Below are 54642 nucleotides of genomic sequence, written 5' to 3' on the forward strand. Positions count from 1 at the left end.
CACGATGAATGTTGCTGGCAGTTGCTAACGACCGTTAAATTCAAATCGCTAATGTAAATTCGTAACAATATGTATTACAATAACATTATTAGTAACAGTTATTACAAGTGATTTTTCAATCACGTTGATTAATTCACAGTTATGGAAATAGCTCTCGTTTCTACATCACGAGCAACCGAATTACTTGCAACGCCCACATTTATAGCACATTTATCTAAAACCCGTAATTTTGTCCGTTACAAATACAAATATGTATTTGTATTTTAAACATATTATGTTTAAAATACAAATAAATTTAACGACATTTTTAAATTAAATATTCATTCTCTTTCACTCTAAGTTAAATATTACGTATTTCATAGTACACGTAGTAAGATGAAAATAAATTCAAAGCTTTTTCTTATCATTTCCACAAGCAAGCTGCCTTCAAGAAGCTTTTATTTTTTACTACATGTATTGGGTTGGAAAAAAAATTTCACACACGTTATGGAAAGAAACCAACCCATTCATTTGGCTGCAACATACAAAACGAATCTACAAACAATATTTTACTTTGGCCGTCGCTCTGTGATCAGTGCAATTTTAAACGTATAACAGAGAGGTTGTTGGTAAACGGAAAACGGTAAAAATTGTGAGTGCGCTTCATTAAAAAAAAAAAAAAACGAAAAATAATTAAAATAAAAATCAAGAGTGAATACGAATGAGTAACGGTATAAAGCAAATCAAAGAAATTTTCTACTACATACTCAATACCACCGTCAGTCAGTCAGTTAGTCTGCCAATACCTCCCGCAGATTCTTTAATTTTGGTGGAGTGTACGAGTATAAATAAATATACATAAATGTAAATGTTTTGAAAAAGTTTAATAACAAAAAAGTGTTTGTTCGTTCGTTTGTTTTATAATTTCTTTCATCTCATTTAATTTTATTAAAATATTAATTTATGTTAACTTTTGCATAACATACGCATGTAATACAATGTAAATAAATATGTAGATATGTATACATTGGGGTAGCCCCAAAAAAACGTTGTGAATGTTGAACTAAAATAAAAGTTTGATTCATTCTAAGATACCGTTTCTCAAAATTTCTGTTAATTTGGCCCCAAATTACCGCATTCGTGATCGAATCAGCTATCGTATCGAAAAATGATTTCGATATCGAATGCCATAATCTCAGTATTTCAGTATTTGTTGAGCTGGATCAAAAGTATAACAAAAGTGTGCTTTTTAATGTTTTTATGATGTTTTTCATATTTCTTTCATTGGAAACATATAAAATATTGGAAAGGCACTTTACCCCCTGTATATTCCTGACAAATTTTTATCATGATAAACGTCAAAATGGTTGTCAAGATAAAAAATTATCAGGTATAGTCTCCATTTATTAGTATTATTGCTTCGTTATGACAAAATTGTTAGTGCTTTTGCATAGACAACTTTGTCTTGACAACAAATGTCATTATGATAAATATTTGTCAAGTATAGACAGGCGGTTGCAAATTATAGTGGTGGTCCAAAAATATTCGAACTTTTGTATTTTTTTTGGAAAAATTTCAAGTTTTTGGATAATTCTGTGTCAAAATTTAATAAAAACTAAAAGTATTGTCGAAAATTACAAAACTTTGAATATTTTCGAACTTGCACGAGAATTCAAATATGTTTCCTTTGCGCAAAATATGAAATAATCATAAAAACCTTAAAACATGACCTTTTTGTCGTTCGATCCAGCTCACCAAATACTGGCGCCAGGACAAACATTTTGAGAAATGGTATCCTCAAACAATCAAAACTTTAATTTCAGTTGGGAATATCGACAATAGGGTGGTTTTTGTGAAAGGGCAAACTTTTTTTCTTAAAATGTTTAAGTGTTCCTTTTAGTGTAAAAATACGATTGTAAAAGTTTTAGCTCAAACGGACTTTACCTTCCCTTTCGGCACGGGAGTCCTGAAATTTTCAAAAGGGTATCGCTAATAGCTTCTACCTGACTGATACCTGTGCTATTCTTTAAAACGGATATTCCCAGAAGTTGTTCATCATCTCCTTTGCTTACCAATATTGCAACAACAAACTTTAAATTAATATTTCTCATTAAGTACAAGCGACAAGTCAAAACCAAAGTCCGATTGAGCTAAAACTTTAACAATCGTATTTTTACACTAAAAGAAACAATTATAGACGTGAGCATCTATAAAAATCGGAAATCGATTTTATAAAACCACCCTAATCGACACCATATAAACGGCACTACCCTAATATACATACATATTTACATACCCAGTAGTTAACCAAATAGTCAATATATCCCTTATAGACAGTACTTGTAACTAATGTCTGATTACTTTGCTGACTTTAATTTATAGTTTTTTAGTCACTTGACACGTACATATGTGATATTTGCAGTGTAGAGAGAAGTCAATTGGTTACTTTATACATTCCAGGTAATCTACCGTGAAGTCAATTGTCACTTAAGTTTCTCTAAATAATGTAAGTGTCAGAGGAAGGTTTGTTTACAAGCAATAGGTTATTGGACTGTATATGAGATGTCTTATTAACTGACTAATTAGCACCCGTAAATGTTAAAATAACTTGTTGTGTAGCTGATCAAGTAATTTATGTAGCTAGTAAGGTAACTGACTCTATAAAACCGGTATGTGCATGCAATGCCTTGACTAATCTGTACAAGTTATCAGACAGTCTTATATGTAATCAAAGAGGGTCAATAGGACATGTATGTACGTGGCTAGTTGCACGTGGCTAGTTATGTAACTAGTTGTCATCCTAAATTATTGGTAAAATCACTAGTTTGGGACAGTCTCATAGAACTGCTGGGTAATTATGTACATACATATATGTATGTAAAATATCATTATCGTTTAACCAAAAAATTTATTTATTTTCTGTTTCAACACAGACACTCATAGATTCACGACAAGATTTGTATTGGAAAAAGAAAGGCGTAAAAACCGCGAATTTTTTTTTTGGTTTTTCTAAATACAAACAATTTTTATTTTTATACGTATGAAGTTTTCTTAAACAACAATAAAACCAAACGATTGAAAAGCAAAAATTTATGAAGAATGTACGGAACGGAAAATTACCACTTAATAGAAGACAAAAAAGTGTCATTTATGTGTTTTGCAATTTATTTATGTTTTTCTATTCGTTTTTTTTCTCTTGCAGCTACCTACCTATAATAAATTTTCCATTGTAAACAAATGTATGCTTTTAAGGAAATAGTAGATTGAAAATAATAACAGTAACGCAAAACAAATAATAATCAAATTTATGTAAATGTTGTTTAATAAACGTACCTACATACATACATAGTTCATTAAATTGTTTCCAAAAACAATTCATTTAAATTATAGTAGTGATTGATATTTGAAAGATTTAAGAAAAAAAAACTCAGCTGTTTTATAATTGTCTCGTGAAAATAAAAACCAAAATAAGAGAAATTTCCTCTCCTCTAGTGCGATGTTTATGTGTGTGTAATGCTCTCATAAAGCCGGTAAAACATTTAATAGTGAATCAAGTTGTTATTCCTACATATATAAATAGTTGTTGATATTTGAAATTATCGTACATAAAAAAAATTTAACAACAGACAAAATAATAAAAAAATAATACAATACAATAATAAAAAAAATAAAACTGAGTATAACAACAATCAATAAAAGGTAAAAGTCCACTAGGTATAATTTTTTAAAACCTAATATTATAATCACATTGGGCAAATATTTGAGCAAAAAGCGAAACCACTATTTACATATTTGGGGTATTCACACGGTCTACTAGTTGGTCATATTGTCATAATGTGCTAAAATGTTCACTACTTAAGGGTTTAGAAAATGTCCATGGTGAAATCATGGTGAAATGTCCATGGTGAAATCAGATTTGCAATATATTAAACCGATTTTGGTCTACAGAAAAATGAGCTCAAAATCTGCGTCTTTATGTTCCCAAAAAAGACCGCTGTTATTTACGTAAAAACCTTTAAAAAAAAATGTTTTTGACCTCAAGTATCCCGTTTTACTATTTATCCACCAGATATGTGTTCCTACCCCCCTAATATCAGAAATTTAAAGCTCGCAAGAAATCATTACACTTTTGCTAACGATGTAATTCGATAACTAAAGCAGAAACACTTTAAAATTTAATTATACCAAAATAATAAAAACAAATAAGAAAGTATAGTCGGTCAAGCCGGACCATATGAATCCCTATACCTAGAAGATGATTTTAAACAGTTCTCTTTTAAAATGTATATGGGAGCTGGATTTGAATACCAACATTTTGAAGAAATCTTGTTAAAATGATTTTCAGAAATGGGCCTCATATGGGAGCTATGTAGGGTTGCCAAATGTCCCGATTTTCGCGGGATTGTCCCGCCTTTAGTCATGAAATCCCGCGACCCACTCGGGATTCGTAATTCCCGCTTTTTTGGATTTTCCAAATCTAATAACTACTTATTTCATATCTAGTTTTAAAGAACATACATAATTATGTTGAAAATGTATTAAAAAAATTCAAACAATTATGTGGAACTGATATGTATGTATTTCCCGTGAGCAAATATTTATTCAGAAAAGAGTTGGTATACTTAACCGGTTATTTCTTAATGATCAATCGACTCAGAATAATTAAAAATCATTATGTTCATCTTCAGGCTAGTTGTCCGTGACTGAAATACTCAAGAATTTGAGGCGTTACTCATTTTTTATGTCTGAAATGCTGCAGTACCTGTTAAAAACCACTTAAAGTGGTTGGGAAGTTTTGCTTCATCCGTTTTATAGTCCAAACGTTGCCCCGTCCGACTTCTATTTGTTTCGATTGAAGCAGAACGTTCTCTCTGCAATACGCTTCACTTTGGAACAGAGTATCCGATATTGGCTTGATTCGTTCTTGGCCTCAAAAGATGTAACTGCACATCTTTTGGCTCCCAATATTTTCCAATATATTTTTTTTTATTTTTTGTATGGAAAATTTCCAAATCAAGTTAAAGTAGCAAACAAACGAACTAAACATGTTACGTATTTTTTTATACAGGACACAATTTTCTTTAATTTAACTCTATTATAAGATTTACACATTTATTGCGTAAATTTACAATTTGGGAAAAATACAGTAGCTGAGTTCCCTATTAAGTGCGAATGCTAGATAATCATTTCAAATGCAAAATTTTAAATACACAAAAAAAAACTTTAAAATTTTGCATTTGCAATGATGCAAGACCATTCGCACTTAATAGTTAACTCCGCTCGTATTAAGATAGTTGACGTAGTTGACGCCATTTTTCACCTATTTTTAAAATTGTCTCGCTTTTTGCTAAAATAAAATTGGCAACCCTAGAGCTATGATTAATTATGGACCGATCGTCACAAACTTTGGTGGAGCGAGTTCGGCTTACATAAAACTTATTTGCTGAATTTGGTTTGGATATCTATATAACTAAGATATTTATGAAGGTTTAATTATTTTCAGATAGGGCAATTATATGGGGGCTATGAGAAATAATGGACCGATTCTAACAAAATTCAATAGACTTCGTCCTTGGAGCATTAGAAAAGCTTATACAACATTTTTTCGAATTATCTTTGACAAAAAGACACGATTTTGTTACATTATACTTATACATCCGACGGTAAATGCAGACTTTTTATGGGGGTAATATTGAATTACTTCGTTAGCAAAAGTTTAATGATTTCTCGCGAGCTTTAATTTTCTGACATTAGGGTGGTACATTTGGGTGGTAGGAACAAAGATCTGGTGGATAAATATTAGAACGGGATAATTGAGGTCAATGGCCATTAGAGCAAAACATTAGCCTTCCCGAGACAATAATATTGATATATCATACTTTAATTTCGAAACTGTCTTGCAGAACTGCATTTTATTAGGGGGTGTACGGCGAATTTTGTTTTTGAGGTACATTGAACCCTATTTGTGATATGGTCAGCTCATATAAGTTTTATGTTCATAAAAATGATACTGGAAATCTGTAAGAATTGCGTATAATAGGCTATAACCCCATTCTGGTACAGCTGACCAGACTAATTGACGTGTAAGCACTAGAGAAACTTCCAGTGTATATTTATGTATCTTCAGACAGGCTTTTAAAGAATGAAATCATTTTAAATAGATGTCATTAATAAATCAAAATTAGACACGTAATCGTTAAAATATTTGTTTAATCTTTTCATTTAAATTGAATGACAATCGTTTTATATTTTGTGTGGAAATGTACAATTCTGAAGTCACGCCACTTTAAACGTATTGAACAAAAAATATAAAAAACAACTAATTTTCTTTCTTCTTTTCGCACTTTTAGTTTTTCGATCTATGGTTTAATTTTTTAATTACTGTATTCTAAATCTTATCTTTTAATAATACATTTTTTAATAGTTTTACAAAATTATACCAATAAAAAGCCTGGTGCTTAAAAGAAAATTAAATTTCAAATGGAAAATTTAACAAATAGGAATAAACATTATATAGTATTCTAGCCAGTAGGAAAAATATTGCTTGATTTCACTAAAATTGCATTAAAATTTTCTTTATGTATTTATTAATGAGAAATCAAAGAAATAAGTTTCTCTTTAACAACCGAATTTGTTGCCAATTGAAGAACTTAATTGCGATATTCTTGTAGCAACATAAATTCTTTTAAGAACCAAAACATGAATAAAACAATTTGTTTTGTTAGTTAGATTGATAACAGTTTTGTAATCAAATTAACCAGCACGTTTTGTTCTTTGTACTTCCGAATTTGTTGTAATTTAGCATGACTTGTGAAACTCACAAAATATAGATTAAAATCTGTTTCTTTTTTTTTAAATAGTAAAAGTACCTTATACTTATTAACTATTCGGTTACATAAAACAAAACATTCGATTTCAGATTAATTGGTTTCCACAATGAATTTGTATTTTCTGTATGTTATCATAAAAATCTTGTTGTTAGTTTTTTTTTCGAACATGAGTGGCATTTATTTCTTGTGAACCTAATGAAGATTTATGTTACCATAGCTCCCACGTTCCCCGTTTAAATAAGCAAATTGTATTTAATTTATAATTGAGGTTTTGAATAATTTAAACTTGTGATTTTCAATCATTCAAGCTAATTAGAACAAGTAAGAGTACTATATTCGGCCGTGCCGAATTTTAAATACCCTCCACCTAAATATGATGGTATAACAACTGAAATAATATAACAATTGTTAGAAAGACTAGTTTACGCAGAAGATATTTTATTTCAAATGTACAAAAAATTGTATCTAATTCAGCAATTTATAACTGAAATTCCTATTAGAACGTATGAAATTTAACAATATATACTTAATACGTTTGGATCAACATTTTTCCCTTTTAACCTCAAGTGAAGATATAGAGTATAAAAAAGGGTATACAAATATATTTAGACAAATTTCAAAATATTTGGTTGTTTGACTTATGTCGGAGCTATGACCTATTATGATTCGATTGTCATAAAATATTTGAACGTGACTGTTATGTATTTATATGAGAGCTGTGGCCAATTATGGACCAATATTCACAAAATTCAGTATTATGATTTTTTAATACAAATAACTGATCTGTGTACTATTTTGGTTTAATATATGGATGCTATAACGTATTATGGTCCTAAGTATTTAAGGGCTATTTTTGTAGAATTTCATATAAACAACGCTATTAACAAGAGTGGACCTTATATGGGAGCTATGCCGAATTATGGACCAATATTAAAAAAATCTTCTAGTACGGTTCTTGGTTAATTTGTTTTCCTGAAGTGGTTCTTATATGGAGGCTATGAATAATTATGGGCCTACCATCATAAAATTTGGTACATCGATTTTTGTATATATTGAATAAATTTGTTTCGAATTTCAACCTGATATCTATATTTGTAACAAATTTATTAGGATTTTAGTGATTTTCGGGAGTGGACCTTATATGGGAGCTATGGCTAAATATGGACCGATATTCAAAAAATTCAGAAGTATGATTACTGGATACAAATTACTGACCTGTGCGTTATTTCATTTTGATATCGATATGTTTTAAATATTTTTTAAGGTTAATATCTTTTTCGGAAACGGGCCTTATAGGGGAGCTATGACCAATTATCGGCCAATCTGCATACAATTTAGTACAGTGATTTCTATGTATATGAGTATTATTTTTGTCGAATTTTAGCACGATAAAGATATTTATAAGAGATTTATGAGTACTTAACTGATTTTCGGAAGTGGACCTTGTATGGGAGCTATGGTCAAATATGGACCGATATTCACAAAATCCTGTAGTATGATTTCTAAGTATAAACTATGGATCTATGTAAATAACCAATTATCGGCCGATCTTCATAGAATTAGGTACAGCGATTTTGGTATATATGGGGACTATTTATGACGAATTTCAACTTAATAGCGTTATCTATAAGACATTTATGCTTATTTAAGTGATTTTCGGAAATGAACTTTATATGGGGGCTACGGTCAAATATGGGCCGATCCACAAAAAAATTTGGGTTGTAATTTTTTTAAGCACGAAACTTATTTCTCCTGAATTTTGTGTGGATACTGCAATTTTGTAGGCATTTACAGACCTAATAACCATATTTCGGGAAGAAATTTGTATGGGGGCTAGGAGAAATCATAGACCGATTCTTATAATTTTCGCCAGAGTAAGTCCGTTTAACATAAAAATAACGTGTGTGCAATTTTATGGTATTATCTGCAATATATTTGCACAAATAAGGAAAATTATGTTAAAATTATCAAGTTTTTTTTTAGGTTGCCTCACATTTTGGTTCATAACTCTGGTTCCACTGAACCGATTTTGCTGATTTTCAATACCAAACTGCTTAGGAGAACAATAAACATTTTTTTGCAAGTCTACCAATTTTGTTTGCCTATTTTGGACGTGAGCGTGTTTTACACAGACAGACAGACAGACGGACAGACGGACAGACAGACGGACAGACAGACGGACATTGCTCAATCGACTTAGAATTTCACAAGGATCAATAATATATATACTTCTCAGATGAATATTTCTCAATGTTACACACGGAATGACAAACTTATATATACCCTCATTCACCACTTATGGTGGTGGAGGGTATAAAAAGATGATCGACATTGATATTGATGAAAATTAAATTTTGGTTTACTTGCACCAATTTCAATATTTCTACAGAAACACTTTTTCTCACAGACAGATAATTCTCGCAAAGTAATGATACAGAAACACTTGTGTGAGAAAAAACATTTTTTGTGTCATTTTACACTGTTTTTGTTGCAATTCAATCATTTCATGCGGAAAGTTTTACGATTCGAGAAATACTGAAACGGGCTACAGGTACATATAATTTAGAAAGCAAGGTTGGCTACCATTATCCCTAAAATACCCTTTCAACTTAATTACGTTATTGCTAAGCTACCGTAAATACCATTACCTATAAAGAATTTAAAATTATAAAGATATACATTTAATAATTGAGTTTATTGAAATCAACAGAATTTAAAATGTAATAGAATATCAACCGAAATAAGCCAAACTACCGTTACCGCTTAGTAAACGTTACCGAAATAATCCAAATTATCGTTACCGTTACCTTTTTAGCGTGATTAACAGTGCTCTGTTAACTTTAGAATCGGCTGTGCTAAAAAAAATATTTTTGTCTGTGCTAGTTAAGTTTAAATTGACTTTCTCACACAATGTAAATTTTCATAAGGAAAATTGGTTAATTGTTCAAACTAATAATTAACGGCCTAAGTATTTGCAATTATTTCAATAAAAATAATTGCAAGTACAATTGTTAATTAATTTCTTATTAGATCTGTGAACAAATATTGTCGAGTTAAATATTATGCAAAATTGTTTTTAAAGCGTCTGTGTTTGAATAATCGTTAATGTTTTATATTTAGCTAGTTAATATTTTCTTTACCATATTTATACCCTACACTCCACATCAGTAAAATAAAACAAAAGAAAATGTCTGGAAAGAGGGAAAACTATTGAAAATTTAATTTTTCTTTAGCTCTGCAAACCACAGTCATGACTAGTCATTGGAAAATATTTGTAGAACGTGAAAATAACCATACGGTTCGATATTACTGCTCTGACAACTGTCATTTATTGCATATACATATGTACTAATCAGTGTTCATGTTTCCATTCGATTACGAATAGTTTTCTTTATAGTTTTGATATATAAAAAATGCGCAATTCGTTTCAAAAGAGAACTTTTTTCAAATCAGAATGTACTCGTACATATATAAAAATATGAAACCAATATTAATGTAATTATTTTAGAGTGGGTAAATTTTTTTCGACCAAGCGGTTATCAAAATCGTAATCTACTATGAATTCTAAGAATGTTTCTAAGAAACCATGGTTCTAAAATCAAAATCGAGCTTCCAATTTTTAACGCGAAACTTTTTCTTTCGTATTTTATATTTTTGTTTAAATATGCTAACATTTTATTGAGCCTTTTAAGAAACTTGACTATGTTTGGGCTTGTTCGAAATGAAAGAAAGGCTGAAAAGATGAATCTTTGCAAATGCAGAAGATTAACAATAAACTTTGCCCGAGGATGGTTAAAAAATCACATACCGAGCTTTTGTGCCACAGTGAGGGAAATGAGTGCAAATAAATCTGTAACTTTTAAACCAATAATCCGATTTTAATAAAATCTCCCACGACTATAGAGGAGGTGTTGCTGAGCTTAAGTTTTGAATTTGGACATTCAACACTAAGGTGGGTGGAGACTCAAGACTAGAGTATCCAACACCGAAACAGAATACCGGTCAACCGGTTTGTTCATCTTTGTAAACTCCACCGGTTTCGGTTTTTTGTCAAACCGGTTTTTGTAATACGGTTAACCGGTTTTAATAAAATATATTTTCTAAAGTTCATTAAAACATATTTATGAAAAACTTTGATACCATTCTTAAAAATATTGATTTATTTTATAGCAAACTATAGCATTTGGCAATATTTCGTAAATGATATAAAATAATTGCATAAAGATAGAGCCTTGCGAAATCAAAAATGCTACATTTACAATGATTTAGTGCACAATTCTTAACACATTTACTATTAGCGTTCATAAATAAAAATAAATTTAAGAAGACCTTCTTCATATTAAATAAAAATTTAATATAAACCGGTTAATCGCTTTTTTAAAAGACTATAATCAAAACCGCATTTTTCAAAAACACACGTTTTCGGTTAAACCGATAACCGGTTTCTTAAATTTGCCGTTTTTTGGACACTCTACTCAAGACCCCAAATTGGCATAACATAATTAAAAATTATGTCAAATGTTTGTTCTCGATCCTATTTGAAATATTTGTATATACAAATCTACTAGAAGAGATCTACAAAAAACATTACCATAACTATATTTTATCTTAATGTATATATAAACATATACATACTATATTTTATCTTAATAGCATCAGCATGTCATCCGGGAATTTATTTAGAAGCAGATACGACATTCGTAATGCGAAATATATTGGTTAAATATTGACAGAATCGGAATTCTGTATTAACCACACTATACATATGACCTTTTTAGTTAAAATAATTAATACTAATAAAAATGTTAACTCAGAAGAAAGTAATAGTGAATATGATATTTAAAATGTTTTGAAACAAGTTTTCCATGCTTTCAAATGGGTTAAGGGGGCCCTGAAGCAAAAACTTGTGAGAACCCTTGGATTTGATCTGTAAGTTAGAAACTGTTACTGCAGATATCAAATTATTGAAAAAGTTATTTTTATTATTGAAAAGTATTGTAAGTTTCAAAGCATATTTTTAAAATATGCAATTTTAAATGACCATAACTTTAAGATGTGAAATATTATTAACCTAACATTTCGGATTCAGTTTTTTTTTTACTATGGTCTACCGACATGTGTCATGATTTTTTATTATTTATAAACCCTAAAGAAATCGAAAACATCTGATTTCAGTTTCAACGATTCTCCAAAATGTTTGATTTTCCTCATATACTTTTGTATGTTTTGATGTGTTACAAACGGAATTACAAAATTAATACAACAAATGCAAGTGGTGGGTATCAAAAGAACTTATAGTCAGTCAGTAACGCACTTCCAATAATCTTTGTACATGTATTTTGTCATTAGAAAGATACCTTACTAAATAAGGAAATAATTGATCTAAAAGATTTAAAAAATATTTCAAACAAAATATTTTGGAACTATTTTATGTGTTCTGTGTTTCCTTAAGCATGTTGACAAAAATTTTTCCCGATACAACTTGATATTTCGAAAGATTTGAACTGGGTGTGCGATATGGCAACGGCAGCTGTTCTTGACGAAGCGCATTCTCATGGAGGACAATTGACAGTTCCATTTCTCGAAATCAAGGTATCGCCAAATTTTGATTTCAATAAATCGATGGTTGCGTAGCAGTTGGCACCTAGCTTAATTTTTGGTGAAATCATATCTCTCCCGGATCAATGTCATCCATATTTAAAAAAAATCATTGATCATGATGCGGTAACGATCTTCATCGACCTCAACGTGAGCTCCGCCTTAATTTTTGAAGAAATAAGATCGGATGATGCCGCCAGTTGTAAACCGTACCAAACGGTGCATTTTTTCTATAAATGTAATACAGTCTGCTTATACACCTACATACATAATGTTGTAGGGTATCATATTGTAACTTGCAAGTTTTAGTATTATTTTTATTTTTACAATATTATTAAAAAATATAACTGAAATGTAAAATTGTTTTAAAATGAATCAGGAGATAAGTGAATAATGCTTTATTATCTTTTTGATTTTTCGATGTATTAAAAGTACATTTCGGTACATTCTTACTATGCACTTGTGTACTTGTACGTGGACTTTGAAATATTGCATGTTTTATTTGCATTAACTATCATAAGGGTGGTTCATAATAATAAAAATTGTTTTTATAGTTTAGATTGTTTAAATAGTCAGCCTGATAAACCGTTAAGAATCGTAAAAACTAATGTTGGAGCAAAATGTTGGAATATATTCTTGATTTTTTTGCATTGGGTTTTATTGGAAAATACATTTTTAAAGTTACATATACAGTTTCATGTTTTTCAAAATGTTTAATTCCAAACTTGTAGGTTAGAAAGTAAGTAGTAACCAAATTATTAGATTTGTCTTTTGTTCGAAAAAAAACGAATAATAAATAACAAAAATTAACATTTACATCTTACGAACACCCTAATGTATATACATTTTACACAAAAAACAAAGAAACTTTGCGTGTACAGTGTCGGTCCAAACTCATTGTACACAAATTTATTTTAAAAAAACTCTTTTCCTTGTTTTATAAAACAAAAAATTTGTGATACGAAAAGTTCCAACCCTGATTTAACAAAAAAAAACACAAAATGTTAATTATTTTTGTACTTAAAAAGTAAGAAAATTAATGAAACTATGGCAGAACTATCAAGGTACACTTATTATGCTGGGTATACACGATACTAATTTTCGTACTATTCGTAGTATGTTGAAGTACGGTTTTATGATAGACGTTAGACTACAAATCGTATTTCCTTTCCTTTGAAAAAAAATTAAAAATAAAAAAAAAAATCACAAAATAACTGACATATAAGATTAAGCTGTTGAAGAAATAAGATTCGTAGTACGACAGCATGAGACACGATACTAATTATCGTACTTAAGGAAGCTCCGCCCTCAAAATTTCAAAAAATTTTGAATTTCATACTTCGTTAGTACTACAGCATGATTAGAGTTGTTAAACCGGTTTTCGAATTATTCGAAAAACCGGTTTTTTTTCATATTTTCCGGTTTTCTTAAACTGGTTTTTACAAAAGGGGTCAAACTGACCCCTAAAGAGAGGAATAGGGGGTTAAGATCTTCCACAAAAATGATCCCCATAAAATTTCACAATATAACTCTGACAATAAGAATTCTCTCAGATATTAACTTACAACATTTTTTTTAGTTAGTTAGTATCAGTTCGATCAAAAAATAAAAACATTGACCCAATGTAAAAAAAAGAATTCAGACCAGCTGGACTATAAGTTCATTCTACAAAAATTATCTACTCAAAATGCCCTTTCAGAATTATAGGGTCGCTATTCTGTTCCAATCAAAAAGTCTCAATTTGTTGGACAATGCAATTAGCTATTCCCCTTTTTTAATTTTAAACAAAAATTAACAAAGACCCGTTTCACACTAGGCAATTTAGTTGCGCAAGTCTCTTGTGTTTGTAGATGCTAGAGGTAATGTCGGGTTAAGGAGAAGAAAATGTTGCATGCTGTTTTGTTGTTGGGCAAGATAATTGCCAAACCAAACAGATAGAAGTCAGAAAACATATCGAGCAAAAAATAATTTTTCTTTTTATCGTCACCTGTAATAAATTCGCCATATTATACCGTATGTAGTAACACTTTTTAATAGACTTTATGATCAGAACTAAATGAAAGTTCATCAAATCATATATTGAAGCTCAGTTTTTAACATTAAAATAAGTTCAAAGTCCACACAAAAGAACTAATATTGCAAGAACTTGCGACTTAAAACTAGATTTTAATTATTTGGATAAATTTTTAAAAATATTGAATTAAATCGTTTATACTATGCACTTTTAACAGTTAATGTGTAAATATAAATTATATGTTAAATTAATATTTGAAAGACTGAACGATTTTTAAATTTGTTTTAATAAAAAACTAGTAAGAGAGCTATATTCGGCTGTGCCGAATCTTATATACCCTTCACCAAATTATACTTTAAAATACATTTTTTTAAATATTTTTAGGTAAATAAATTTTTTTTTTAATTGTTTTCCAACATTTTTTTTTCGGAATTGTTTTTTAATTTTTTTTAAAAAATTTTTTTTTGGAAAAAAAAATTTATGACAAAAAAAATTTTTTGATAAAAAAAAAATTCGTGTCAAAAAATATTTTTCCCGATTTTGACCCATTGTAGGTCCAACTTACTATAGCCTTATCTACATCGTTGCAATGGACTTTGAAATATCTATCATTAGATATCCATATTGTCTATTTTAATGACTTAGTAATCCATATATAGATCAAAAATAGGTCAAAAATCGAGGTTGTCCCGGTTTTTTGCTCATATCTCCTTTATTTCTGGACGGATTTTGCTGATTTTAAATAGCAAACTTCTCGAAAGCATGTCTGACAGAATTATTGAAGATTTGGATCCCGAAGATATCTGGGGTCTTCAGAAAATTGATTTCAACTAACAGACGGACAGACAGACGGACATGGCTTAATCGACTCCGCTATCTATAAGGATCCAGAATATATATACTTTATAGGGTCGGAAATGAAAAACAGGTTATTCGAACCGGTTTTTGATAGAAAAAACCGAAAACCGGTTTTTAAAAATTACGCTTTTTCGAATTATTTGAAAATCGGTTTTTTGAATATGTCGAATATTTGACAACTCTAAGCATGATACACGTTACCAGGACACAGAAAGGTGACTGCGATGAAACAGCTGATTATTTTTTTATTCAGTTTGAATTGTCAATTCACTTGTGGTTGTTGTGGCGAAAAATACAACAAACCCAAAAGCAAAAACAACAACAGGCAACTTTGACAGTTTACCAAGTTTTTAACAAAAACAAAGTACCTGTTGTTTTTGTATTGTTGTAGTGATGCAGTCACCTTTCTAAGTGTGCGCTGCACGTTACTAATTTCATACTTATACGACTTATCCTAACGTGTATACCAATAGAAAATTAAAAAAATATTAAAAGAAAATGTCAAAAAAAAAAATAATTGAATTTAAATTTTTGTTACAAAAATTTAATAACAATTGAAGAAAAACTATACAAAAATAGGTAAGTGAGTATAATTTTAGTTAAAACGTTACAAATTTTAAAAATAACGCGGTAACAAATTAAAAATAGTAAGAAAGAATGGTCGGTCCAGCCCGACCATATAATACCCTACACCAAGTAAATGAGCAAAAACATTTTTCTTTTAAAATATCAATAAGTGATTTTCGGAAGTGGGCCTTATATGGGAGCTATGACCAATTATGGACTGATCACCATAAAATTAGGTCTATATGAAAGTTATTTATGGTAAATTTTGTGTGTATACCATATATATATACTTTTAAGAGATTTATGTACTTTAAAGTGATTTTTGGAAGCGGGTCTATATGGGAGCTATGACTAATTACGGACCGATCGTAACAAAATTTGGTGACATGAATTTCGTATATATAGAACTTATTTGGAGCGAAATTTGTGTAGATTCCTATATAAATTAAATATTTATGACCGATAAAGTCCAATTTCGGGAGGAGATTTGTTTTTAGACATTCATAATTGTCTAATAATATATAATAAGTTTTATATGAACATAATTCAGAAAACCCTATCAGAAAAATATTTTATTGTCAATTAACATAAATTTCTACATTGTCTGCTTTTACACAGGGCAAGTTTTCTGCGCAAGTCTAGAGTTTATAGGAGAGAGAGGCAAGAAGAAAGAATAGGGGTACACACTTGCTTGTACTGGCAAGTCTCTTCAATTCTGTTTTCTGATTTTCACGATGGTTTCTATTAGGTTTTGACATTCATTTAAGGCCATTATTACAACTTGCCGCTATAGTTAAAGGTAACTTTAACCCCCAGCTTAACACGAAGTCTGGTTATGTGTTAACTAATAGTTATACTGACAGTTTTCATACAAAAATAATTTTAACCGACAGTATAACTATTAATTAACGCATAACCAGACTTCGTGTTAATGGGGGTAAGCAATAGAAAAAGGTACCCTTAAAGGTAACTTTAACTATAACGGCAAGTTGTAATAATGGTCCTTAAAGTTTTAAGAAATTAACTGATTCAAGTTCTACTATCGATGGTGGTTATACAAGATTCGGCACAGCCGAATACAACACGCTTACTTGTTTTGTTTTCAGTTAAATTATTTGTATATGTACATATTAGGGTATTCATTCGACTAATGATCGTTCGATTAATCGAATAATTTCTTTCGAATAATTATTCGAACAATTTAAAAATGGCCATTTTCGAATAACGAATAATTCGAACAATTTTATGTAGAATAATCGAATAAAACGAATAAATGTTCATATATATTTAAATTTATTAAATTGCTTAAATTTTTTTATAATTCCAAATTTAAATAAATAATAATGACTCACAAAAATTGTATTGTTTCTGAAATTTAACAAATAACTAAAGACAAAGGGACTTTCGATCATTGTAGATGAGTGTTCCTATAGCTCCTTTTATAAATATATAAATATTACTGCAAGAAGTTACAATTCTAAAAACAAATCTTTCAAATTTTTATCTTAGGACTTGAACCAATGAAAATAATAGGTACGGAATAAAATATGGAGAATGTGATTTGGAAACGGTCGTCAAAAGTGATATTGAGGATGACATTTATAATGATTACATTGAAATAGATAAAGGCTATGATCTTAAAATATATGCATATAAGTGATGTTATTAACCGCGTTCGTAAGTGTTGCAAAATATTTAATAAATCGAATGATAAACACAAATATTGCAAACTAACGTTTTGTTGCAAGAAAAGCATGGAATTCGTCGTATACATGATTTTGAACATCGTTGAAGATCTTTGTCTAACATGATAATAAACTTTTTGCGTATTTGTAAATGCGTCAATCATGCACTGCCTGACTTCAAATTAGCCACGTTCACTGACAATGATATCAAACTTTGGACAGATTCCCTTTATTGTGTAATTCGGCAATTCAAGCTCTATTGATGTATAATACACTTTGTTATAAATAATTTACAAATAGTGAATAATTAATTTACTAAAGAATTGGTTACTCAATTTAAAACCCGAATTAATGAACGACATAAAAATGTTCTTAATACGTTTATATTGTATTTGAATTCAGGATCATGTCCAACTAGCTCAAATTTTGTAAAGCATACCTCCAAAACGGAAACTAAAGGGTTTGCTAGTCAATTGTTTTGTAGATTGTTCGGGAGTTAATCTGATCAGAATATTTCTGTTGAAAATTTAATAATGGACTTTGTTTTTGAATGTTTTTTAACATTATCAGTACTTGAATTGTTAACTTAACGTTATTTTTGTTTTTCTTTAACAATAACATATTAAAAAGCTACATCAAAACTTCATTCTTTACTTTTTAAAAAATCTTAATTATTCGAATAATTCTGGAATGTCAGAACAAAATCTAACGAAGCTTCGTATTTGCTTTAATAGAGTGGTGCGTTTTATATACGGTCTCAGTTATAGACAACATATATCATCTTACGTATTAAGTACATTAGGGTCAGATTTTAAAAGTTTTATTGATCGAAGAGTAATTTTACAATTTTATAAAATTGTAAAATATGGAAAACCTTTGTACGTTTTGCAAAAATTTAATTTTGGTCATTCTTCTAGAACGAATTTGCTAATATGCCCAAAACACTCCACCGTTGTTATGAGCAGATCATTTGTTGTTAGGGTAGCCAGAATATGGAATTCTATTCTTCCATATGATGTTCGTAATTTTGATAAAACTATTCAGCAATTTAAGAATACTTTGAAAGTATATATATAAGAAATATAGCTGTTATGATACTAGTACTAATTTATCAAATAACATTAATAAAAGAAAATTAATAAAGTTTCATTATTTGTGCAAAAATAGGGGGGTTAATTTAATTTATAAATTTATATGTATCTTTTTTAACAAAATTTTTAAATTTTAAATTAAGTTAATATTTTTTATAGTAATTTGTTATACTTACTGCCATATGTAAACCTGAATTTAATTGGCCTTATAGGCTTATAATTCATTGAAAATAAATAAATAAATAAATAAATAAATAATTTTAAACGTGTGATCGAATTATTCGAACAAGTTAAAATCTCTTATTCGAATTATTCGTTTTATTCGAACAAGAGAAAAATCGAATAATTCGAATACCCTAGTACATATCTATATTATAACTGACCTATACTAAAAACGTTTTGTTGAGGTATTTCACAGGTGGAAAATGTGATAAAGTACTGAATTTTTAACTATATTTTTATACCACTACCAACAAGATGGAGGGTTTGTAGGTTTGCGTTTGTAGCACATTGAAATATTGATCGTAGACACAATTATATACATACGAGAGTGGATCAAAAAGTCCGTGTCTTTTTTAATGAAACAGAGGTTTTTGGATAAAACGTAGTATATTTATTTTTCAACATAGCCTCCTTTGAGCTCAATGCACTTTGTGCAAAGTTTCTCCAATTTTGTTATCCCTTCCAAAAAATAAAATTTGTCGTGGTCATCAAAATAGGTGTTTTTTGTGAGATGATTGCATCGTTGGAGTCAAATCTCTTTTTTCAGGTTTGGAAATAGTCACTTGGGGCAAAATACGTAGAATAGAGCGGAAGAGGGAGCATTTCGTAGCATAATTCATGTATTTTTGCCATGGAAACTGTACATGTGTGTACCCGATCTTGCAGAAGCAGTGTTGCCCTTTCAGTTAAGAAAGTTGCCCTTTCAGTTAAGAAAGTTCAGTTCAAAAAGTAGCGGACTTATTGACCCACCCTAATATGTATATTCTGGGTCCTTATACAATTCGAAGACTACACACAAAAAAATAATCGAGGCTATATTAACTAAGCTTGCATAGTTAATTTATTTTTATATGAAAACTAAAAACTAAGTTTTATTATCTATGCCAATAGGTAATTCAAACTATATACTTTACCTAAAAACTATGTTAATATAACTATTGGAATTAGTAATTTGATGTTTGGTATCTTCTTCGAAGTTTTTTTGTTTATTTTATTGTCAATTGAAAATAGTTTTAGTGCAAAAGGGTATGTATGAAATTATCTAAAATTTTAGTTATATTAACTAAGAAACTTTGCAAATGCCATTCTACCCTTGCGCTTAGTTAAATTTATACCATATTTTTAGGAAATATAACCTATGGATTTTTTTGTTTGTATCTAAGTATGTCCGTCCGTCTGTTGAGAACACTATAGGACCTAGTGGGATGAAATTGTCCCAAAATATTCTATTGATATTGATCAGAAATGTTCCTGTATTGAAAGTGGGCAAAACAATTTAATGCGATAAGTATTTAATAAAAAGTAAGCTGAAGAAAGGTGACATTAAATACATACATATATTTCAACATCTTAAGATTTCAATGAACTCAATTATGGAATATAAAAAATATCATTTAGGATTGTACAATTATGTGCTGTTTTTCTATAGCGAACGAGTGCTTTGAGTGGAAATTTTACATGTATTTTGTTTTTGTTACAATAACAAAACACATGTTAAATTTCAAAGTACTCGTTCGGTATAGAAAAAACAGCACATTAAATAAAAATACAAATTTTGTTTTTATAAATCACAAAAATTTGTTTATTTTTTCATTATTTTGTATGTCAAAATTTCCAATTCTCAATGAATTTCGCACAGATATGAATCAGCTGGTTTCAGAAATATGGCAATAGAAAAATAAAAGAAAATGTCAAATTGCTGTGGTTTGAAAAGAGGGCCACATATGTATGTATATTTCACACCCTATTGAAAATTCTATTTTTTCCTCACTCTTCAAACCACAACCATTGAAAACTTTTTTGACAACTGTCATTTGTTTCACATCTGTAATAATTTGTGGAATTTCGTTTGAGAATTGTAAAATTCTTTTAATAAAGTCGAAAACAAAAATAACTAATTTTAGCGAAATTTTTGGCATACCACCACGTGATGGGCAATATTGTATAAGTAATGAAAATAATTTTTTTAGGTCATTTGGAATCAAAAACATCAAAAAATAATACCATGGTTTTTCATATTTTAATGCTCTATTCGACTATGCTATGCCAATTTGCATATTTGCAAAAAATGTCAATAGTTATAACCTTAATGTACATACGTATATTAATTTGAACTAGGATCGCCTGGTGGTCAAAATTCGACCACTTTTTAAACTCTTTATGCTAACTTTTAGAGAAAGAATTTTGGAAAAAATATATATTGTGCACATCTAGAGAAAATAACCTTCAAAACCATATATGTTTCATCAATATTGGTGGACAATAACATACTTAAAAGTGTACCACAAAAAAACGTGTGGCCTATTTATATATAAGATTAGTCAAAATGCGTGATTAATGGATTAATCAGGAATATTAGAATTATATATAATTTAAATATGTATTGTGTTTCGTCTGTTGTTATTATATTTGTTTTTATACCCTTTTAAGGGAATTCTGTAAATATTTTGTCAGTTAGCAAGAAAAAATATACACTTTTTGGGTATTCCCACTAAAAATATATACATACTGCAATTACAGTGTATATGTTGTTGATTTTGTGGTGCCACATTAAAACAATTTTATAAATTTTAAATAATTGCCAAAATTATTCACTGCTACTTGTCATAATAAGCGTTTAATAATCTGTGCAATTGAATTGCAATTAATCAATTTATATTCATATATGTATGCATGTATATTAGGGTGGGTCAATTTATACAAAATTCTAAGAAAATTACCAAAAAAAAGTATGGGTCTAAAATTACAACCTAGCTCCCGCCGACAGACAAAGTTTTAAGATGTGTTTTTAAAAATTCCTTTACTGTGTATGTATTTTAAAGTCTCTCAGCAGGATATAGATTTTGATTTTATCGACTCGATAATCTACAAATCATATAATTATCATGTGATTTCTCATACATTTTTTCAAACAAAATCGAGTAAAATTCTCTCGATAATATTAAAATCACGTCGGAAATCATTTCAAATACAGGAATCATCCTGTAATTTTAGTACAAAACAGTGGCAACACTTTGATATAACTTTATACCAACAAGCATTTTGCTTTGATTTCAAATTAAAAATATCAAATTATCAATTTTCTTTCCCAATCTACCTCAAATCGAATTTAAATTTTTTAGTTAAATTTGTTATTATAGTTCGAGAAAGACATGAGAATTACGTTTGAGATCGAAATATATAAATATACATTTTTAAATGAATGAATTTGTGTTTGTTGGGTTATAAATAAAATGCAAACAAAATAATAAACAAAATAAAATGTCAAAAAAATTTTATAAATTTATATTTTAATGGAATTTAATAGCTGAATATAATTTTTTGTATATGTCTAACGTATTCTTGTGTGTAAATTTTCAAATATATATATGTGTAAGTATATGTGTGTATCAAAATAATGTCAAGCAAATCGAGTGAAAAGTTATGTGAACACCTTTTTGCCGTAGAGTGATAATCATGATATTATCATGATAATCATGGTACAATCAGTTACCAGGTACAATTATTAGAGAGAGTTTCCAATGTTCACCCCTAAAACGTCAAACTATGTATTTAATCACTTAACTTTTTTTAATTTGTTACCGCGATATTTTTTAAATTTCTTACGTTTTAACTGAAATTATAAACACTTATTAAAAAAATATAGTTTTTCTTCAATTGTTAGTAAATTTTTGTAATACAAATTTTAATTCAATTATTTTTTTTGGCATTTCCTTTTCGTATTTTTTAATTTTCTTTTGTTTGACTTTATAGGGCATGTATAATTGAGAACATACTTTCTAATAATTGTACCTTGCTAATTCTACAATGATGATAATCAAGTGTATGTGAATGGGCTATTAGACTCATAGTTTCTTGGAGAAATTTTTTCGTAGATCACGTTTTTGCTATACGTCTGTTGATCAAAAAAAAAATTGACCCACCCTACTGTATATCATACAAATCCAGTTTTCTGAAAAGTTTGAAATATTTATGATGTGATATACATATTTTTATTTAGAATTTTTATTTTATAACCATCAGATTGACACTAATTCTGATAAATTATACTTACAAAGTTTGTAAATATAATTCATCAGAATTAATGTTTGTTATACATTTATGAAAAAACACTTGAATTGAAATAAAATAATTTATTAGTATTAAAGTCTGTTATACAGTGATAGACACACGTTTGCACATATATAAAATATTTTTTATAAAATTGATCTAATTTGTATATTACACATTGATACAAATACAGTGAAAATTCCTTATAGTGGACAACTCCCTTTAATGGACAAAAACTCTGAATCGTAACACTAAATAGTAATTTTCATTTGAATGAACCTTCCATAGGTGGACACACCTATGGACATTTTTTGTATATATTTTGGTTGAAAACCTCCATTATTTGGACATCTTCATAAAATCACAAATATCTTTTTGAATGTTTTTGTTCAATTTCGTAAAACTGGCATCGCCGTTGCATATTTTTGTTTTGATTTCAAGACAAGAGATATAGCATTATTTTTATACCCTTTATATCCGTTTGTATGCTTCAAATTTCCGAAGCCCCCAAATAACTTACATACATGATTCATACATCAATATCTCCGGAATTCTTCCGGCTCGGTTGCTATTTAAAATCGAGACAATCGGTAAACAAATGGCTGAGATATAAGGAAAAAACCAGGACAATATCGATTTTTGACCTATATCCGAACCCGAATTTTTTTATTAACCAAGGAGCTCGATCTGTGATTACATATATTTCTGACTAAAAATCGATTTTTTATATAAAAACTCATATCAAAATATGGATATCTTATGATAGATATTTCAAAGACCTTTGCAACGACGTATATAAGACCAAAGTAAGATGGACCTACAATGGGTCAAAATCGGAAAAAATATTTTTTAACCCGAATTTTCTTTTTCGTTAAATATTAAAAAAAATGAAAAAACAAAAAAAAAAAATTTTAATTTAAAAAAACAATTTGAAAATTTTTGGTTCCAAAAAATGAAAAAAAAATGAATTTTGTTTACCTAAAAATTTTTATTTTGAAGTATAATTTGGTGAATGGTATATAAGATTCTGCACAGCCGAATATAGAGCTAAAAGATTTTATTTTTGGATAATGCAGCGTCTCATCCTCGCGAAGTTGGATAACATAAAGATATTTTGGTTACCTCCAAATACAACTTCTATCTGCCAGTTTTTAGGTCAAGGTATTATTCGAAGTTTTAAATTTCATTAACGCAGTTTTATTGATAAAATTATTCTGTTAAATTTCGAAGCAAATTTAGACGGTTTAAAATAAATCGACATTCTTGAATCTATATTTTACGTGGAAGATGCATGGAAAATTGATTTTGAAAAGCTGATTTTGATAAAAATGTTTCAATTCTTCTAACTTTGATGACGAAAATAATATTCCTTTAACAGAACTATAATTTTTAGTGTAGGCCTGTAAATGCAGAAGAATATATTTGCATTGATGAAAATGTATACACATAAGATGACAACATAACCATTGAAAATGAAGAAACAGAAATCGAATCTGAACAAGAAGTTGAAATTGAAAACTGGGTGGATGTACCTAACAAAATAACAAATGCTATTTAATCTCTTGACGGATTTTAAGGCATATATCGTTACCTTAATATAGAAACGACCTAACTCTTTTGTTTTCCAAAATTTAGTTTTTTGCATACTTCGTTAGATAATCCCGTAATACACCATTAATAAAATGTCACAACAATAAATTGGTTGAAGACCTTCATAAAAATCTGTGTTAAAAAAAAATCGCAACTACAGAGTTTTATTACGTTGTTTCCTCCTCCTATAAAGTAAGGAAAATGTTAGTTAGGGCCTTTCTATATTAAGGTAGCGATATGTAACTATGAGGCATTTCATGTCAAGTGAACAAACTTTTGAAATTGATGTCTTCCGATAAGGATTAAATTTGCCCCCTATTTAAAACAATTGGAATGCTGTTTGCAGGATCGTCTATCTTATTGCCGAAAAAGACGCGAATTTAAAATAGAAAACTATTGAAATTTGTTTAGAACGAATGATAATTAGAACTTACGAAATATTTGGGGGATTCAAACGACCAGCTATTAAGTCATATTGTCATAATGTTGTGTTTCAAATAAATTTATAAATTAATAATATAGTGAAATAGATTACAATTTTATTTCATAATTTATAATTATGATGTCAAATCCCGTTGTAAACAATTGTCTTAAAGTCCTTAGAGTTTCTTTAAATTTAAGAGACAAACATTTCTCTATCACTGTACGTTTGAAAGGCATATTTAAAATGCATAACAAATTGTATAATTAGAAAAAGGCATAAATCATTTTGTTTAAATTACCGGTGCGTGATATAGATTTTTAATTTTACATTAACTACATATATATTTAATACAATAAATATGTATGTAAGTAACTGTAGCGTTATTTATGCCTCAACTTATTATCTACAGTGAGCCTCAAAAGTGAGTAAACACCAGCGAATTTTTTGATTTTTTTAAGATCATGAAAATCATTATAGTCCGACTTAAATCTTTTTTTTCACAACCGAATCTATTATTCAACCCAATCTCCAACAAACCGAAACTTTAAAATTTTAATCGATGGATAAATTTTAGAATTTTCATTATCTTAAAAAAATCCACTAATTTTTGGTGTATACTCACTTTTGAGGCTCACTGTATATGTAAATAGAGATTTTAAATTGAAATATAAAACTTTTAAATTATTGCATATTACTTTAATACTTACTATATGTATATATTTTTTTTTAACTTTCCAGATGAAGGAATACCAACAATTTGAAAAGTTCCATTTTCATTGGGCAGATTATTTAGTATTTGTACTTATGATTATTGTATCAACCAGCACTGGCATTTATTATGGATATTTCAGGTAAATACGTATTAGAAAACATTTAGAAAATATTATTTCATTAATAAATACAAACTTTTATTTTCTTATAATAATAAAAAAATAATATAATTAAGTTCTGAAAATAGAAAACAAACTAAAAAGTATTCATTATTATGGTAACTTAGGTTATATTTTTACCAAACTTGTCTGGCCCTTTCAGTGAGTCAGTATTTTGTTAAAAAGGTCTTGTGTTTTTATTATTGCTTCAAACGAACCCTTTGCAATATTTTGCCATTCTCATATAACCTCATCATATAAAACTTCCTTCGTGGTATAATTTGTGTGTCCGTATTTTATAAGCTACAATTGCCAATCGGTTTTCTATGGAGCGTACGGATAAATAACATTGTTTAAAATGGAAATGTATCCGATTCCAGTTGTTTTATATTTTACGATATGAATTGGACCCATGCCTTGCCCAGAAAAACAGCACCACACCATAATATTGCCACCACCAAACTTAACTGTCTTATTTGTGTACTTGGGGTCCATGCGCTTTCGCTTCGGCCGTCACCCATCACTGCCACTTAAATTGTATGTGGATTCATCCGAAAAGAGAACAGTATTCCATTTCTGTTTTGACTAGTTTAAATGTACTACATCAAATTCTATATGAGCAGTATGTATTTTTTTTAGAAATATGAGGTTTATTTGCAACTAAGACCAGCCTCATTTGTCCCGCGGTTCGAGAACTAATTTCCCATTTTGGATTATTGATAACCTCCTGGTCTGTTTAAAAGTTTCCATTGTTTCGGCAATACTAAGACGTATAACCACATTCCATAAATGCATTTTTGTTAAATTTAATCCCATTAATTAATTTTTAGCTGTATTTATTCTTAGAGACTTTTATTATGACATTTATTTGTATGTAAATTACTCTTCTAAGCTTTAGATACATATATAGGGGATTTCATGTCAAGTGAACCAACTTTTGATATCGATGTCTTCCGATCGTGATGAAATTTGCACCAATTAGATAGTAATTCAGACACAATTTTTCAACAAGATCGTTCGAGAACTTCTGACATTTTGGCCAAGCAGGTGTTTTTTCTCATCCATGGAACTTATTACCTATTTTTCTTAGCAAAATGTGTTCCAAATATTTTAGATAGCTGTTTCTAAAATAGCTTTCTAAAATATTTGTTTTCCGAAATTAAACTTTTTTTACTTTTATTTCAAAATGGGCCCTTTTTTCTCATAAGAAAGCTTAGATATTTTCCTTGAAAACCTATTTGATCGCTTAGTGGGATGCGAGTGGGATATCTATCAAAATAAATATTTTGTAACTCAAGATATAAAATGTTTGACTTTTTTTATGCTAAATCTAACTTTTTTTAAAATGGTCCCTTTTTAATTTTTTTTGTGGTCAAAATAAAGCTTAGGTCCATTCCTTTAAGAGGTTTTTGGTCGCTTAGTGGGATACGATAACTCAAGACATACAATTCTTTTTTTTTTGCAAAATCTAACTTTTTTCCAAATGGACCTTTTTTTTATTTTTTTTTTTGCTCTAAAGAAAGCCCCTCTAACTCAGAGAGTTCTCGACCGATCTTGTTGAAAAATTGTGTCTGAATTACTATCCAATACAACTAACATTGGTGCAAATTTGATCCCGATCATGAAATCCCCCATATAAATAATTAGCACAGTTTTCTTTCGTTTTTTAAATTAGAAAATAAAATGAGTTATTTATTGTTACCAGGAATATTTCAATTATATATACCCCACTGTACATTAGGGTAGCCCCAAAAAATGTTTTGGATGTTCCCAAATAAAATAAAATTTAATTCATTCCATAAATAGAAATAAACCAACGTTTTAGAAAGTAAAAACTTAACAATATCCTTTGTGAGAAATGTGAAAAATATAATAAAAACCTTAATAAAGGAACTGTTTATCCTTTGATACAGCCAAGACAAAACTTTTGAAAAATGTAACTCCTCAAAAAACTAAACTTTCATTTTAGTTGGGAACATTTATTTATCCTCCTACTGTACATACTTTTTAAATTCCATTACTATTAATCTTATATCATTAAAATTATTGTTTGTTTGTTTCTTTTTTTTATTTTAGAAAAGAAAAAATTGTGAAAGAATTACAACAAGATGATATCGAGAGTAAAGATAAGACTAAAACCGATTTCGGTTCATCGAAAATGAGTGAATATCTGTTGGGTTCAAGAAAATTAAAAATATTTCCGGTAGCAATGAGTTTGGTTGGTAGGTAAGTGATAAATTACTAATGAAGCTCTCATACAATAAAACTGTGTTTTTTTATAATCCTTTAAAAGCTATGTTTCCGGAGTTACCATTCTGGGAACAGTATCAGAAATCTATAATTTCGGCACTCAATATTGGCTAATTATAGTATCTATATTTCTGATGTCAATCGTTGTTTCCAAAGTGTATTTACCAGTTTTTGCTGCACTGCGTGTTGGATCTTCATATGAGGTAAGAGACGAAACAAATGCATATTTTTATGTTGGCTTAATTTTTAATGAAATGTCTTAAGTTTTTTTTAAAACATATCGATTTATTAATTAATGAATCACTGCATATTTTACCTCTAAATTATTTATATGTTTTGTTAGTACGACTACATAAGAAGTCAAAAGAAAGTTTTTTTCAGATCAAAAACAGTATTTATAAGTTTATGAAGTTACGTAGTCAAATATTTGAATAATGTAGGTGCATTGTTAGATGTTAAAAAGAGATAAAAATCTTTAATGAAAAAAATCAATTGTTAATAACTTTACTAATGAATTCCTAATAGATCCATAAAAAAATCACTTAAACTAAATTTGTTATTGGTAAACACAATAAATATTGTTGTTTAAGTTTGTCAGTATTTCGGTTTAACATATATTCCTTATTTGTTGCGAAATATTAAAAAGATAAGCAATAAATCGTCACAATTGATATGTAGGGTACTTATAACAAAAATCTATGTACATATGTATATACCGTAGTCATAATTGTTAGATTTACTTGGCAAATTATATTTAATTGTATTTGAATAATAATAAAAAAATGAAAACAACAAATAAACACAATATTCAAGTGCGGATACAATCTCTAAATGGACTTTGCCCGACTGATATTGAAGATACTGTGCCTACACTAAAGCCTCCAGCGGCGTCTCGCCATTCTTTATCTCGTACTCGTATTTAATTGAAATGTTTGACACAGAATATTCATACATAAAACTAATTAACTCACATGTTTCTTCATGGACTTTGTTGCTTTTTTTATCCATTGCAAAATGATCAATCAACAAAAACAAATTTATTTGAAATTATTCAGACAATTTCTAATCAACATTTTTTCTATTTATTTTTCTGTTGTTAGATTTCGTAGCGCAACTTTGCATGAACAATTAGAATTGAGACAGTAAATAAGAGAGTAAAATTTTATCAGTTGAAAACATTAACGATTAAAACTGAATTTCGAACAAACTTTCATTATCAGACTCTACTCGTAGATGTATTAATACTTATATTTTTATTGACTAAGTTATCTACTTTTTTTATAATTATTTTTATTGTTTTAATGACAGATAATTATTTTTATGGATTTATTAACACTCTGCAAATTTGGTATGAATTTGGATTTAATTTGTGAGGGGGTTTTTGACTTTTGAAATAAAGTTAGACCATATTGGCATGATGTTTATTTATTTTTGGCAACACGCGCCTTTGTCTTTTGTTACTTTAATTTTATGAAAATTCTATGAAAAATCATAAAGGTTATTATCAGAGCTGTGACGTTCATGCGATAAACATCGAAAATATATTCATGAAAAGCGCACGATAAAATTAACAAGTGTGTTATATTAAGGGTACTCATTTAAACGCTTACGTTTCCCTTTTGTGCAAATTTGAGCGACGGTTTCATGAACCCACCTTTTCAATTTTGTGCAAGTTTATACAGAAAATTTATATTTGATAAAAATGTCAAATAAAAATAAATTCAACAAAAGTCTGCATTTACACACAGCAAGTTTACTTGAAGCAAGTCTCTTCGATTCCCTTTTAAACTTGCTCGACCGTTTACACACAGCAAGTCTGTGTTCAATTTTGTATGTCAAAACCTAATAGACGTCATAATGAAAATGAGAAAACAAAAGAGAATTGAAGAGACTTGCCAGTACAAGCAAGTGTGTACCCCTCTTCTTTCTTCTTGCCTCTCTCTCCTATAAACTCTAGACTTGCGCAAGAAAACTTGCCCTGTGTAAAGCAGACAAAGCTTAAAAAAAAATTTCAAATTGTATAAATTTTAATTTGAAAAATGTTGAATGAAAGTTAAATCTTTGGAACAAATGGTGGTATACATAGTTTGGAAGATTTTGTTTATGTTCTAGCTGTTGGTTAATGATTTCAGACACAATGCCATTTAATCCAATCATTCTGTTCCAAAGTTACACAATTTTCATATGCACAAAATTTGTATGTACATATGTACAGTGACTCACAGCTTAAATGATGCAGTATATTTTATACATTCTCTGATAATGAAATAACGGTGCAATAAAATAACAAATATTTATTAACATCGCCTACTTTCGAGTTAGCATTGTTTTAAATTCTGAAAAATGTTTGCCTATTTCTCGAATTCTAAGTTCTGTATATAGACTATATATTAGGGTGCCATTAATAAACAAAAGTTGGATTTTGGCCCCCAGATTGGTCAACATTGGTAAAAAATCATCCTGAATTTTTTTTAGGTAAATTGGTTGGGGTTAAGACGTGCCACAAGCCCTCTGATGTCTGATGGGGAGAAATGCAATTTTTTCAGTTTTTATAAAAGTTTTGCCATTAAAAAATGACTTGCAATTTAATTTAAAAGAATAGAAATGTGTAGGTTAGAGTGTACCACCCCCTAATATGAAGTATTTCAGCAAAGGCAGTTACGAAAAAAGTTTTTTAATTTTTTTGCCGAATGTAGGACTCGCCTTTTATATAGCCCAAATTTTTCTTTGACTTTTTTGAAAACTGATAAAACTATAGTTATGACGTTGTTTGCTGCAACAACGATATATGTAATTAGTTTCAAATGTATGTATTAATATTATTACTTCACTTGAATTATCGATAAGAATGTGTTAAGTTAAAATTAACTATGAATTATGAGCGCGTAGTTGATTCTTTTCACTTTACTCCTAACTTGAAATTAATGCAATGTTTTCGCTCTTTTTTCTTTCAGTACTTAGAGATGCGCTTCAGTTCAGCAGTGCGAAGTATTGCATCAATAATGTTTGTGATGGATGAGGTAGGTCACACATTTAATAAAAAAATACATTATACATATTTTTAACTTTTTTTGTTTTTTTTTAAGATATTTTTCTTACCAATTATTTTATATGTACCTGCGATAGCATTTAATCAAGGTAAGTTGTTCATTAGATTTGTACTTTAATTATTATAAAAATTATCAATTGTTTACAGTGAACCAATAAATTTTAAGTACACCTAATATTAAGAAAAACAATCACATATTTTTCTCCAGATTTTATTGGCAGCATCCGGTCCAGAAGTATTATATTTTGGATCATTATGATACCCTTCACCTTCGTGAGAAGGGTATATATAAGTTTGTCATTCCGTTTGTAATTTCTACATTTTTCATTTCCGACCCTATAAAGTAATATGTATATTCTGGATCCTCCTGTCTGTCTGTTGAAATCAATTTTCTGAAGACCCCAGATATCTTCGGGATTCAAATCTTCAATAATTCTGTCAGACATGCTTTCGAGAAGTTTGCTATTAAAAATCAGCAAAATCGGTCCACAAATGGCTGAGATATGAGGAATAAACCAGGACAACCTCGATTTTTGACCTATTTTTTACCTATGTATATCTGGATTACTAAGTCATTAATGTAGACAATATGGATATCTAATGATAGATATTTCAAAGACCTGTTAAAACTATTGTTAACTTACAATAAAATAACTCGTACATGGAGCAGTGAGTTAGCAGCTTGACTATCAAACACAAGCAAATAATGTGACTGTTCGATTCGCACACAAGTCAATATTTTTTGTGTTTTTTTTTAGCTACATATTCTTGTTGTGAATTTACTACTTATTTCTTAACTGATTGTAAGTACATTTGTAAGCTTGACCCATGAATTTTTTAAAAACCTCGAACAAAGGTAAGTAGTTTGGCTCCAATATTACTTGCTGGCTTACTAAGTAAGTAAAGTTTTTGCTTGGAAGGGGATTCGGTCATTGTTATCATCTCTATTTAGCATATTTCAGATAGTTTGTGGGTGCACGCTTGGAACCGATTTCTTTTGATCAGTTTTAAAAGACTTACCATTAAGCATTATTCATGCTTTGATAGCTTTTGTGGACGACCATACAAGCTTTTGTGCATGATTTAATAATAGTATGTACTCTGGAGTGGGGGTTTCCTATAATACTTCCAATTTCACGTAATGCATTTTACAACAACTATAACTCAAATGTTCTTTGAGTAGTTGATGTACGTAAATTATTTTGGTGTAATTTTTTATAAATATCTCACTTCACGCGAAAGTAACGAGAACAAAAGAAGTTTTATTATGAAAATAAAGTACTTTTTAAACAGTATTAATTCAAAAAGAACAGATTTGATTAAGAGAAATATGGTAAATTGTATCTTAATTAAGAATATAGTGTACATAAACTTTATTGGTTCGCGGTATGTAGATTCTAAACATGGTTAAATTTTCATTTAACAAAATTCCAAGTTCATAAAAGTGTTTATTCTCTCAATAATACAGTTTTCAAGATATTTGCCTTAACCCTTTGACGACCACGGGGACACCGGTGTCCCAACACAAAAATATTTAATAACTAAATAAAGAAAAAAAGAATTTAATTTTAATTAATTCGTAAACATGTCTCTTATTAATGTGTTTAGATTAAAAGAAGTTCGGTTACAGCATTTATTTTTTATTGTATTTGAAAATTTTTAGTTTTATTGTTCAAAAATTTTTAAAAAATTAGTCTTATGGTCGTGAAAGGGTTAATCTAAAATATTTTAATAGTTGATTTTTTTTTTTGATTTATTAAAACTGATTTTCTTTAAATTTTTATTTAGTAACCGGTATTAACATTCACATTATAAGTAGTACGATGTGTGTAATTTGTGTATTTTATACACTAATTGTAAGTATATTTTAATAAAATAGATTGGGAAAGTTTATTAAATAGAATTCTAATTTAAATTATGTTTATTACAGGGAGGTATAAAAGCTGTTGTTCATACAGATGCTTGGCAAATTTTGGTCATGTTTTTTTCAGTATTGATTGTGGTTATATTGGGTACCATATATGCTCATGGCTTTAGTAACGTCTTTGAAGCCGCATCTGAAGGCGGTCGCTTAATATTTGGCAAGTGAGTTATTTTTAAAATTGATACATATTTTGAAATTGTTAATATTTTTTTATTTTTTTTGCAGTATTAATCCATCACCATATGATCGCCAGACATTGTGGGGTGTTTTGATTGGTGGATTTTTCTATTGGACCTCGTTCAATTCAGTTAATCAAACAATGGTCCAACGTTACATGTCTTTGCCATCACTGAAAAAGGCTCAATGCTCTGTTGTCATTTTTACGGTTGGCATTGTGCTTTTCATATCCGTATGTTGTTTTGCCGGTTTACTTGTGTATAATTTCTATAAAGACTGTGATCCTATATCATCTGGCTTAATAACGGTATAACAATTTAGTTTAATTAAACATGTTTTCTGTTTTTCACTTATCTTTCTTTCTTTCAGCATGATGATCAACTTTTACCCGTTTATGTAATGCAAACTGTGGGAAATCTTCACGGCATACCTGGTCTCTTCATAGCCGGTGTCTTTGGTGCTGCACTCAGTTCGTTATCGGTGGTGTTGAATTCAACATCTTTGGTAGTTTTGGAAGATATTGTTAAAGGTTGCTTTCACATAAAGTTGTCCGAAAAGGCTTCCTCTATAGTGGTAAAGAGTTGTATTATTGTACTTGGAGGTGCAGCTGTATCTCTTGTTTTTGTCTTAGAACAACTAAGCGGTATATTAAGTGTGGCCACTTCGGTAACTGCTATTGCCGCTGGAACAACTTGTGGTATATTTACGTTGGGCATGTTAGTGCCATGGAGTAATAATAAAGGAGCTTTGGCCGGAGCATTGGCTGGTGCTTTAATGTCCGGCTGGATCTCATTTGGCTCACAAATAGCCATTGCCCAAGGCCAGGTGGTGCCCGTAAAACTTCCCGTTTCTGTGTCAGATTGTCATATGGGGGATATGTCTATGTTTAGCAACATCACTTCCAGTCCTGTTGATGAATCGGATGTCTTTCCATTATATCGCTTGTCATTCCATTGGATTAATCCTATTGGTGTAATTTCGACCGTTCTGGTGGGCACAATAGTCTCATTCTTAACGGGTCCAACAATAGTTAAGAAATTGGATGCGGATCTCATATCGCCGGTTATTCACAGGTAAGTTTTTTTAATTGATAAATCATATAAATAATGTAGATGATATGAAATTAAATATTTTAGCATTCTAATCATTCACAGAATACATGTGCACAAAAACTGCACTAGTTTCACACAAAAATTCTAAAGCGCAAGCATATAGCCATTAAACATTCTAGGTTTGCGTTGCGACCAATCGCCTCAAATCACATTGTTGGAACTATTCCTATTTCGAATGATTTGTTAGAAACAAACAGCCCTTTTTAATACCGGTTCTATATAATTTACTTTCCACTGGCTTTCATGTTAAAGCAGTTGATGAACTTTTATTGTTTTTTTTATTATATTTCAGAACTCGTTTTAGAAAACATATAACAAGTACGAAAGTGTATACCCTCCACCGATCACAAACAATTTTGTAGCATGATTTATGTGCATTTAAAACTTAATTGAGTTAAATTTTATCTCGATATTAATACTTGTGAAATATTTGTGTATGCTAAAGGGATTTTCAGAATTGGACCTTATGGGTGCTATGACTAATTATGGACCGATCCTCATAAAATTAGGTGACATGCATTTTTTATATATGAAAATTATTTGGAGCGAAATTTTTGTAGATATCTATATAAATTAAACATATATGACCGATAAAGTCCTATATTGGGAGGACATTTGTATAGGGGCTAGTTGAAATAATGCACGGATTTGAACCAATTTTAATTGGCTACGTTCTTGGACCAAATAAAACGCATGTATAAAATGTTGTCGAAATATCTTTAAAATTTCGAACAGTACTTTGCGCTCAAGGTTTACATGGACAACCAGCCAAATGGACGAACATCGTTTAATAGACTCCGAAATCAGTTTAAGTTACAAACATCAGCACAAATGCAAAAAATGTTAAATTGCAGTTCTCTTTCACATAAATTTTAATTTTTCAGAAAAGAAATTTTGCAACGGTTCAATGAATATGTTTAAGAACTAACGTGTGAACAATTTTAAGGATGTTATTCAATAATACCTATATGCTCTCTTAAAAATGATCTGTTATAACTAAATTAATAAATAAAAAACTTAAAAAATATTTAAAATGTTCTATTTATATCCACAGATTTTTACCAAGAGAATGTTTCCCACCATCCAGTACGGATGGCGATATAACAAGAGAAAATACAGCTCAAACATTAACACATCTTTTGAACGATGCCGGCAAGAGAACCGATTTGGACGGAAGTACAGACAATAGTGAAAAATATTAAATTTAAAAAAAAAATTACACAATATTTGAATAAAAACTGTCTTGCCAAATTTAGTTAGTACGTGTACGGATAAAATATATTTTTAAATTGTGTGAATATAATCAACATGTTAATAATATTGGTCGGTCCTAAATTGTAATTTAGAATTTAGTTTTAGGAAGTCATTTATAATTAATCTATTTCTAAATAATAATAATAATTCGTATTTATATACATACATATTTACATACATACATATATACAAATTTACTTTTTAAACATTTTAAGTGCAATTGTACAGGTACAATCAAAATATAATTAGTAATTAAATCTTAATTAGTTCATATGTAAGTTAATGCTTTTATTTTAATACAAACCTAAAATAGAACAAACATCTTTGTATTTTTTAGTTATTTGTTTAATAATTTAAGTAAAATATTAGTTTTTTATTGTGTTAAATATTATTTAAGTCTGTTTATAAGTGAAAACTAGGTACATGATTTTATTAACTTGAAGCAATTTAAATATTTTGGTAGATTATGGAATATACTTCAAATACATTAAAATAAAGCAGGCAGGCTTAATGATATTCGATAAAAATTTTATTAAATAAGCACTAGCGTATAAGCTTGAATTAAATCTAGTGTAACTATTATTTCTTTTTTTTTGTTTGCTTTTCTGAGAACGTTCATATTTTCAATATTCTGCCTCGTCTATATTGTTAAAACAATATCCAAAACAAAAATAATAAATGCAAATCGTTTCTTTTTCGAAATCAATTTCCATCACATACTCGATAATAAAGCTGGGCTTCTGCATACACCGTAATCGGCGCCGATAACGAAAACTGAAACTGAAAAACGTTGGTGTTCGTCACCGTCTCGTTTCTGAATTGTTTTCGTTTCAGTTGAGTGCGTTGTGGCATAAAACATAAACGAAATTATTTTTTTAATTTTGGATGTCGCACATTAAATAGAATTTCATTATTTTTGAAAAAATCTATTATTTTTGACAAAATCTATTATTTTTTCCTTTTCCAATGAAGAAAATTTATGTGCTGTTTCTATAGCGAGTGAGGCTTTAAGTGGACGTTTTACATGTATTTTGTTTTTGTTGCAATAACAAAACACATGTTAAATTTCCACTCAAAGTACTCGTTCGCTATAGAAAAACAGCACATTAATTTTTTTATTCATTTTGATTTTCTGTAAATTTGAAATAAAAAAATAATTAAAATAATTTCGTTCCTACAGCACCGAAAATCGTAATATCAATTTAACAATATGACTCATTATCGACAACAACACTAAAACTAAGGCTTACTACCAGTTTCTGTATCCCAAGCGACTTATTTGAGGGAAAACTTAACACGGTATTGTAACAAAAGCCAAATACATATACATACATGTAAAATATGCACTCAAAGTATATGCTGGGAATCTAGAAACTGTCAGTTAACGTCCGTAATTTCAATACAAGATTATCAAATCAACTTCAAAATTCTAATAAAATTCAGTTTTATCCCTTTATTACCCATTTAGTTGGGTAATAAAGGGAGTTAGTTGCGTTAATAATAATCATTGTCTAGTGAAAAATAAATAATATGGACCTCATTTTTTTAATATACATGTGCTCAATTAAATTAAATGGTTTTTCTATAACAACAAGTGAGAGTGATATATTCGGCTGTTTCGAATCTTATATACCCACCATCAATATAATACTAACACCGATTTTTGTCTATTTTGATCATTTTCAATACCAAACACTTCTCATCAACTGAGAATATTTGAGGAAAATTTCACCCCCCCTTAGTCATTCCCTGTAGCCCTTATCGTGGCTTTAAGAGACAGACATTCAGACGGACGGACATATCTAGCTCGTATACTTTTGTCGACCTAAGCTTAATATTTCGATGTGTTACAAACGGATTGACAAAATTAATCTTTTGTTGGTGGGTATAATAATTATGTATACAATTACTACGAGTGCAATATGAAAATTTATAGATAGTTTTGATATTGTTTTAACGATAACCAGAGATTGAGAAATTGGGGGTTAATCTGCTATTAATCTGGTTAATCTGATAGTATAACTATTAGTTAACACATAACCAGACTTCTTGGTAATGGGGGCAAAAAATGTAATATTTTTGGGTTTTAGCCATTTCTAGCCATTTTTAATTCAAAATCTAGCCATTTTCTGAGCAAATTATAGAAGAGTTGGCAACCTTTCTCTGGACTCCAGTAAAAAATGTTAACTGTTCAAAATACAGAGTGAAATTTTGAAAAATTATTTGTATTAGATTGCAAATAAACAATAATAGCTTAAAATTCTAATTTCATTATTCAAAAAATAGCACACGCTCGCTATTACTAAATTTGAAATTAAATAATTACAAAAGACAACCTAATATAATTTGCTGTGGAGTGGAGTACCCCATCATTGTAAATGTAGGTTAATTGTTATGTTTTTTGATGGATTACGTATCGACATTTATTGTGGATTAAACAATTGCTTGTATTTGTAAATTCATTGATCTTGTACTTATTAACACAATTTTATTTATTATATTTAAGTTAGTTTAGTAAAATTGTAATTAATACTTCCTTTTAAGAACATAAAAGCATACACCTAAATAAATAAAAAAACTAAAAAACTTTAGTTTTGAAATACATACATATCGTCACCTAAAATGCAAAACAACGTATCATCAAAAAATTTGAAATAGATTTTATTATTGAATACGATTCATTACATCATATTACATATGTATGTGTGCAAAATTTTAAACTTTTACTATCAAAAATAACCAAGTTATAACCAAAATTGAAACTAAAGTATCATCAAGTATATGATTTTCTTAAACAAAATAATGTATACGCTTTGAGTAATTAATTAATAAATAGTTTTTACCTTATTTTAGGTAGTATCCTAATTTTTTTTAATCACCCCTATCGCGAAACAATATTTCACATGAAATATGTTCCCTTTTCCCATTTTTTGTTCATAAACTTTGTTCACGTGAAAAAATTCCCTATATTGTGAAATTTTTAGATGGAATTTTGTAAACAATAAACAGCTGTTACGAACAAAATCAACTATTGTGAATGAAAAGTTTAGGGGAATATCACGATAGCAATTTTCCCTTCGAGGGAAATGGATATTTCATGGGAACATAAATTTCATTAATTTGTTGCAATTGAATATTTTTTGCAGTCTTAATGAAAATTTAATGAAGAACCTTTTTAGTTTAAAAAAGTAGTTGTTAGTAATTAAAATTAAAAAACATAATACTATTAAAAATGTATATATAAACTGCTTTTATTTAAAATAAAAAAATATTTTTATTTAAGTTTTTATTTTTTCATAATAATTTATATTGATACGTTTTTTTGTTTCAGAAAATAACAATTCAAAAAAACGTAAGCCACATAACTTAAAGTGTGCTTTGAAAAAATTAGTTTTTTTCATAAAATATATTTCTAGAGTCACTGTAATTCAGATTTGAAAATTTTGTTTCAATATCTCAAGTAGTTTTCATTTTATATCGTTTTTTGCTTCTCCTATAAACTTATGAAAAGTGATGTTACGTTGTTTTGCATTTTAGGTGACGATATATTTAAAATAAAGTGCTACAGCTCATTTTATAAAACTTATAGAAAATTTGTTTTCGACTTTATTATTTGAACCATAGAATTTGAACATTTAAAATTTTTACATAAAAAAATAAAAAAAAAGAATTCTTGTCGCAAAACATTAGTTTGACGGCATTCGTCAAAAATTATTCATGACATCAGACAATGTTGCTACAAAGGGTTAGTTGTATTTTTTTTGTGGAATTTTGTTCATGTTTTTGTTGTGTGAAAGTGTAAAAAAATCAGAGTATAATTTTCCTTTTTTTGAAATGAATAACCTTTATGTTTTTAGCATTTTTTTATTATTATACACATTTATTTAACAAAAAATATAATAACACAATTAATTAAATTCAGAAAATAGAATACAAACTAAAAAGTATTCATTATTATGGTATTGACAAATCAATGGAAACTTAGGTTTAATTTTTACAAAAATATTCTGGCAACAATAGGTCTGTTCATTTACTTTCCCAGTAAATACTTGCAACGAGAGAATAAAATCAAAATTTACAAAATTACTCTCTTAAATTCTCAAAAATAGTAAAAAGTAAATGAACGCTTTTCCAGTAACAATTGTTTTATACACACAAATTTCTTATTTTATTCCTTTTAAAATGTAAAATGTGAGTTACATGTAAAAAAAAGTTACAACATCAAAAAATCATGTCGTTTCAAATGCTCTAAGTTGAAAAATTATACTAAAGTAGCTTTACAAAACACATAAGTAAATAAAAATATATGTATTATGAAATTAATGAGTGCTTATTTTTGTGATAACATATTTTTCGACTTTTTCTGTTTTATCATATAAATTTTAAAAGGTAAAATTCATATCTTTCAAAGAAATCTAAAATCCGTTTTAAAATAACATACTTATGATGTTTTGAAGTATGTACTTCGATAAAAACTAAGTACATATTGATTTCAACACAACAGAATTGCTACATGAGAAACCTTATGTTTATAATAAATAGTACATAAAGATATTAAACAAATATATTTACATCTTTTCAAGGCACACAATGAACTTATGTAAACACATGGTTATGTCTGTGATAGAAAAACTGGTATTTTTATATTTTTCAAATCAGATTATATTCACCATTTTGTCAAAATTATTGCAAAAATAAAGACAAATATTATAAAACAATTTTTTTTTTGTTTTTCTGTATTGTTGTATCAAAATATCCTTACTAAACTAAAAAAAATTACATTATTCTTGTGTTTGTAGCAATAAAATGGTAAAGTTTTTAACTGAGAATTTTTAAAATTTAGACTTCCAATTACTGTTTATGAGCGATATTTGTGCTAATTGTGAAGCATAAACCTGTATTTTCCGAAACAGTACACTTTTGTTAAAATTTCAGTATAAATGAATTCAATTTTCGATTATAAAAACTAAATTATTTTATTCTTTGTTTTTGATTTAAGACATAGATTTTGTAAGATTTGTATGCAATCCCAAATAAATAAAAACATAAAAACAACAACGGAAACTATATAAGTATTATAAACTAATTGCTGCTCTAGTATATCACACTTCAATACTGCATGGGTTGTTGGAGTAAGAGAAACCTGTAAAGTGTACACAATTGTAGAAATCTTATGAAATATACGGATATTTCATTATACATTACCATTTGAAAGCTGGGATTAATTTTATTTCGCCAACTAAATGAAGCCACTGTATACTCTTCTACACCCCAGCGATTGATGGAATAGCAATAATGATGAGTATGACCGGCAAACGATAAACGAGGATGCAGTAGTTTTCCTAAATCCATAAATTATAACGACATTACAAATTTATCGTATTAATAATCAATAAGATATTTAAATATGTTAAAACAAAAGTTTATTAGATTTACTTACCCAACCAATCTGTAGAATTTTTAGATAGAACTTCCCATTTCTCACGGTATTCTTCGATATGGGGAGCATCATGTTCCCTACATGATTTGTCTGATGCTCGATATGTGGGAAAGTGTTGCAAAACTATGGGACGACTATAATGTTGGTGGTTTTCAAGAGTTTTGATATCGGTACAATCCTTTGGACTTTTAAGACAATTTAACTTATCTGGATTAAAAAATGTTTATTTTTAAATAGTACGATTATAAATTCGCAGAGTTAGGATCTCATTGCGTAAAAAGAAACACAAATGTTTGATATACAAATTGTATGAATAAAATTAAATTAAAAAAAATTAGTTTTGCTTTATAGAATGAAAAAAATATATACATACTAGCTGATCCGGCAAACGTTGTTCTGCCATACAAATTATTTCTAGTGAATATTTTGGTTGTTAAATAAAAAATAGCGAATGTATTCTAAGTGAAGTTGGCATTATAGGTATTTTTAATGAAGAGAAATACCAACAAAATTTTTAATGTCCTAGCTATGATATATAATATTTTCGTACCTACCAAAAATATATACAAAATTTCATAAAAATAGTTAAATATTGATATTTGATATTGCTCATACAAAATACTAAAATCTCGGCTAAAAAACGGGTGGGTGAGGGTCGGTTGATGAAAATTTGGGGTTATAGGAATTTTATAATGCCAAATAAATAAAATGCGAAAAAAAAGCTTTTAGCCAAAAAATAGTAAAAATAAATTCTGGATAGGGTCACCCTAATGACCTAGAGGTATGAAATATACTTTACGACCTATTCTCATACCTACCAAACATACACACAAAATTTCATAAAAATCGGTTGAGCCGTTTCGGAGGAGTTCAAACACTAACATTGTGACACGAGATTTTTATATATTAGAAGATAACGGACAAGTTTTTAAATCGAACTGAAAAATTTCACAGTATTTTGTTTACACGATACTATTACAAATATTTTATTTCTTTGTTGATTGATATTTTTGTGAAAACTTTATTTTTATTTTATATTTTCTTGACATTTTTGTTTGCCTTATTTTTATTTATAAATACATACCCGATACATATGAAAATAAAAAGTTTTTGAATTGTTTTAAACAAATTTTGAATACCGACCGTAAATCAAAAAAATCATTTTATTTTTGGAAAATCGAATACAAATTTTGTTTAGACGATGAAATTCTATTATGATACTTGAGTTTTTGACAAATATTAATATCAGTATTAAAATCAGTATTGCCGTCTATAAGTACCTTTAACATGTTTTTATAAAAATTTTGGCTCATTGAATTCGTCACAGTAACGAAAGAAATTTAGTTTTTTACTTTATAAATGAAATTTAGAAACTCGTTTCGTATTCTTTGATTGCGAAAGATTTATTAAACACGTTAAACAGTTTTTAATATAACTACATCTAAGATTTGGAATACCAAAAATCGGTATTCAAAAAAAGACTTTTTGTTAATAGCTGAAGGATTTTTATCTTCGTGGTATGTCGGAAAGCGGCTTCGTATAATAATTTATATCTTAACAGTCAATTAATAGAATACTCGAATAAATATATATTCAAGATGGAATTAAAATATAATAGTTTATATGAACAAAAATATCTCAAAGAATAAATATTAAAAGTTTCTAATGTTATTCCAAGTTGGTTGTATTGCAAATTTTATTAGAAACGACATTCTGCATTAACTTTACAATCGACTTTGGATTAACACATCAAGATCAGAACATTATGAAATTTAACTTAAATCGAAAACCTTGAATGATTTTCTAGTTATATTTGAGTCAAATGCCTTAAACTTTTACGAATTTATATGAACTTTGAAATCTTAAGTCTATCAATCCTCAATTATTTCATAAAATATTTAACGAGACATTATATAATTAAAATATGTACTATGTGGAAACTTTAATGTATTATCAATTTGTTAACTTCACCATTTCCAAGTGTATTTCAAAAGTTTCTAATTGTATTTCATAAATTTCAATTTGTATTTCAGAATTTTCTATTTGTATATCAGATTTTTCCAATTTTATTTAAGAATTTTCCATTTGTAATTCTCTTTGAATTTCAGAAAATTCCATATGTATTTCAAAAATTTCTGAATTAAACGTGTTGCTGTTTTACCTGCTGTGTTTTTCAATTCATTTATAGCACCTTCACAAAATTCGCAACCATCATTTTCCATGGCCATTGAATTGATAAATATAAAGTGATTACCATGCATTGTGTACAGTTGAACTCCAGAATTGTTGAAATTTCTCTCAAATCGATCAATAAAATAAGGATGCATTCTATGATATGAAGAGAATATAAACAAAATAAAACGTATACTCTGTTAAATATGTACCTAAAACAGTCTTACTTATAATGGAAACCAACATCGTGATTACCGACAGCACTAATGACGGGTATTGAGGGCGACACATGAAAATGGCTGTGGAATCTTCTGACATACTCTTTGAATTCATCGTGATCTACCATGTCACCTTCATCAAATAGATCGCCCAAGACAAAAACCACGTTGGGTTTATGCACAAGCATTGAAGCTTGAAATGCCCGCCTCATATGCCATTCACGATATAGTTTATCCAACCAATGTCCATTTATGGGACCCAGTAAATGGGTATCAGCTATTATCATTGCATGCAAAGTATTGGCATTGACATCATCTTGCGCTAATGTTTCTGAGTGTCCTATTGGCCATTGACACTTCGAAAGTATAATAAAATCTCCAAGAAACTCACAGAAACCCACCGAAAATACGATTAAAAAGACGTAACGCCGCCACTGCATATTGTTTAACTTTTTTGGTATTTTTAACACAAGTGCTACCGATTAAGTTAATAAATACTACGTTTATACGCACGGCTTATTAGCAAATAAAAATATTGCAATTAGAAAAAAATGTCGCATAAACAGTGAATTAATTTTTTATTTGCGAATAGCTAACTCACGAAAACAATTCCTGATTTACGAACCTATTTGCAAATAAGATATTAAGCATTGCCATATGTTTTAACGCTTTTAGTTTAAGATGTTTTTTAAATATTTCATTGCGTTTTTGAATTAATTGGATTGACAAGACGGACAAGAATTTTTGATTCTATAATTTTTACATTTAAAAAAATAAAAAATGTATCATATTTTATTCAATAAAAGAGCTACCAAATAATTACATTTTACCATCCGGCATCTCATAAAACCAAGAATTTTCTGTAACTAATGTGACATATAAACAGTGAGTTAATTAATTGCAAATAATTTTTATTTGCGAATAGGCTACGTGTAAACGTAGTAATAGTTTTAGATTTTACCCCAATTGTATAATAGAGTTTTGATATTCCTAGATATAGTTTTAGATTTTACCCCAATTATATAATGCGTTGAGATTCCTAGATATAGTAATAGATTTTACACCAATTGCATACTAGTGTTGAGATGCCTGCCTACTATGAATCGATGGCCCGAATATTTCACATGTTGTTGAATTGAGATTCTTCGTGGTGGAGATTCCTCATCCTGGTGGCTTAGTTTCGTTTTACTTATTGGTTTAGTTTGTTTTCATTTATATTGCTTTGCTTAACTTTGTGTCTTCCATCTTATGTTTTATTTTAATTTGTTTTGTTTGTTAAAAAGAAAGTGTGCGCATATGTTTGTTTATCTGTCAAAATATAAATGTCAAAATGTGGATCGTGGGATAATGCAGTGTTTCTAATGTAACAATTAGAGTATCCAAAACCGAAACCGGCCAACCGGTTTTTTCATCTTTGTAAACTCCACAAGTTTCGGTTTTTTTAACTTTTCGGTTTTTAGAGAAACCGGTTTTTTAAGACGGTTAACCGGTTTTAATGAAATATATTTGCTGAAGCTCATTCAAACATATTTATGAAAAATTTTTATGCCATTTCTAAAAATATTGATTTATTTTATAGAAAATTATAGCATTTGACAATATTTCGTAAAAGATATAAAATAATTGCTTTAATATAGAGCCTTAAGAATTCAAAAATGCTAAATTTCCGAAGATTTAGTACACAATTCTTAACAGATTTCCTATTAGCGTCCACAAGTAAAAATAAATTTAAGGATACCCTTTTCTTACTAACCCCCAGTAACACGAAGTCTGGTTATGTGTTAACTAATAGTTGAAGTGGCAGTACAAAATTTATTTTAACCGACCGTATAACTATTAGTTAACACATAACAAGGCTTCGTGTTAATGGGGGTAAATAAAAATTTAATATAAACCGGTTAACCGGTTTTTTAAAGACAAAAACCGTAACCGTTTAACCGGTTTTTTAAAAGACAATAATCAAAACCTTTTCTTACTAACCCCCATTAACACGAAGTCTGGTTATGTGTTAACTAATAGTTAAAGTGACAGTTTTCATACAAAATTTTTTTTAAACGACCGTATAACTATTAGTTAACACATAACCAGGCTTCGTGTTAATGGGGGTAAATAAAAATTTAATATAAACCGGTTAACCGGTTTATTTTAAGACAAAAACCGAAATCGTTTAACCGGTTTTTTTAAAAGACAATAATCAATTAATTTTTTCAAAAACACACTTTTTCGGTTAACCGGAAACCGGTTTTTCAAATTTGCCGGTTTTTTGGACACTCTAGTAACAATGTTGTTTAATGTGGCAACAACAAAGATAAGGTTACCAAAAAAGATAGGATAAAAAAATAGAACTGATACCACCTTGTATGAATTCGCCGTGGGCCACCTATTGGGCAAAGATTAATTTAAATTACCGTCCACAAAGTGAACGAACTATTAGTTAATACTTGAATCACAAAAATAATACATAATTTTAGTAAAGACATTTTATAGGAAATTGATTTAGGGTAGCGTAAAGTTGTTGAGTAAGGAAATTTAGATTAAAATATTTGTTTTTAGTTAAGTTAATTGTAAGTATATATTTGTAAAAGAATCACACTAACATATAATAGATAAATAGAAATTTGAAACCCAATGGAGAAGGTAAAAAGAGATAAAAAACCCTTAGAAAGTCCTTTAGAGAGCTCTTTCAGGGATTTTAATAAGGAACATTTTTCGACATAATAAACCTGAAGTGGATTTATGACTCTAAACAATGAGGTGTTAGCTGGTGGGTTTTTTCGGTTTTTTCAGTTTATTCAAGAAACTAAACCGTTTTTGAGTTACGCGAATATATGTTGTGCAACCACCTCCATTTTCGAAATAACGGTATATCTCGAAAATACGAGCTAACCTAATAAAACGGTTGGCACCACTGAATTCAGATTGCCCGAATTAGTTTAACCCACTATGTGCCCTTCTTGACAGAAATAAGTGTCAATTTCGTGCAGAGTGTTATAAAGTGTGTTCGCATACTTTCCAGTAAAAATTATCCAGTAACTTTAATTTAGAGCGTAAAAATACATACTCTCAATCTAAAAAAATATCCAAAAAGTATGCGAACAACAATTTGTAAAAATAAGTTGTATTTTATTATAAATCAATTTAAAACTTTTGTTTTTGTGTTATTTTACTTCTTTTCTTTGCTAGACTTATAAACTGTGTTAATTTTCAACTTTTTTGTTTTGTTTACATTTGTAACAATTTGTTTTAAACATATTTTTCATGTTGACATTTTTTACTGGACAAAAAATGTCCAGTAAAAAATATCATGTCCATCTACGAACTGTCACTTTTAACACTCTCTTGCTCTCTCGTTACAAGTTTTTAAAAGTAAACGAACGGAATCCCGTAACTTCCAGTGATAATTTGTACAAATTATTACAAATTATCAAGTACGCGAACACAACTATTGTTACTTTTAAAATATTGTTACGAAATTGTACTTGAATTCAAATATAACGATTTTAAGGGCTGATTTAAAAGTAGCATAATGCTTTCAAATAACAGTGCTGTAATAGCAAACTGTAACATATCTGTGGGCATTATTAAATAAAAGCTTTCAGTTGACCATTGATCGTAAGTTGGCAAAGCTGTTTGCTGCGACCGTATATTCGAATTCGAATATTCAGTTAAAGAACATTGTTGAAAGTACACCACAGATGGCGTATGTATTAGTAAGATCTAGAATATTCGAACTTTGACAGTTAAAGAGCAATCTAGAGTGCAGATGGCAGTGTTATAAATAGGTTTCAGTCGTTAGTCAGTTTATCAGAGACGCTATTCGAATAAACATCAACTGAGTGCCTCAAGGTGTGCTGTATTTTTCAAGTGAATTCGTGTACATTAAAAAGTGGCTGTAATTCTGAGAATTTATAAACATGTATAAAAAAACATTGAGTGACTATTTAATTCTGTTGTTGTTGTACATTTGAATAAATAAAGAGTTGTTACCATTTTCAAACTATTGAACGGCTTTTATTTGCAATCAAAAGTGTCCGGTTTATTTAAAAGAAATAAACTAACGTTTTGAAAAGGTGAAAACGTAACAATATTTAAAATTTGACCTAGCATTTATAAATCGGTTTGATAAATGAAAATGAGCCATTCGATTCAAACGAAAATTCAAATTTATTTAAATAATCGTTATTATACAACGAAAAACTATAATTGTAACAAACAAAAGAAAAATACATATGGAAAATAAATTGTTTAGATAATATTAAGGAACGATTAAGCCACTCTTAGTTTAAGTTATTTTTATTGTTTTAGTATAACTTTTTTTTATTGTAATAAATTGATGTTAAAAAAACTGAATAGTCCAGGTTTCGTAACAAAAGTAACCAAATTAAAGATGAAAATCATATATGTACTTAATCATTGCAAATAGACTCAATGTTAAGATAATGGCCCATAATCATAGTCAAACACTAAAGTCGGTTCTTTTTAAAAACAACTTTAAAACAGGTTTCCTCAAGTTTCATGAAAATCGGCCCAAAAATATATAACATTTCGCTATCTTTTCATTAGAAATTCCAAATATTGAAAAATTTTACATTTGACCTTCACGATTTAAAGGTTAACGTTTTCCGATTTTAGTAAAACTTTCAGACCATATTTAAAATTACCAGGACTATAATATTATAAATAGGTTTTACTTAAAATTTATAACAGTAAGGAAATTGGGATCATTCGCCAAAATATGGACAAAAAATTAGTTTTTCTAGAAAATCGAGAAATTTAAATCGAAGGCACGGAAAACCTGTAAGAGGTATTGACATAATTTTTTCATATTTTTATTTCCTATTATGATCTCAATAAATACCAATGTGATGATCAAAAAATCTGAAATTTGTTTAACAAAATTTTTAAAAATTTGAAAATGGAGATTCGAAACAGCCGTTAAAAAAATATTTTTTTTTGCCCATACCTGCGAATAGGTTAACGGCATCCTACGAAGACAAAAATTTTGAATAAAAATTAGCTTTTATTTTAATTTTTCGAAATATGTTAATTTTTTTTTCCTAAATTTTTTGTTCAAGTGGCCTGAAACACGTTAATGGTCTGGCGAATTTGTAATAACTTTAACATTTTTTAACCAATTTTTGTCATTTATATCTCATTACAACGATAATTACGTGCACATTACGATTATTTTGCATTCAATTGCAAAAGTATTTATTTAATAGCTAAATTTTTACAAGAACTGAAAAATTTGCATTTTTCCGAATTTTGGCAATAATACAGTTTTGGGTCATTTTGACCCAAAGGAAATACAGGGTTAATTTCCAAAAAATTTAATGTAATATTCATTAATATAAATAAATCTATATATTTCTAGAAAACAATGCGGAAAGTTGACGAGTTTCACCATTTATTCCATATAAATAGTAAAATTTTGCATATATCTGAACTTTGACCTCGATGCGCGTCCAGAAATCGTTGTCCGATTTGGCTCAAATATTCAACATTTAACTTTTAGGCCTAGTGTCACAATATTCCACCCGGCACTCTTCAAAATTTTAACAAAACATTTTTCCCATACAACTGATTGTCACTCTAATGTACATACATATTCCATAACATCTTTTTAAACGTTTGTCGTTTCGTTTTATAAAATGGATTGATCATTATTGTCAATCACAAAGTATATTTACAGTTGACTCAGAAAGTGAGTGCTCAACACCACATTAAATTTTGAAATACGATTTTTATACTAAATTTATTACATATAACATAAGTTTACATCACATTTTGAGGGGTTCTTAAATAACAATTAAAACTATAAAAAGAACATAAATTAAAATATTACAAAATTCTGAATAATAACGCATAAATAAAACTAACTCAAAATTTTACTTCAAAAATTGAGTGCTCATTTCGAAATTTTATCCAATGGGATAAAATCCTTTGTTCTTAATTATGGCCTCTAGTCTTCTAGGAATAGAGTCCACTAAGTTTTGGGTCACCTAGGGTGATATTTTAGTCCACTCTTCCTGCAATGCTATTATGAGATCATTTTTGTTCCTTATTTCCCTCTCTCTAACTTTTCTGTCTAAATGGTCCCACAAATTTTCTATAGGATTAATATCTGGTGATTGGGGAGGAGTTTCCATCCATTTCGGTGTGTTATACAACAACCATAGCTTTGTATTTTGCGCCGTGTGCTTGGGGTCTTGTGTAAATATAAAGTTATCGGAAATACCCATTTTTTGCACGCTGGGTGAAGATTTGTTTTTAAAATATCAATATATTTCTTGTGATCCATTATTCCATCAATTATCTGCAAATTTCCAACTCCAGCGGCGCTCATACATCCCCATACTAGTACCGAACCACCTCCATGTTTAAATGTTGGACATACATTTTTTTCTTTAAACTCCTCATTCGGCTTTCTCCATACTCTACATCTCCCATCGTTTCCATACAAATTATATTTGCTCTCATCCGTAAAATCCACTCTGTTCCAAAAGTCGTTAGACTTATTTCGGTGTTCTTTGGCGTAATTAAGTCATAATCATGAAGGTATTTAATGACCAGAAATGGCATCTTAAAATATGTGAGGTTGAGCACTCACTTTCTGAGTCAACTGTATACAAGTACATGCATGTGATCAGCTGTTCTTTTTTTCCCCTTTATAAATACTTGTGAGATTGTCAAAATTTTTTACTTTTTTGTTTTTCTTTCTGTTTGTTTATATTTTTTGTATATGAAAATATTAATAAAAAAAACTAATTTTGAAAATTTTTAATAATAAAAGTATAAAATAACAAATGGAATTATGGGGGTTTGATCATTGTGCAAAAAATATGTACAAGTGGCAGTGGTGACTTATTCTATGTGCGAAAAGACCCGATTAAAAGGCAACGTGAGTGAAATTTGTGGCAAAAATTGTCAACTGTTAAAGAGCTTTCTAGATGGTAATGCAGTGCCTGTGTTCTGTAACTTTCGAATAGAAAAAGTTTTCACTTGGAACATGTAAACTGAAACAAAAACGAAATGAATAGGAACAAAAATTTACTTTTCGCATTAACTGTCTCTGTAGTATTATTTTGGGAAAATATAATGTCATTTCACCTCCCAACTGGAATAATCTACAAAAATACGTTTCTATAAAGTAGCAGATCGAAAAAAGTATTTTTTTAAATGTCAAAAATACTCACAATTAAAAACTATTACAAACATTTGAAATTCTTTCAATATACGAATATAATATTTGAAATTAAAGAGTTTTTCTTAACAAAATGAATAAGGTAAATATAAAATATGTTGTAAGTGTCGATAAAGATTTGTTTAATATGTATTTACAGAATAACCAACGAATTTCTAAATTGCAAAAAGAAAGATTGGTAGAATATATGTCTGCCAATTTAGAATTTGCAAGGGGACAATTTAATGGATTAAATTCTAACGTACATTTTAAAGAAAAATGGGAATCGCTTGCTATTAGCTTAAATTCCTTAGGAGGGAGTGACAAGTCCGTCGAACAATGGAAAAAGGTAACATTTTTGACTCATATTGTTTAAATGGTTTAAAAAAAATAATACTTTTTAGTGTTGGATTGATCTTAAAGCTGCTGTTAAAAAACATGTTAATAATAGACGAAATATAATGAACAAAACAGGTGGAGGGAGTTGGCAGGAAATTCCCCGTGATCTTAATCCTTTGGAAGAGGAAATATTGAAAATTATAACAACGGATGCAGTAGATGGTGACGGTTATACGCCAGAAAGTGGAGCACCTCTTAATGTAATTTTATTACTCTCCTTTTACAAATATTTATTGCTTTTTATTAAATTGCATTATTTTAGGAATCTGCGTTTTCAATTGAAATATTAGATGGGGAAGAGGATTGTATTCCACTAAAAAAAGTTAAGAAAAATCCACAAAATAATGCACCAACAAACTCTTCAAAATACAAAGAAGCGATTGAAGAAGCTTCAAAAATGCACTCAGTATTACTATCTAAAATTGATGATTTATCAAATCAAAATAAATTAATTTTAGAAAAACTAAATAAAATGGAAGAAAAACTTAATTAAATTTTTTATATATGTATAAAATTAAATTTTTAACATCAATTAATATTAAATAATTTATGGTATTTAACTTTATTTTAAATGAAATAAAAACGTTTATTTTTAATAAGCTCTTTTGGTTTTACAGTATTTTTAAAATTTTTTAATAATAATTTGAACAAGATCCCGTAGCCCGAGTAAATCCTTAAGAAACTCCCAGATTATCTTAACATTTAGAATTTAAAATTAAAAAAAAATCAAGAAAAATTTTAAATTAATCAGTAAATTTAAATAAAAATATTTATTTTTCTCAAAAACTATTTCAACATTTACATATTTAGCATAAAACGCAAACGGCCCTATCTAACATTAACATTAAACTATCAGAATCAGCAACAATGACGATTTTTGGTTAGTAAGGGACGTTTGCTTTTTGGGTGACGGTATTTATGTATGTGTATAAAAGGCGTTAAAGTTGACGATTGCGAGAAAACCTTTCTTTTAATCTGTCTCGTATTCTAGATGCCGCACGTAGTGGTTCATAGTTTAGTTCATCATTTCCAAATGATGCATCATTAAAAGCTTCTTCTTCATTGACAAGTAGAGCATCATAGAGTAGGCCATGTGCTAATCTAAAGTTGTGTAAAACACAACACGCATTAACAATTTTACCAGCGGCCTGTGGGGATGTGTGTAATCCAACTTGCAAACAACGAAAAACAGACTTCAATACTCCATTAAGTCGTTCTACGCAGTTTCTGGCTTTAGCATGAATCTTATTATATCTTATTTCGTCTTCGTTAGCACTTGATCGATATGGTGTCATTACCCATGGTCTTAAAGGGTAACCAGAATCACCTACAAATAAAAAGGAAAATCTTAAATACATATTTCTATTATTTTTATATATAATAATTAATATGTGTTTGTATGTTTGTTTGGACTTTGGACCGATTTTTCTGAAATTTTCACTTTGTCTTCCTATATGTCTGGAAGAAACTTTTTATTTCAAAAGTGCAAGTTGGCGAGGAGCCACATACAAAATAAGTATGAAGTGTCCTTTCGTGCATCTCCTATATATGAGATATAATTTTAATAATTCATACCAAGTAGCCAGCAATCGCTTTGTGTCAATTCATATCTTTGCTCCAGTAATGCATTAATTCGAGATGCTTCCCAAATATATGCATCATGTGTAGCGCCACCAAACCTTGCGTAACATCCTAAAATTTTTAAATCGTAATCACAAATCTATAAAATATTGTAAATTAAATTATTTTAATTATTGATTTTTATAACAATTTGCACATGAAAGAATATTTACCAATTGTACATTTTTGGAATGAAATCCTTTTCGATTTAAATAACATACTTCTACTTCAGCTCTTGGCCTTTTAAGTCGAACGTGTGTGCAATCTATGGCTCCTATAACTGCAGGAAATTGAGTTTCTTCATAGAACCTTAAAATTAGTGTACATAGGTTTTTAACAATTACAAACATTTCATAAACTTTGTTTAATACCTCTGTTTAATGGAACTGTATTCTTCAATGGTAGGAAATTTCACCCATTTTTCTAAAAACCTTCTTTGTAGAATATTTGAAACTTCGTGCACACATCGGCTTACAACTGACCGGCTGACAGGGACTACAAAATCTTGGCCAATATCTCTCTGGAAAGAACCTGTTGCAAAAAAATGTAAAGCAGTGCACATGCGAACTGGCTGAGGAATAAAAGTCTTTCTAATGCCCTTATTCATGTAGGGACTTATTTCATCCAACAATTTATGGGCGACTTCTCGACTTAGCCTATATAACTCCATAAATCGTTTTTCCGGAATAGAAAAAGGATCACTTTCATCTCTCAAGTGCCTTCTGTGAACTCTTAACATATTTCTCCTATCTAACTCCTCTGCTGCCAATAAAAGTCCACAAAACATTTTATCTTTGTATCTGAAGGAATTTTTATTGAATTTAAATTAAAAATTTTTGACTATTTTTGATTTTAAATTTTTTTTATTTATTTTTTGACAGGTTCTCTCCAATAAAAATGTAAGCACATTTGTAGTTTTTCGCATCAACTTACAGAAACATTTTTTATTCCATTTTCGAGAAACGATGGAATTTTTTGTTTCATGTCTACTCGATGCGAAAGTTTTTCGATCAAGTTACAGAACACAGGCACAGTGTTATAAATAGTGGCAGAGGTTGCAGTCGTGAGTGAGTTGATCAGAGACGCTTTTCGAAGAAACATCATCTAAGTGCCTTAAAGTGTGTTGTGTTTTTTTCAAGTAAATTCGTGTACATTAACATAAACATTAACATAAACGTGTATAAGAAAACATTGAGTGGCTATTTAATTCTGTTGTTGTTGTACATTTTAAAGAAATAAAGAGTTGTTACAATTTTCAAACTACTAAACGGCTTTTATTTGCAATCAAAAGTATCCGGTTTATTTAAAGGAAATAAACCAGCGTTTTGAAAAGGTTAAAACGTAACAATATGAACACTTTTTTACTTCCATTGACTACTCTAAAATATGAACTTATGCAATAGCTTTAAAATATGAACAGCTTCTTTTGGTTTTTATACCCTTCACCTTCGTGAGAAGGGTATATATAAGTTTGTCATTCCGTTTGTAATTTCTACATTTTTCATTTCCGACCCTATAAAGTATATATATTCTGGATCCTTATAGATAGCGGAGTCGATTAAGCCATGTCTGTCTGTCTGTCTGTCTGTCTGTCTGTCTGTCTGTCTGTCTGTCTGTCTGTCTGTCTGTCTGTCTGTCTGTCTGTCTGTCTGTCTGTCTGTCTGTCTGTCTGTCTGTCTGTCTGTCTGTCTGTCTGTCTGTCTGTCTGTCTGTCTGTCTGTCTGTCTGTCTGTCTGTCTGTCTGTCTGTCTGTCTGTCTGTCTGTCTGTCTGTCTGTCTGTCTGTCTGTCTGTCTGTCTGTCTGTCTGTCTGTCTGTCTGTCTGTCCGTCTGTCTGTCTGTTGAAATCAGTTTTCTGAAGACCCCAGATATCTTCGGGATCCAAATCTTCAATAATTCTGTCAGACATGCTTTCGAGAATTTTGCTATTTAAAATCAGCAAAATCGGTCCACAAATGGCTGAGATATGATTAAAAAACCAAGACAACCTCGATTTTTGACCTATTTTTTTTCCTATATCTGGATTACTAAGACATTAATATAGACAATCTAATGATAGATATTTCAA

General features: G+C 29.0%; 2 protein-coding genes across 7 annotated transcripts; one reads left to right on the forward strand and one right to left on the reverse strand.

The window, feature by feature from the left end:
• The first annotated feature begins 491 nt into the window (after positions 1-491).
• Positions 492-37865, forward strand: SLC5A11 (Sodium/solute co-transporter-like 5A11). 5 transcript variants are annotated; one of them, XM_065500579.1, is made up of 11 exons: positions 492-631; positions 25647-25759; positions 27854-28003; positions 28071-28230; positions 30982-31047; positions 31114-31165; positions 32865-32932; positions 33007-33161; positions 33226-33484; positions 33547-34250; positions 35344-37865. In XM_065500579.1, exons 2-11 carry the CDS (start codon positions 25647-25649, stop codon positions 35489-35491), a joined length of 1875 nt encoding a protein of 624 aa, XP_065356651.1. In that variant the 5' UTR covers positions 492-631; the 3' UTR covers positions 35492-37865. The 5 variants fall into 5 exon arrangements, with proteins under 5 accessions (XP_065356651.1, XP_065356649.1, XP_065356653.1 ...); XM_065500577.1 differs by lacking the exon at positions 492-631 and adding an exon at positions 641-843; XM_065500580.1 differs by lacking the exon at positions 492-631 and adding an exon at positions 3588-3678.
• A 2316-nt stretch (positions 37866-40181) lies between these two features.
• Positions 40182-44622, reverse strand: PGAP5 (Per1-like protein PGAP5). 2 transcript variants are annotated; one of them, XM_065500584.1, is made up of 6 exons: positions 44387-44622; positions 43383-43848; positions 43145-43311; positions 40984-41190; positions 40749-40885; positions 40182-40686 (listed from the first exon to the last, which is right to left on the reverse strand). In XM_065500584.1, the coding sequence occupies exons 2-6, from the start codon at positions 43811-43813 to the stop codon at positions 40510-40512; spliced, it is 1119 nt and encodes a 372-aa protein (XP_065356656.1). In that variant the 5' UTR covers positions 43814-43848; positions 44387-44622; the 3' UTR covers positions 40182-40509. The 2 variants fall into 2 exon arrangements, with proteins under 2 accessions (XP_065356656.1, XP_065356655.1); XM_065500583.1 differs by having other exon boundaries at positions 43383-44622.
• Positions 44623-54642: the final 10020 nt, after the last annotated feature.

Source organism: Calliphora vicina, chromosome 2 (assembly GCF_958450345.1).
Source record: "Calliphora vicina chromosome 2, idCalVici1.1, whole genome shotgun sequence".
In the NCBI taxonomy this organism is placed as follows: Eukaryota; Metazoa; Arthropoda; class Insecta; order Diptera; family Calliphoridae; genus Calliphora; species Calliphora vicina.

Coding starts and splice junctions, on each gene's coding strand:
- SLC5A11 (XM_065500579.1), top strand. CDS start 25,647: ATGAAGGAATACCAACAATTTGAAAAGTTCCATTTTCATTGGGCAGAT. Junction 33,485..33,546: donor TATCATCTGGCTTAATAACG/GTATAACAATTT, acceptor TCTTTCTTTCAG/CATGATGATCAACTTTTACC. Junction 34,251..35,343: donor ATATCGCCGGTTATTCACAG/GTAAGTTTTTTT, acceptor TTATATCCACAG/ATTTTTACCAAGAGAATGTT.
- PGAP5 (XM_065500584.1), bottom strand. CDS start 43,813: ATGCAGTGGCGGCGTTACGTCTTTTTAATCGTATTTTCGGTGGGTTTC. Junction 43,312..43,382: donor GATGTTGGTTTCCATTATAA/GTAAGACTGTTT, acceptor TTCATATCATAG/AATGCATCCTTATTTTATTG. Junction 40,687..40,748: donor TTAATCCCAGCTTTCAAATG/GTAATGTATAAT, acceptor TACACTTTACAG/GTTTCTCTTACTCCAACAAC.